The 72,089-nt window shown below is 33.3% G+C and overlaps 2 protein-coding genes, 2 long non-coding RNA genes and 1 other non-coding gene across 5 annotated transcripts; 3 read left to right on the top strand and 2 right to left on the bottom strand.

The window, feature by feature from the left end:
* Positions 1-21,146: 21,146 nt before the first annotated feature.
* Positions 21,147-24,253, top strand: LOC110008959 (receptor-like protein EIX2). The gene is made up of 2 exons (XM_089725698.1): positions 21,147-23,944; positions 24,105-24,253. Exons 1-2 carry the CDS (start codon positions 21,167-21,169, stop codon positions 24,129-24,131), a joined length of 2,805 nt encoding a protein of 934 aa, XP_089581824.1. The 5' UTR covers positions 21,147-21,166; the 3' UTR covers positions 24,132-24,253.
* Positions 24,254-26,050: 1,797 nt separating this feature from the next.
* On the bottom strand, positions 26,051-26,781 carry LOC110009612 (uncharacterized). Its single transcript, XR_016322725.1, has 3 exons — positions 26,706-26,781; positions 26,477-26,620; positions 26,051-26,143 (listed from the first exon to the last, which is right to left on the bottom strand). It is a non-coding gene; the product is annotated as an uncharacterized LOC110009612 (long non-coding RNA).
* Positions 26,782-32,089: 5,308 nt separating this feature from the next.
* On the top strand, positions 32,090-32,704 carry LOC149493600 (uncharacterized). The gene is made up of 2 exons (XR_016322714.1): positions 32,090-32,206; positions 32,294-32,704. It is a non-coding gene; the product is annotated as an uncharacterized LOC149493600 (long non-coding RNA).
* A 5,926-nt stretch (positions 32,705-38,630) lies between these two features.
* Positions 38,631-47,528, bottom strand: LOC149493599 (5-formyltetrahydrofolate cyclo-ligase-like protein COG0212). Its single transcript, XM_089725523.1, has 6 exons — positions 47,427-47,528; positions 47,080-47,170; positions 46,762-46,988; positions 45,843-45,918; positions 45,551-45,676; positions 38,631-38,793 (listed from the first exon to the last, which is right to left on the bottom strand). Exons 1-6 carry the CDS (start codon positions 47,526-47,528, stop codon positions 38,645-38,647), a joined length of 771 nt encoding a protein of 256 aa, XP_089581649.1. The 3' UTR covers positions 38,631-38,644.
* Positions 47,529-62,733: 15,205 nt separating this feature from the next.
* On the top strand, positions 62,734-62,840 carry LOC149493598 (small nucleolar RNA R71). The gene has a single exon (XR_016322765.1). It is a non-coding gene; the product is annotated as a small nucleolar RNA R71 (small nucleolar RNA).
* The last annotated feature ends 9,249 nt before the right edge of the window (positions 62,841-72,089 follow it).

Raw genomic sequence — 72,089 nt, 5'->3', positions numbered from 1 at the left:
CAAAAATCCAATTCTTTGTCCCATTCGCCATCAACATTAACAAACACTAAGGCTCCGTTTGTTTTCTTAAAACAACCTACAGGAAAATATTTTCCATAATTTTCTATTGTTTGGGATGCTCAGGAAAATAAGTCAACGGAAAATATTTTTCTGATCAAAGAAAAATTAAGTCGTTTTTTAAGGAAAACAACTTCCCATTTTCGAGAGAGTAAAATATTTTCTAGACATTAGCAAACCTTATAAATCCATATTTTTAATTTATTAATCATCATAGTCACTGTCACCAGTCACCATTTACAACCGGCCACCGACCACCACCACCGGCCACCACCACCAGCCACCGGCCACCACCACCACTGGCCACTGTCGGCTTTCATAATTTGCATATATATTTTTTGCATTCTTTTCATATTTAACAATAAAATTTTTAAATTATAAATTTCTATTATTATTAATATTTTTATGGTCTTATCAGATAAAAACTTTAATATTTTTAACTAATTTTCAATATTACAACCAAAAAACGGAAAATAACTTATTTAGAAAATATTTTTTAAGGAAAATGTTTTTCATGAAAATATTTTTCAGTAAATTATTTTCCTGCAAGTTATTTTACGGAAACAAATGGAGCCTAAATAGAAGAAAAAAAACTACATATACACAATATTACTAGCAAGACAAACCCACTAATTATATGATATTCGTTTTTCTTATATATATCATTATTATATATGTAGTTATAGTCATGGTTAAAATTGATTATATTGCCTGATGGCTATGCTTCTAATCTATCTTGATATATAAAAGAGTAAGACTATTAGATTTTAAGAATGAAAAGTTACGATTATCATGTTTTCATGCAATGTTTACTTCCACCTATAGCACATGGGTGTTTAAGGAATGATGTATATACATCGATTTTTAGCTAAGTTATTTCTTTGAGGAGTTATGTTCGAAAACATTAAAAATATTTATAATAAAAAAGTTACAGAAGAATATAATTTTAATATTATGTAAACTTGAGTTGATATACCCAACATGGTTTTTTGTGATTATGATGCATTTAGCTATTCACTTACCACGTGAAGTAGAACTAGGAAGGCAAGTTCATTATCATTGGATGTACTTTGTTGAGAGGTATGTTGAGATATTATCTTTTCTTTTCTAATTTTATTTATGTCATTGTATACTTACGTATATACATATATGTGTGTGTGCATGCGTTCGTGCTTTCTTTAATATGTTTTTTCATTTTATAGATTCTTACGCACTTTGAAGGACTATGCGCATAACAAAACTCGTCCTGAGGATTCCATTGCTGAATCATATATCACTAAGGAGTGTATGAATTTTTATTCAATATATCTTCATGAAGTGGAGACAAAGCACAATCGAATTGAAAGGCCATGTAGAGAACGTGATATTTACAGAGAAAATATTTTTCAACAAGTTATTTTCCTACAAGTTATTTTACGGAAACAAAGGGAGCCTAAATAGATAAAAAAAACTATCATACTCACAAAATCACTACCAAGACAAACCACTAATTATATGATATTTGTTTTTCTTATATATATCATTATTATATTTATAGTTATACTCATGGTTAAAACTGATAATATTTCCTGATGGCTATGCTTCTAATCTATCTTGATATATGAATCAGTAAGACTAAAAGATTTTAAGAATGAAAAGTTACGATTATCATATTTTCATGCAATGTTTACTTCCAGCTGTAGTACATGGGTGTTTTAAGGAATGATGTACATACAACTTCTGAGCAAAGTTGTTTCTTTGAGGAGTTATGTTCGAAAACATTAAAAAGATTTATAATAGAAAAGTTACATGTAGAGAACATGATATTTACAAAGACAATATCACTAAGTTAAGTGAGATAAGAAGAAATACAGTAAATGGAGAAACTTGTCTTATCAAGCTTGTAAATGCCGCTATCCAACTTGCTTGTAGCTACTACTACATCAGTCAGCGGGTCTTGAAAAAGGCAACAATTAGATCATTGTTCTAAAAACTGAACCAGACCAGCTAGTTTAATCGGTTTAACCAATAAATTGCTTGTGGTTTGGTCCAGATTATATTGGATAAAAAAATTGGCAGCTTTGAAAATTGATATATAAACCAATTAAAAACGGATGAAAACCAAATAAAAACAGTAATTAGCATTGTTGAATTCAAATCTAGGTTTTTAGAAAATATGGGCCTCTTAAAAATTGAGCTGCTGAAAACTTTTGGGCATCTTTATTTCAGGTCCAAAGTCTTAATTTATTAATCAAAACAACTAAATTGTACAACGTTAAATCCCAATGTGAAAAATAATAATATTTTTATGGTAATTAATTAATTTTTTATTTAGTATTAAATTTAGTCATCTTTTATTCTTTTTGTTTAAAATTATTTACTAATCTTTTCTTTTTTTTTTGTAAAAGCCAAATTTAAAATTATGGTAATTAATTAATTGTTATTTTTATTAGCATATTTATGTTAAAAATGTTATGGTAAAAAATTAAACGCTTAATATATTATTTCACCATGAACTTTGGGTTTTATTGCATTTTCACTCCAATTTAATTTTTATATCAATTTCACCATGAACTTTGACCTCTTGTTGCAATAGCGTCCTAAATAAAATTAGGACTTAAATTGCAAATAAAAATATATTACTACAGAGTTCACTCTTAAATTTAGATTTCGATTAATTTAATATATTTATTTCAGTGTGAAATTTGGATTATTAGCAAGGAAAATCACTATTATCATTTTTTAAAATTTTTAAATTTTTTTATTTAATTGCTAATAAGTAATAGATAAAAATGCATTTTATGATACATAGACGTCCCTTTTAAAAAAATTAGAATACTTCTTAAACAATAAACTAATTATTATTATTGTTTGATTTTTAATGTAATTTTTGAAATAATTATAAAAGCTAAAAAACAAAGCTACTATGAAATTTCTTAAATCATAAACTATTCAAAATTATAAATAACTTTTTATCAAAATAGAATATAAAATATAATTATAATCAATTAAATAGTTATAATTATAGAATGAAAACAAATATGCAAGCCAACAATCAAACTTAATAAATTCATATGAGTAAAAAAAATTGAATTAAGTTAACCTAAAGTCAAGAGTGGATTCTATATTAATGTACTTTTTATTTATAATTTAAATTCTAATTAAAATTTAGAAGGTTATTGCAACAAAATATCAAAATTGAGAATGAAATTGAAAAAAGACGTATTAAGCAAACATTAAAATAAAAGGTCAAATTAGTATTTGAAAAAAGGGCATATTTAGTTTTTTTTTCCTTTAAAAAAATTAGTAAATTGTTCGTTATCTCCCTTTAAGAATTTTTATTCATGAGCAATTTCCTTGTCATTTTTAATTCTTCCTGTTAGTTATACTGGTCTGACTAAGAGTTGTAGATATAACTCAAACTCATAGATATCCATTATCCACAGATACCATTTATCTACTCATTTATATTGTTTAAAAATTAAATTATATTGAAATAAAAAAATTAAAGTATTTATCTAAATGATTAAGATAATATATAAAAAGTACGAATTAAATCAATACATAAATAAAGTTTGAAGAATGATAAATTAAAATTTTAATTTCAAAATTGTTATTCTTATCATAATACTTTACTCAAATGTAATGATAGCATACTATCCCAAATGTAATTATGCCAAAAATCAATTAATAGAATAACTAAAAAACTCATGCAACAAAATCACTATATATAAACTATGTGTTGTGGCACAGTTGACAAAGCAGGTTAGGTATGTGGAAAGAGCTCTCGGACCAGATCTCCACTAAACACACCTACAGAGAGGGGTGAAGAGCCTTAACTGTGACTAAACCCCGAATCGAATTAGACAGTCTTTGGTAATGAGATCAGGATACCAATGGTTTACACAAAAAAAAAATCACTATACATAAAATATTATTATTTGAACACTCCAAATAATTATTATCACTATGATTTTTCTCCATTATTTGAAATTGAAGTTTAAATGAAATATTAGAAATTAAATTTTAAATTTCAAAATTTTAAAATTTAAAAATTTGACCAATTCAAATTAATATATGAAAACTAGAATGAAGTTATATTACATTAAATTAAAAGTAAAATTATAATTTATATAGATAATTTACTACAAATAACTCAATTTGTTAAAATTTTCATACTATAATTTTGAAAAAATAATAAATTTTTAAATCTATTAGGGTTTGACTTTCGTACGAGTTATGTTCGGTTTTATAATAACAATACCATTACTCTACCCACATTCAAAATAAAATTTTTAGGCTTTGTCTATATGCTACTCAAATCGAGACAAAATCTTAAATTTAAAATTTAATTGGGTTATGGTTAAATATATATCCGCCGGATGACGTTGATTTTGCCATCCCTACAAACTCATGGTATATATGTGAAACTCTGAATAATTTTTATAAAACGTGGTCTAGAATCAAGAAATTATATTTTTTCTTTGAGGAATATACACAGCAAGACTTAGACTTAGACTTGGATATCTATCCATTTATTCCTATCACTATAAGTCTATAAATATAGACTTAGACTCTTGTAGGCCTTCGGTAATCATTTTCTATATTATGCCGTTTTGTTTTGTACATGCGAAAGGATAATAATAGAGGGATCGTCTAAAATGAAATGCTAAATTACTAAAAAAAAAAAAATTCAAATTTTACAGTTAATTTTAATTATATTTGAAATTCAATTTTGTTTTTCATCTAACTAACTAAGTCTAAAAGTCTACATATAAAACTTACGATTGGAAACACGAAATACATGCAAAGACCTAGTCTAATGACTTTCGAATCAACCTTCCAATTTTGATATCTATGCATTTAATTTCTTATGATTAATTAATTATTATGAATAATGTTTTGAGGACTTTCGAGTCAACCTTCTAATTTTGATATCTATGCATTTAATTTCTTATGATTAATTAATTATTATGAATATTAGATATTTGGAAGTGCAGATATTAGTGTAATTAAATAAGTATGAAAAGATATGTTGAGTTAAATATAATTATGGAAACAGTGGCAGAAATTAATTATAGCCTTTGGATCTAAGGAGATGTGGCTTAATCTCAACCACCCATTGAACAACTTTGTGGCTAAGTTGTTATGTAATTACAAAAATGCCATAGCCACCTTTGCAACTACGCATTCCCTTTCTCTTCTTTCTTTCTCTCATTTCCTCTTCTCCTCTCCTCTTAACCGAATACTCTCTTTCTCCCTTCTCCCATTTTTGCTTCACTCTCTACTAAGAAAACACATAAATTAAACTTTGGTTTCTTGAAATTTAACTATCACACATGGAGATTTAAGCTAATCCTTGAAGATTCAAGCCACATTTCTAAGGAAATCTAAGACTTTGACTTTTGTTATATTATATTACATTTTCTTCTAGTTTAACATATCTGTTATTTTGAAAAGAAAAATGTATTTGGTTTTTTTGTAAAAAAAAAAAAAACAAAAAAAAAGAGTACTTTGCTATCAATTCGACCCTTCCTTAAAAATTTTTCATGTCCAATGAATTCCCTTTCTATATAAAATTTTTCCTGTCATTTATATTAGTGAATAATGGAATGTGAATTACAATTCTATTCTCCATTCTATATAGATCCTAAGAGTAGTTGATGTAACTCAAACACGGTAAGACTTTGAATCTGATTTTTATAGCGTGGTCTAGAAGTTAGAAAATACATATAAATTAGTGACTTTTGCCTCTTTCTATTAATGTATGTCTTGACTCTTCTAACTGATCTTTGGCGCTCATTTTCTTTACCAATTACCGAGTGGGTCATGAATAGAATGGACAATCACTAAAAAGAAAAAAGAAAAAAAAAATATATATTTTTGCTTTTTTTGAGTTAATTTTTAGTGTTTTGATAAGTTAAAATTTTATTTCTATTAACTATAGCCTCTGTAATATAATTTTTATAATAACATTAGAGGTTGAGAGTTGAGAGAATTTTTTATGAAACATTAAACACTGAAACATTTAGTTTTTCATGTTTAACATTTAGCTTTTAATTAAATTTTTTTTCTTTTTACAATCACATGACTGTTTTTCCTTTAAATTTAGCTAATTAAATAATTAATATTTTTTTGTTATTTAGGCGTGAACTTTTGTAGATTATTTTATTTTATTTTGATATAGGCGTGAGACTGTGGATTGCTGCTTTTGCTTTAAAATAATAGAAGGAATTGTAAGAGGGAAGGGTGGCTGTTGGGTTTGGTTTGGGATTTTTGTTGACCCACACGGAAGGTTTAAGGAGGAATCGAATCGAGCAGTCAACACTCAACACGCCTCTACGAAATACGAGTTGGTCAAATTCTCGGTTCTCGATCGAGTATGGGAAATGATGCCAATGCCAATTTCAGTGGCCAATCAAGGCCTATTTTAAATTCTCCATTCATGCCTTATTTTTATTTTCACACTTATTAAAAAAATTATAATAAATCTTTTCAATATTTTTCTTAATATGCCTTTATAATTAAATGAGAAAATTGTTAATGATAATGTATACCAAATTAGAGGTATACTTGTACAAGAAAGTGCATTAGAGAATTAAAAAAATTAAATTCATTTTCAAAACATAATTTGGATTAAATAAAAAAGAAAGTAAGTTCATCTTTTTCTTTGTTTAACCATTCAGTGTTTAAAGTTTACCAGTCCGATTAATCCGGATTTATGGTAGGTAGGTCCACAGAAGTGGCAAAACACTCCCTCCGGACTGTTTAAAGACTTCATACTCAGAGTTTGAATTCGAGATTTCTGATTAAGGGAAAATGAATTCCGTCATTCCTCATGAGCAAGTAAGTTCATCTTTATGAGATGGAAGAGTATAATTTTTCCTATTACAAAAAAACAATCTCTCTATCCTTTAAATTATGTCCTTTTTTAGATTTTTTTTCATTATATTTTATCTATCACTTTGGAAAATATAACTTGCAATATTATTTTTTTTTTTAAATTGAGGTGGTTTAATTATTTTTTAAATTTTGTATGTCAATTGAAATGTGGCAAATTTTATGCGTGAGCATTTATGAAATAAAAAAATTATGCCTAATCAATTCATTAATATATACCATTGATTGAAGGGATTGAATTGAAAAATTACAAATTAAAAGCAAGGGAATTGATTAATAAAATTTCAAATTTTAACTTTAAATTTAAACTCATCAATAATGATTTTAATTAAATTTGAATGTCATAATAGTTAATTAGTTTGTAATTTTTTTTATGAATTATTAATTTTAATCATATGTTGATTAAAGTTCAATCAAAATTTTGTAATATTCAAAATGACTTCAACAATCTCTCAATTCTAATATTTAAAATTTTTATTCAGACATCTTGAATTTGATTTCTATACAAATTGAGAAAACTCTATAAGAATTATTTTCATTATACAGTTCATTTCAATTCCCACTTACTGATACGGATCCACTATCACCAACCACCTATGGAGCTCAAGGAAACAAGGACCACAACAATAGCAATCCATTAGTACTTCCTAGTGGACCAATTACAAGGAGCCGTGCAAAGAAGTATGGAGCAACCATGTCCTTATACATTCAAGAACAAATCACACAAGAGCTCCATGACCTTGCTTTCAACAAGTGCTATGAAGAACTTGAAGGAACACCTAAGTTTCTCACATTAATGGAAGCACATGTTGAGATGGAATCTGAAATTCCAGCATATGGCATGCCCTGGCCATACTAGAGCCTAACTTTGGCGTAATAAGTTAGCCCATTTTTGTTAGTTTTGGATTGTAATGTTGTTGATGGGTTGGGCCACAATAAATTGGGCCATCCTTTTATTTTTATCCTTAGTTGGTTTGGATTAATTATTCCTTATCCTTAGTTGGTTTGGATTAATTATTCCTTATCCTAGATTTGTTTAGATTTGGTCAATCTTTAGTAGATTTGGATTAGATATCCAAATCCTTAAGTTGTTATGATTTTTGTTAGTCATATCCTTAGTTGGTTTAGATTTGCTAAATCCTAATCCTTAGCTAACTCTAAATCCTTTAAGGATCTGGACCTCTTAGATTCGTATAAATAGCTTGTTATTTTGTAATTAAAGACACATAATTATTCAATCAATAAAAGAGAGATTTTCTTCTTCCATGCTTAGGCGTGTTCTTGCTTTAGAGGGTGTGAGATTGCATTCTTCTAATTGCATCAAGAATCAAGGTAAACTTATCAATTCTTTGTGGCGTTTATCTTATTCTATTACTCTATTATTGGTGTTCTTGCTTCTTTAAGCTTTGGGTGCCATAGAGGGGGAGTTTATTTAGATCTTTGATCTCTTCCAAAACTTGTCATAGAGTTCAAGGAATTTATTTCCATAGGGTTCCGCGTCAGTTTGGTATCAGAGCCAAAGATTAAGGTAAATTCTTATTTATCTTAGTTCTAGGGTTTGTGTTTATTTGTTTTCTTATTCTTCTTGTTCTTGTGTTTGTTTTTCTTCTTCATCTTGTTTCTTGTGTTTGTTTCTTGATTTGCTTAGTTTAAATTCGAGTTTGCTTCAATTAAATCTTATTAATTTCGTTCTTGTTCTGGAAGTTGTTGTCTTAGACCTTGTTGATTAGATTTGCCAAAAAAAAAAAAAAAAAAAAAAAAAAAAGAGTAAGAAAGAAAAATTCGTCCACCATTAAAAGATTGTTGTGTTGTGTGGATTTTGTTCCCAATTCTTAGGGATTTTACCTTATTTTGTGGGATTTGTTCCTAATCCTTAGGGATTTTACCTTGTTTTGTGGGATTAAGCTTATCCACTATAATCTCTTAACAAAATCTAATCTTAACTACTTTGGGGATAAGATAACAAAAATTAATTGTCCATATCTTTTGAGATTGAGCATATCCACCACAATCCTTGTCCAAATCTAAATCCTACCTAAATTGGGTTACATTGAAAGGATAAGGGAAGGATATAATCTAGCACGCCCGTGCTCGGTTCTGACCATATAAAAAAAAAAAAAATTCTTTGGATTTTCTTTGATTGCTTGCTTTGTTTTGGGTAGAATTATTAGGTCCATATTTGGTTTGCTTTGTAGTAAGCTAAATTCATACATTATATCCTCATATTGTCTTTTATATTCTAGTTTCTTTGTTTTTTTTTTTTTTTTTGTGAGCTTTCTATTGCTTCTATTACATTGTTAGGGTGTATTTGCTTGTTTACTACACTCTAATTGATAATTAAAGTAGCGCATTGTTTATGTTCTTGTGCTACTATCCATCTCGTTTTGTGTCTTCTTTCTAGAATTTGTGCTTGCTTTTCATTGTTAAGTTTTATTCCTTGATTGTAAACGTGCCTTTGAGTTGGTTGGTTGAACTAAGATTCTGAAGTTCAATTAGAAGAATGCAAGGAGTGATTCAAGAGTGTAAACACGTGAGGGAGTGATTTACCATTAACTCAAATCTTTTTATGTTTTCTCTTCGAATACTAACCATGAGTTCAGGCAAATCTAGAGATGGAAGTCCAATTAATGATCCTCAAAAGAAACTTTTCATGGAAACACTTCAAGAACAGTTTAGAACCTTCAACAATCTTTTCCTAGACATGAGGGAGGAATTGCAAGAGATAAGGGCTTCACAAAACTCTAACACAACAAGAGCTCGTCCACAAGCTAGATTTCAAGCCCATGATGATGAAGATACTGAAAATACTAATAAAATTGATGGAGACTTGGGATCAATTAAGATGAAGATTCCAGAATTCAAAGGTAACAACAATGCTGAAGAGTACCTTGAATGGGAGAGAAAGGTAGAACAAATCTTTGAGTGCCATAACTATTCTCAAGAAAAGAAATCTCATCTTGCTGCTGTTGAATTCAAAGGTTATGCTATGTTTTGGTGGGAACAATTGCTATTAAAAAGAAGAAGAAAGGGATTGCGACCTGTACCACCATGGGAAATCATGAAAGAACTAATGCACCAAAAATTTGTCCCTACTCATTACTTTAGGGATTTACACAATAAATTAGCAAGAATGGTGCAAGGAGGGAGGAGTGTGGAAGAATACTACAAGGAGATGGAGATTTGCATGGCAAGAGCCAAGGTTGAGGAAGATGAGCAAATCACCATGTCACGATTCCTTGGAGGTCTAAATAAAGATATTGCAGATGCTTTAGAGATGTATAGGTATGATACCTTGGAGGAGATGATAGATATGGCTATGAAACTTGAAAGACAGAAAAAGGGGAGATCCACCAACAAATATTCTAGCAACACATGGGGACCTAAATGGCCCAAAGAAGGTGAAAAGAAGGAATTTAGAGGCTCTAATTCTCAAAGGACAGATTCAACTTCAAAAGGTAAAGAAGCTGTCCAAACTCCATTCAAAAGCAACAAAGGTACTTCTAACTCTACAACCCCTTCTAGAGAAATTAAATGTTTTAAATGTTTGGGGAAAGGGCATTATGCATCTTAATGTCCTAATAAAAGGGTTATGATTGCTAAAGATGATGGGGATGTTAGTTCTGAATCTGAACGTAGTGATTGTGATGATATGCCTAAATTAAATGATGATGATGATGATGATTCAGATAACTTAATACTTCCTGAACATGGAGAAGCTTTGGTTGCTAGGCGTGCTTTGAACATGCATGTTAAAGAGGAAAGCCTTGAACAACGTGAGAATATATTTCACACTAGATGTTTGATTAGTGGAAAAGTGTGTACTCTTATTATTGATGGGGGTAGTTGCACTAATGTTGCTAGTGTAAACATGGTAAACAAACTGAACTTAACTTGTCTCAAGCATCCTAAGCCTTATAAGTTGCAATGGTTGAATGATTGTGGGGAGGTGAAAGTGACTCGACAAGTACTTGTGCCTTTTTCTATTGGAAGGTATGAAGATGAAATTTTATGTGACATAGTACCTATGCAAGCTGGCCATCTATTGTTGGGAAGACCATGGCAATATGATAGAAGAGCACTTCATGATGGATTCCATAATCGATACTCTTTGATTCATAAAGGGAAAAATGTGGTTCTTGTACCATTATCACCTCAAGAGGTTTATGAAGATCAACGAAAGATACTTGAGAGAGAGAGAGAGGTTTCAGCCTTGAGAAAAAAAGAGAGTGAGGGTTCGAGAGAACAAAAGAGAGAAGATAGTAAGAATGAGGGAAAAGAGGCCACAAAAATAACAAAACAAATCAATGGCCCAATTGTGAGTGAAAAACAAAGAGAGGAAAAAAAAGAAACAAACTTTTTATGTAAGATCTAGAGAGGTTAAATGTGCCATTGCCTTGGAGAAGCTCGTGTTGCTTCTTAGGTACAAGGAAGTTTTATTTGCTGAATCTAACACTAACCTTGACAATTTACCTTCTATGTTTGTTTCTATGTTGCAGGAATTTGATGATGTCTTTCCTAGTGAATTACCTAGGGGCTTACCACCTTTAAGGGGAATAGAACATCAAATTGACTTCATTCCAGGATCCATCATTCCAAATAGGCCTGCCTATAGAAGCAATCTAATGGAGACAAAGGAGTTGCAAAGGCAAGTTGATGAACTTATGGAGAAAGGTTTGGTGAGAGAGAGCATGAGCCCGTGTGCCGTTCCCGTGCTTCTAGTGCCTAAAAAGGATGGAACATGGCGCATGTGTGTTGATTGTAGGGCAGTCAACAAAATCACTGTAAAGTATAGACACCCTATCCCTAGACTTGATGATATGTTAGATGAATTGCATGGGGCAACTTACTTTACAAAAATTGATTTAATAAGTGGTTACCATCAAATTAGAATGCAACTAGGTGATGAATGGAAAACTGCTTTTAAAACTAAGTATGGTTTGTATGAATGGTTAGTTATGCCTTTTGGACTATCTAATGCACCTAGTACTTTTATGAGGCTTATGAACCATGTGCTGCGTACCTTCTTAGGAAAGTTTGTGGTTGTATACTTTGATGATATACTCATCTATAGCAAGTCTCTTAATGATCATATTGAGCATTTTAGGATAGTGTTACAAACTTTGAGGACTGAAAAGTTGTATGCTAAACTTAACAAATGCACATTTTGTATAGATAGACTTGTATTTCTTGGACTTATTGTGAGTGCACAGGGTATTGAAGTAGATGAGGAGAAAGTTAAAGCTATCAAAGAGTGGCCAACTCCCAAATCAGTTTCTGAAGTTAGGAGCTTTCATGGGTTGGCAAGCTTTTATAGAAGATTTGTTAAAGATTTCTCTTCAATTGCAGCACCACTAACAGAAATAATCAAAAAGGAAGTTGGGTTCAAGTGGGGAGAAGAGCAACAAAAGGCGTTTGACACGCTTAAAGGAAAGTTAACATGTGCACCTATACTTTCTTTGCCTAACTTTGAAAATACTTTTGAGATTGAGTGTGATGCTTCTGGTGTGGGAATTGGGGCTGTCCTAATGCAAGAAAAGAAGCCAATTGCCTACTTTAGTGAGAAGTTGAATGGAGCACAACTCAACTATTCAACGTATGACAAAGAGCTTTATGCCTTGGTAAGAACTTTAAACGTTTGGCAACACTACTTATTACCTAAGGAGTTTGTCATCCATACAGACCATGAGGCCCTAAAACACTTGAAGGGTCAAGGTAAGCTTAATAAAAGGCATGGTAAGTGGGTTGAATTCATTGAACAATTTCCATATGTGATTAAATACAAGCATGGAAAAGATAATATTGTTGATGATGCATTGTCAAGAAGATATACTCTAATTACTGCTCTTAGTTCTAAATTGCTTGGATTTGAGTATGTTAAAGACTTATATGTGAATGATTCTGACTTTGGCAACATATATGTAGCATGTGAGCATGGAGCATTTGATAAGTTCTATAGACATGATGGATATTTGTTTAAGGGGAGCAAACTTTGTGTGCCTAAATGTTCTATGCGTGAATTGCTTATGCTTGAATCTCATAGTGGGGGATTGATGGGGCACTTTGGAATGCATAAGACTTATGATATGTTGAATGAGCACTTTTATTGGCCTCATATGCATAAAGATGTAGAAAGAGTTTGTAACTCTTGTATTGCTTGCAAACAGGCCAAATCTAAGTCTATGCCTCATGGATTATACATGCCTTTACCTGTTCCTAGTTCACCTTGGACTGATATATCCATGGACTTTGTACTTGGATTACCTAGGACTAAGCATGGTAAAGATAGCATATTTGTTGTTGTTGATAGATTTAGCAAGATGGCTCATTTTATTCCTTGTCATAAAACTGATGATGCCAATAATGTTGCTGATCTATTCTTTAGAGAAGTGGTAAGGTTACATGGGGTACCAAGAACTATAGTTTCTGATAGGGATGCAAAGTTCCTTTCACACTTTTGGAGAGTTTTGTGGGGTAAGCTTGGAACTAAATTACTTTATTATACAACTTGTCATCCACAAACAGATGGACAAACTGAAGTTGTGAATAGAACTTTAGGAACATTGCTTCGTGCCATTGTGGGTAAGAACTTAAAAACTTGGGAAGATTGTTTGTCATTCATTGAGTTTGTATATAATCGTAGCATACATTCTACTTCAGGTTTTAGTCCATTTGAACTTGTTTATGGCTTTAATCCACTAACTGTATTAGATCTTGTTCCTTTACCTTTGAATGAACTTTCTAATTTAGATGGTGATAAAAAGGCAGAATTGGTGAAGTCTTTACATGAGAAGGCTAGAGCCAACATAGAAAAGAGGAACAAGCAATATGCTAATAAAGCCAACAAAGGCAGGAAGAAGTTGGTGCTTATGCTAGGTGATTGGGCTTGGGTACACTTTCGCAAGGAAAGATTTTCCAACCAAAGGAAGAGTAAGCTAGATGCACGTGGAGATGGTCCATTCCAAGTCTTAGAGCGCATCAATGACAATGCCTACATAATAGACTTGCCAGGTGAGTATGGTGTTTCTGCAACTTTTAATATTAGTGATTTGTCTCCCTTTGACATGGATGCAGATTTGAGGACAAATCTTTTTAAAGAAGGGGGGGATGATACGGATCCACTATCACCAACCACCTATGGAGCTCAAGGAAACAAGGACCATAACAATGGTAATCCATTAGTACTTCCTAGTGGACCAATTACAAGGAGCCGTGCAAAGAAGTATGGAGCAACCATGTCCTTATACATTCAAGAACAAATCACACAAGAGCTCCATGACCTTGCTTTCAACAAGTGCTATGAAGAACTTGAAGGAACACCTAAGTTTCTCACATTAATGGAAGCACATGTTGAGATGGAATCTGAAATTCTAGCATATGGCATGCCCTGGCCATACTAGAGCCTAACTTTGGCGTAATAAGTTAGCCCATTTTTGTTAGTTTTGGGTTGTAATGTTGTTGATGGGTTGGGCCACAATAAATTGGGCCATCCTTTTATTTTTATCCTTAGTTGGTTTGGATTAATTATTCCTTATCCTTAGTTGGTTTGGATTAATTATTCCTTATCCTAAATTTGTTTAGATTTGGTCAATCTTTAGTAGATTTGGATTAGATATCCAAATCCTTAAGTTGTTATGATTTTTGTTAGTCATATCCTTAGTTGATTTAGATTTGCTAAATCCTAATCCTTAGCTAACTCTAAATCCTTTAAGGATCTGGACCTCTTAAATTAGTATAAATAGCTTGTTATTTTGTAATTAAAGACACATAATTATTCAATCAATAAAAGAGAGATTTTCTTCTTCCATGCTTAAGCGTGTTCTTGCTTTAGAGGGTGTGAGATTGCCTTCTTCTAATTGCATCAAGAATCAAGGTAAACTTATCAATTCTTTGTGGCGTTTATCTTATTCTATTACTCTATTATTGGTGTTCTTGCTTCTTTAAGCTTTGGATGCCATAGAGTGGGAGTTTATTTAGATCTTTGATCTCTTCCAAAACTTGTCATAGAGTTCATGGAATTTATTTCTATAGGGTTCCGCGTCACTTACTAAAAAGAAGAATATCTCATCATATTAATAATTTGAGTATAAAATTTTAGATTAGAAAAATTTGTTTGAATTTCCAACAACAAAGGGTCAAATTGAATCAAACTAAAGTGCTTTGATTAATATATTTAGTCGTATTATGAAGTAGGTGAGGTCAAAATTAACATATCATGGTTGGGGGCCATAAGTCCATTAGTGACTACATAAAAATATTTTTATTATTATTATTTTATATATTACAACTTTTGTTTTTTTTAAAAAAAAGGACCTAATTACTAGCTAAATGATACATATATATAGATCCTCAGAGTAGTTGATGTAACTCAAACGCGTAAGATTTTGAATCTGATTTTTATAGCGTGGTCTAGAAGTAAGAAAATACATATAAATTAGTGACTTTTGTCTCTTTCTATTAACGTATGTCTTGACTCTTCCAACTAGTTCTTGGCACTCATTTTCTATACCAATTACCAGTGGGGCAGGAACAGAATGGACAATCACTAAAAAAGAAAAGAAAAAAAAAAAAAGCTATATGCGTACTCAAGCCCTGCTCAGCAATAGCCTTTGAGCTAGTTTTTAATATTTTGTCTAAGTCAAAACTTTATTTCTATTAATTATAGATTCGGTAATATAGTTTTTATAATAGCATTAGAGGTTGAGAGTTGAGATAACTTTTTATGAAACGTTAAACTCTTGCACTTTTAGTTTTTTCACGTTTAACATTTAGCTTTTAATTAAATTTTTTTTGACAATCACACCGGCTGTTTTTTCCTTTAAATTTAGCTAATTAAATAACTATTTTTTTTTGTTCTTTAGATTAAACAACTATTTTTAGCAAACACTTCTAATTTAAACCGTCATATAAACTAGCTAGTAGCTAATAAAACAGTTAACTACTAATACAATAGCTAACAGCTACTAAAATAGCTAATATTGTCTAATAGACCCTAAATTTTATATAATTTAATTTACTCAATGAAAATTTGTAAAACTATATAAATAAAAAGGTTTATTTCCAATAATTTTGACTTTTTTGTTATGTTAATTACTTCTTTTTCCAGTTTATTTCCTTTAATCGTTTTTATTCTTCAATGTTCAAATAAAATTTATAAATTTACATGATTTTTAAAGTTATTTTTTATGAGGTTATTGTTATTTTAAATCATAATAAAGCTTACTGTTAGCATTTGAAACTATTATTTTGAAAAAAAAAATATAAATAATATGACATTGTTATTTTTGTTAGCATATTTATGTTAAAAATTGTAAATTAAATAGTCAAAAAAAAATTAAAATTTAGTATTTTAGAAAAAATGGCATATTTGGTTTTTCTTCACTCATAATCTAAAAAAACAAAATGGTGATATTGATGTTCAATAGGTTCACTCAGGCGACAAGACCGTTAATTTGCTCATCAAAACACTTTCTTCTATAAATTGGCCAATTTATATACAAAATTGGAATATGTAAACTCAAATATTTCAAGTGATAGTTTCATGAAAGGAGTAAATATATAATGTACTTTTTTTTCCTTTGGTATTTTGGATTCAAATGAGGTAGAGTTCATTGCTATTTTCTCTGCTATAGAACTTTACTGGTTTTCTGAATATAAGTCTTATCCTTTGATCATTGAATCTAACTCTCGAAATGCTCTTTGTTGGATTTTATAAAAAACAAAAACGGCCTTGGTGTTGACAGAAAAGATTCAACAAATTTGATTTCATAAAATCTCAAATGAGTCAAGTGGAGTTCAGATATATTAACAGAGCATGTAATCAGTTTGCAGATTATTTGTCAAAGAAGGGGGTTGAGGCAACAAATCAATTCTTGGCTTGGATCTTATGATGATTGTAAGAGCTTTCAACAAGCGTTTTCGCAAATTTCTTCAAAGTTTTATGCTAGCTTACTATCATTTCTCACATCAAGAAATGCTTGTATTTCAAGTTTAGATTTATTGTAAATGCAAATTATTTATGTTTGGTTTATTCTAATCCAATATAGGTGTAATTCTATATGGAACTTTGTTTGGAATATTTGTGTGGCTCATTTATGGAGTCTATTGTATCTTTTCATTTAAGAGGTTTTGACCATATTTTTTTACCTAATATTAAGTTAGGATTGGGTGTAAAAGGGTGCCTATCAGCTAGGATTAGTGCTTGGATATATTAAGTTTTTCCTGGACATATATAAATAAAATAAAATCAACATTAATGATAAAAAGAAAACTTTTTTTCTTTTAACCAAGATTTTTTGAATTTTCTTGGTAAAAAAGTTTTGCATGACACAATATTTCATTACGTATTTAAGAAAAAAAATACATTATTTTTCCTTCACAAAGATCTTTTTTCATAGCATTTTTTCTTAATAAGATGTTAACGGGACATATTTTTTCGAATAATGGATATCCAACTAGGAGCGTTATCAAATTAGTGGATGATGTATATATATTAGAAGTCTATATTCCTAAATACTCCAAAGATATATATAAATTACAAGTCTATTTCCTAATTAGGGTACCTTATGTGTCTATATATGTATATGGCTTCTCATAAGAACGATGTTCAAAATTTTTTATATGTTATCTCTCTACTTCTCTCCCTACTTTTCCCATTATATTATAACATTTACATGATTTTCAAAATTATATTTTATGAGACTATTGTTATTTTAAGTCATAATAAAGGTTACATACTGTTTAGCATTTGAAACTATTATTTTGAAAAAAATACATAAATAGTTTAAAATTGTTATTTTTATTAGCATATTTACGTTAAAAATGTTACGGTAAAAAATTAAAGGCTTCATATATTATTTCACTATGAACTTTGTGTTTTATTACATTTTCACTCCAATTTAACCTTTATATCAATTTCACCATGAATTTTGACCTCCTGTTACAATAACACCCTAAATACAAGTAAGATTTAAATTGCAAATAAAAATATATTACGATAGAGTTCACTCTTAAATTTAGGTTTTGATTAATTTAATATATTTATTTAAGTGTGGAAGATTGGGTTAAATAGTAAGGAAAATCACTATTATCATTTTTTAATATTTTTAAATTTTTTATTTAATTGCTAATAAGTAATAGATAAAAATGCATTTTGTGATACATAGACATCACCTTTTAAAAAAATTAGAGTACTTCTTAAACAATAAACTTATTATTATTACTGTTTGATTTTTAATGTAATTTTTGAAATAATTATAAAAGCTAAAAAAAAAAAGCTACTATGAAATTATTTAAATCATAAACTATTCAAAATTATAAATAACTTTTTATCAAAATAGAATATAAAATATAATTATAATCAATTAAATAGTTATAATTATAGAATGAAAACAAATATGCAAGACAACAATCAAACTTAATAAATTCATATGAGTAAAAAAAATTGAATTAAGTTAACCTAAAGTCAAGAGTGGATTCTATATTAATGTACTTTTTATTTATAATTTAAATTCTAATTAAAATTTAGAAGATTATTGCAACAAAATATCAAAATTGAGAATGAAATTGACATAAATAAAGTGAAATTGCAACATAATATAAAATTCAGGGTGAGAATATCAAAATTGAGAATGAAATTGACATAAACATCAAAATAAAGTGAAATTGCAACATAATATAAAATTCAGGGTGAGAAGACGTATTAAGCAAAAATTAAAATAAAAGGTCAAATTTATTATTTGAAAAAAGGGCATATTTAGTTTTTTTTTTCCTTTAAAAAAAAAGTAGTAAATTATTCATTATCTCCCTTTAAGAATTTTTATTCATGAGCAATTTTCTTGTCATTTTTAATTCTTCCTGTTAGTTATACTGGTCTAACTAAGAGTTGTAGATATAACTCAAACTCATAGATATCCATTATCCACGGATACCATTTATCCACTCATTTATATTGTTTAAAAATTAAATTATATTGAATTAAAAAATTAAAGTATTTATCTAAATGATTTAGATAATATATAAAAAGTATGAATTAAATTCATACATAAAAAAAGTTGGAAGAATGATAAATTCAAATTTTAATTTCAAAATGGTTATTCTTATCATAATACCTTACTCAAATGCAATGATAGCAGACTATCTCAAATGTAATTATAACAAAAATCAATTAATAGAATAACTAAAAAACTCATGCAACAAAATCACTACATATAAACTATGTGTTGTGGTATAGTTGGCAAAGCAGGTTAGGTATGTGGGAAGAGCTCTCGGATCAAATCTCCTCTAAACACACCTACAGGGATGGGTAAAGAGCCTTAACTGTGACTAAACTCCGAATCGAATTAGGCAGTCATTGATAATGAAGGCAGTATATCAATGGTTTACACACCAAAAAAAAAAAAAAAACTCACTATACATAAAATATTATTATCTCAACACTCCAAATAATTATTATCACTATGATTTTTCTCCATTATTTGAAATTGAAGTTTAAATGAAATATTAGAAATTAAATTTTAAATTTCAAAATTTAAAATTTTAAAAATTTGACCAATTCAAATTAATATATGAAAACTAGAATGAAGTTATATTACATTAAATTAAAAGTAAAATTATAATTTATATAGATAATTTACTACAGATAACTCAATTTGTTAAAATTTTCATATTATAATTTTTAAAAAATAATAAATTTTTAAATCTATTAGGGTTTGAATTTCGTACGGGTCGTGTTCGGTTTTATAATAGCAATACCATTACTCTACCCATATTCAAAATAAAATTTTTAAGCTTTGTCCATGCGCTACTCAAATCCAGTCAAAATCTTAAAATTTGAATTTGATTGGGTTATGGTTAGATTTATATCCACTGAATGAGGTTGATTTTGCCATCCCTACAAACTCATGGTATATGTGTGAAAATCTGAATAATTTTCATAAAACGTGGTCCAGAATCAAGAAATTATATTTTTTCTTTGAGGAATATATACGGCAAAGACTTGGACTTAGATTTGGATATCTATCCATTTTTTCCTATCACTACAAGTCTATAAATATGGACTTAGACTCTTGTAGGCCTTTGGTGGTCATTTTCTATATTATGCCGATTTGTTTTGTACATGCAAAAGGATAATAATAGAGGGATAGTCTAAAATGAAAGGCTAAATTACTAAAAAAATTTTAAATTTTATAGGTAATTTTAATTATATTTTAAATTCAATTTTCTTTTTCATCTAACTAACCAATTCTAAAAGTAAGTCTACATATAAAACTTACAGTTGGAAACACCAAATACATGCAAAGACTTAGACAGTTGACGTTCGAATCTACCTTCTAATTTTGATATCTATGCATTTAATTTAGTCCTAATATCATTATAAGATTCTATTTATTTTTGGAAAATAACATATTTTTGAAAAATATTTTCTATATTTTCTAAATGATTTATTTTTCATTGTTTGGATTCAATTTGAAAATTGGTAAAAAAATATTAAAATTTGTAATTCATAAGACCATAAAAATAAAAATAAAAATAATATAAATTTTTATTTTAAAAATTTTATTGTTCTATGAGAAAAATGTAAAAAAAAAGTAAATTATGAAAGTGTTCCATGATCAGTGGTGGTGGCCGATGGTCTAAAGGGAAATAAAGGGAGCCTAATTCTACATATATAATTCTACATATTAATTAAAAAACTTCTTGTACAATAAAATAACTAACTCCTTAAACATTGTTAATTATAATGTAATTATTATAAAATTTACTAATTGTAATATAATAATTTTTAAAATCAATAAAATTGTAAAATTATATTAATAATTTGATTTAAATAGGAAGCTAATCTAAAAAATAAATTTGACAATGACAAATAGAAAAATTAAGCTTTTCTAATATATTTTAAAAGTGACAACTTAAATAAAATGGATGAAATAGCGTCTACTTAATTAAGTATATTATTATTATTATTATTATTATTATTATTATTATTAATTACTGGTTTAAAGCATTTTCTAAATTTTGCAGTGAAATTGATTTTTCTATTTTTATTAGAAGTAAAATTTATATGTTGCTCTATTATATATTACACGAGTTATAGTGGGTTTGATTTGATAGTTTGCTGTCTCAAAGGCATTCTAATTTACTTTAATTAATTAATTATTTATTAATAGTCCTTTACTTTTTTATCCATAAATAAAGGGCAGTCATTTATTACAAAACATACTAAATTGTAATCATGGTGATAACGCATCTTCAACCTTTCTCTGTGTTTGTTGCTCTTCTTCTCTTTCTAATGCACTTCCTAATAGCTTCTGCAGTCCGAAATGATTCTGTTCTGTGCAAAGAGAGGGAGAGAGAAGCACTCCTTAGCATAAAACGTGGCCTTATAAACTACGATGGTCAGCTCTCTTCTTGGGGAAGTGAAGAAGACAAAAGAGATTGTTGCAAATGGACTGGCATCACTTGCAGCAGCCGAACAGGTCATGTTACAGAGCTTTATCTTATGAGCATGGATTTGGGAAGTAAGATGAGCCATTCCTTGCTTGATCTGAGACATCTGACTAAATTGGATTTATCTGCTACTGATTTTGGTGGCACTCAGTTTCCAATTGATAAAAATGGCTCTCTCGCCAAGTTGAGATACTTAGATCTCTCATATGCTAATTTCGGTGGAACTATGTCTTCTGTACTGAGGAATCTGTCTAGCTTGCAATTTCTTGATCTGAGTTGTAATCATTTTATTGATATTGGAAACAGCGATTGGGTTTCTGGTCTTTCCTCTTTAACTAAACTTGATCTAAGTGGAATTCCACTGGTTAACCCCAACCATTGGTTGCAGATAGTTAACAATTATAAGCTCATTCACCTTCAATCATTACGGCTAGACTCTTGCTTTTCTGGAGATGAGATTAATACTCTGCCACTTTCCCCTATCAATTCTTCTTCCGCTCTTACAGACATCTCTCTCTTTGACAACAACTTTGTGATTCCTTCAATATACCCATGGTTGTCTAACATCTCCCAGAATATCCAATATCTTGATCTTTCTTCTAACATTTTATATGGTTCAGCTCTTGCTGATTTTGATAAAATGATTTCTCTTCAATATCTTTCTCTCTTTAATACTACAGTTGGGGCCTATATTCCAAAATCCTTTGGGAACATGTCTCAATTGCACTCTCTAGACCTGTCATTTAACAAGTTCAACATGAAACTTTTTGACTTGATCCAAAATCTATCCGGATTTACTGAGAGATCTTTAGATGCATTATCTTTGGACCACAATCAAATAGGAGGTTCATTGCCTGATGATATTGCAAGATTTTCATCTTTAAGATATTTATTTCTCGAAAACAATCATTTGAATGGGACCATAAGTAAAAGCATTGGATGTCTGTCTCAACTCGAAGAATTTAACATCAGCTCGAATTCATTGAGTGGTGTTATCTCCGAACATCATTTCTCAAATATGTCAGAATTAGTTTTGTTGGATTTATCAGGTAATTCTCTAATTTTGAATATAAGTGTCAACTGGGTTCCCCCTTCCAGCTTAGCAAATATCATTCTTGCATCTTGCAAGATTGGGCCTCATTTCCCAAAATGGCTTCATAGTCTAAATAATTATTTTGCGCTTGATATTTCAAATGCTGGAATTTCTGATTTTGTTCCTAACTGGTTTTGGGGTTTGTCTTCACTTTATTTTTATTTAAATATCTCCTATAATAATTTGAGTGGAACAGTGCCAAATATTCTTGTTGAGACTAATTATTTCTCTATTATAGATATGAGTTATAATTGTTTCATTGGTCCATTACCTTTTCTTTCAAAATCTGAGTTACCTATGCACTTAGACCTTTCGAATAATCAATTTTCTGGAGTAATTCCTCGTATGCATATGCAAAATTTTCAAAATTTAGTGTTCTTGAATTTGGTTAACAATGATTTGTCTAGCAAAATTCCTTCTTCTATTGGATTCCTTTTTAAACTTCAAACACTAAATTTAAAAAATAATAAATTATCAGGAGAGTTGCCTTTTTCTTTAAGGAATTGCACTAATTTGAAATTCATTGACCTAAGTGGTAACAAATTGTCTGGTAATGTACCTATTTGGTTTGGAAAAAGCTTATCATCTTTGCAATATATTAGCCTACGATCCAACCAATTCTCTGGAAGCATGCCCTTACAGTTTTGCCAATTGACAAATGTTCAGATATTAGATCTCTCTATAAACAATATCAATGGAACCATACCACATTGCTTGAACAATTTAAGAGCCATGATTGATGAGAATTCTAATGAGACCATTCTCCATGACTATGGCCGTCCAATGATTGGCATGCCTACAATTGAATCTACATATTATGACAAGGCGTTGGTTCTTTGGAAGGGCTCAGAGTATATATTAGATAAAAATCTTGGACGATTTAGGATAATTGATCTTTCAAGTAACAAAATAGAAGGAGAGATTCCAAGAGAAATAGCAATCCTCTCAAGTCTTAGGCAATTGAACTTGTCCAATAACAAGTTGAGTGGTGCAATTCCTAAAGAAATTGATGGCTTGAAGCAATTAGAGTCGCTTGATCTGTCTCAAAATCAACTATCAGGCAGACTTCCTGCAAGCATCTCTAATTTAAATTTTTTGAATACCTTGAATTTGTCACATAATAATTTTCTTGGAAAAATTCCATCGGGTACTCAACTGCAGACCTTTAATGCTTCTACATATAGTAATAATCCAGCACTTTGTGGGTCTCCACTTCCACAAAAATGTCCAGAAGACAATATTCAAGATTCTCCATCCAGTCATGATGATCATGATAATCAAGAAGATGAATTCAACAAATCGCTTTACCTTGGTATGGGAGTTGGATTCGCCGTAGGCTTTTGGGGTGTTTCTGGCGTTTTATTGTTAAAGCGTTCTTATAGACATGCTTTTTTTAAGTTCGTGGATGATTTGAAAGATTGGATTTATGTAAGAACAGTAATATACATGAAGAAATTGCAGCAAATCAAGGTAAGATTTAGTCTTACTCTTCCTGTTTAAATTTAACTAGTTAGGCTTTAATAACTATGCTTCATACTATATTTTTAAAATGATAAATAATTTTAGAATTGTACTAACTTCCTTTTCTTCTCTTTGGTTTTTGCTCATCCGCTCTGTTTCTTCACACTAGAATCTGGTGCCGCTGATGCAACATTAATTGGGGCTGGTTGCTGTATATCAATAGATATATAATTTTAATTCTAATGTAATAGTGCAAATGAGTTTAATTACTGTTTGTACCATTTGCTACAGTCTGATAATGAAAATTCGTTATTAGACACTTTACATCATTTATTTATTATATTTAATATTATTATTATTATTATTATTATTATTATGTTAATATTTTTATAATTCATTGGGAGGCCAATGGGTAGAAATGATACTATGGACTACACAATAACACTCCCTTCTAACTCATCAAATTAATTAAAACTAATGTAATCAAATTAATTAAAACTATTGTGATCAAAAGAATTCGAACTGAAGACCTACTCTTTACATAAATTATATAAGTGAGAAAAATTATTATGGTAATATTCATTATGTTAATTGTAATATTGTATTAATTATATAATAAATATAATTAATAAAATCAATTTCTAATTAGAGAATATAAAATTTTTTAAATTCAAAATTCTTTTATTTTTATCACATTAGATTTAATTTTCTATTTAATCAAAGAAGATATTTGAGACCTTATAATACAACTTATCCTTGCTAAAAACATCACATTATATAGAATTCATGAATTAATTTTATAAAAAATTAATTCATATAAATCAACATTTTATAAAATATTATGCTACTAAATCAATTAATAGCTACGAAAACAACAAATATTATGGAACAGACTCTAATACTCATAATATGAATTCTTTTACTCATAATATGAGTTCTTTTGAAATTGTTTTATAACACAATGGTATCACTGGATTTCTATTAATTCAATAGTAAAAACAATAAAAAATCGTCGATTTAGTTTTTTTTTTTTTTTTTCCCCACTAAAATCATACCAGTATAATGTTTGCAAGAGGCAGAAACCACTGAATTAACTTCAACACTAGAGGGAAGGGCGTGGAAGAGAGAGAGAGAGAGAGAGAGAGAGAGAGGCAGTGGAAGAAGCAGAAACGAAGTGAACAGAGGGAGAGAGAAAAAAAAAAAGTAGCTCTTTGAGGAAGAGAACAATTTGGGTTATGGATTAAATTCAATTAGCCAGAATTACAGGCAAATATATAACAACAATGATACTAGAAAAGGAATTCAATTAAATTTATACATTCCCTCCCCCTTTCCTACTCTTCAAAACTGAGCATATCTGCAAACAAGGAAGATCTACTTAAGAGTCCTCAAATTCAACAAACCGAATAAATAATTGGTACAAATATTAGCAGAATGAGAAGAACGATAAATGAAAAAGAAAAAACAAAAAAAAAATAGCAATCCATCAGTATCAAAGCATTGAAATGTTACAGGAGAAGAGAAGCATCGCAAAAGAGCATCACCAACAAATCTACTGAGTACCAAATCCTTAAAAATGTATTACCATTTGTCAACCCTTTCCCTTATTATATTTAGGAGGTTTCTCTAATTGATTGTAGCTGAGAGAAGGAAATCCGGATTATTGACCCGGCAAGCGAGATGGCATGCTTACAAGCAAGTGCTTCAGTGGCCTGCTCCTCAGTCTCAAATAAAACAAGGGCTTGTTTTTTGCCGTTCATCTCAAAAAGCCTGCTGTTGACAACAGTGCCATGCTCCTCTAAGAGGCTAACAATCTCCTCTTCTGTTATGTCTTGAGGGAGAGTGGAAAGGTGGATCATCTTTGTTGGTGAGCAGCAGTACTTATAGTTCTTTGCAGCATTTCGATTGAAGCGATTGAGATTAGAGTTGTTGGGACCGCGCGTACCATCCAACCCCGAATTAGTATGATATTGTCCGCTTTGGGCCAAGCCCGCACGGATTTGTTTTTGGGCACCTCCCAAAAGGCCTCATACTAATGGATTGGGTTTGAACCATTATATTTTGGTTCTACTTCTCCTCTTTATCCGATGTGGGACTTGGGAGGATATCCCAACAAGAGTTCACATATTCATGTGTGTCAGCACCTTGAGTTATATTTGGATACTTTGAAAAGTTCACCTCCAATCGCTTCCCGAAAAGCATTGCGCCCTGCTCCACATTGTAAAATAAGTGATCAAGGTAAAGCTTCCAAACATAAAGGAACCTCACACTTGAGATAGAAGGACCAACCAAAGTTTGCAACGCAATATAGTCAAAAATGGACATTGTAAATACTCTAGTCAAATGACATTGAATGAAAGGACTGACAACCCCATAAAGGAATCAGCTTCACCAATGACAAGTGAAATGGGAAAATAATGTAAAATTTAAGAGAAGCTTTTTTCACCAAACCAACCTAATATAGAGAATAGCATTATTTTTCAAATATTTTCCACTATTCCACAATAGTCAATATAGTATGAGAAGCTTTTGTGACCAAACCTTCAAAAAATGCACTGCCAATTCAGCTTGAAAACCATCCCCCATTTGAACAAGTGCATGATCAGGTTTATTCCGGAGAAGTTTAATCCTCACATTATTTCCATAGAGGGAAAACAAGTTGAAAAGCTTATCCTCATCTGTTCTCTGAATGCGTGAAAATTTTGATCGTGAGTACCAAATGAATAAATCAAAATATAATTTTCAAACAAAAAGGGTAAAGCTGACTTACATCTGGGTTTAAATTGGAGACAAGGACCGTGCACCTATCATTTGTTCCACTAATTCCAGGAGGTAAGCCTCCACCACTTAGTCTAAAACAATTTGAGCGGAATTAATTTTCTATTATTTCTCAAACCTATAAATACAGCAGTTCCCTATAACAACGTAACAACTACAGCTGTACAAGATAAACACAATTTCGAAATATAAACAGTTACAAAAATAAGAGATAAAATCTGTTGTTAGCTGATAGCTCAATACTCCCCTGCAAGATTGTGGTACCTTGCGTACACCAATCTTGAATCGATTAGCTGCAAAGATGTTCTTGGACAACGGTTTGTACACCAATCTTGAATCGATTAGCTGCAAAGATGTTCTTGGACAACGGTTTGGTTAACAAGTCTTGGACAACGATTTTGTTAACAAGTCTGCATGTTGATCTTTGGATGATACATGACTTATTCGAAGCTTGCCTTTCTGAATCAAATCACGCACAAAGTATAAATCAATCTCAATGTGTTTCATACGGGAATGATACATAGGATTCTGGCATGCAAAAGTGGTAGACACATTATCGCAATAAATGACAGGCATAGACAGCTTTTGTTTAATACCAAGTTCAGCTAGTAAAGAATATGCCCACATAACCTCAAAAGCTGTGGTGGCGACAGCCCTATATTCGGCTTCTGTAGAGCTTCGCGCAACTGATTTCTACTTGTGAGATGTCTAAGAAATTGGAGTGGTGCCTAGATAAAGAATAAAACTCGTTGTTGACGTTCTGTCAGTCGGGTCACCCGCCCAATCGGCATAAAAAAAGGCATGAAGAACCAAGGAAGTTTGTGACTGTATTAGTATCCCATAATCAACCGTTAACTTGAGATATCGAAGTAACTGTTTTAAAGCATCCTAATGAATAGTTGTTGGACTTTGCATAAACTGAGATAGCTTATTTACTGTAAAACAAATGTCCGGCCGCGTCCAAGTGAGATATTGTAACGCACCAACAAGCTTGCGATAATTCTTGACATCAACCTCCAACTCTGATTTTGTATTCTTTACAAGAGAAGTACTAGTAGCAGATGGTGCGGATATAGGCTTGGCTCCTTCCATATTCGCAGCAAGTAGCAATTTCCGGATATAATGATGCTGCGTTAAGAACAGTCCAGCAGCTGTTTTCTGGATATCAATCCCAAGAAACAAATTTAACTGTTGTGGATCTTTAAGAGAAATTTTATTTCATAGTACACCAATACATTGCTGAATAATGGAGTGAGAATTTCCTATCAATAACAGATCATCAACATAAATAAGGAAATAGCACACAAACTGATCCTTATGAAGAATAAACAAAGAATGATCACTTCTGGACTGCAGAAAACCAAACTCAACTGCACAAGCACGGAGTGCTTGATACCATGCTCTCGGCGCTTGACGAAGACCATACAAGGCCTTAACCAATTTGCAAACATAATTCGGCTTGTCTGGACTGACAAAACCTGGAGGTTGCTGCATATATGCTTCCTCCTGCAAAGGACTATGTAAAAACGCATTATTCACATCTAATTGACAAATATCCCATTTATTAGTCACTGCAAGGGTGAGTATCATCCGAATCGTTGCTGGCTTCAGAACTGGGCTAAAAGTTTCTTCAAAATCAACACCAGGGCGTTGATTATACCCCTTAGCAACTAAGCGGGCTTTATACTTAGCCACAGAGCCATCCACATTACGCTTAACCCTGAAAATCCACTTACAACCAACCAGATTATAATTAGAATTTGGTGGAACAAGAACCCAAGTGCCATTAGCCATTAATGCATTAAACTCAACAGACATAGCTTCACGCCACTCTGGTTTTCGTAGCGCTTGAGAAACTCGAGTTGGCTCTACAGATTCGGGTAAAGGATGTTTACTAACAGAATGAACAATTTTCGGCTTAAAGATATTATTTTGAGAATGTGTGACCATAGGATGAGTACGAACATGAACCGTAGAAGACGAATCAGAAGACCCAGACTCAACCGAAGACACAATAGAAGAATTTAGAGACTCACCAGACATTGTAGACACAGAAGACGACACAGCTGCTGCAGGAGACGACACAGGAGACGAAACATGAGACTCTTCCATGGACGACGCAGAACTGAATTTGTACCTGCAGAAACTGGTTGAGAAGAGGCTGAACTAGAATTAGAAGAATCTGAAGACGATGGAGAAGACAGGGAATCAAATATAGGAACAGATGCTACAATCGGTGTAGAAGAACCAAAATCCCTAGAAACTTGAATACCCATACCCGACAAAGACCCAATATCAGATTGAGAAGGGAGTTTTTTATTATTTGATGGAAACGGTACTGTTTCAGATAAAGGCCCACTATCAATATTATACCAAGCACCAGTCTCTTCACAAAGATCACGAAAACAATGTTGTCCAGGAAACTTATTCTCAACAAAATAGACATGCCGTGATACATAAACTCGGCTTGTGGTGGGTTCCATACACAAATAAGCACTCTGGTTTAATGAATATCCTACAAAAATACAAGGCTTTGACTTTTGTTCGAATTTGTTTTTATTATAAGGCTTAAGAAAGGGATAGCAGAGGCATCCAAACACTTTTAACTTAGTATAATTTGGATCTTTATGAAAAAGTTTAGAAAAAGGAGAGTTCATTTTTAAAATAGGTGTAGGCAACCGATTGATCAAATATGTTGCTGCTAAAAATGCATATGACCAAAATTGATAGGGTAGGGAAGCGGATTGAAGAAGAGTGAGACCTGTTTCTACCAAATGGCGATGACGACGCTCTGCGACACCATTGTGCTACGGTGTATGAGGAGGTGTTTGCAAGTGTTGAATTCCATTGTCCCGAAAAATTGTTTTGAGAGCAAGGAACTCACCACCACCATCAGTATAGATAGAACCTATTTTGGTTTGAAACAAATTTTCAACTAATTTCTGAAATGCTGGAAAAATCAAAGCAACAACAGATTTAGCACGAGTAGGATAGAACCAAACATACTTAGTATAATGATCAACAATTATCAAATAGTACTTAAAACCATCAATAGATTCAACTGGTGCTGGTCCCCATAAATCCGAATATAATATTTCCAAAGGACGAGAACTAGAAAGAGTAGAAGTTCCAAACGCGAGTCTATGACTCTTATTACAACGACATGAATTACAATCAATAGAAACATCATAAAATTTAGACAAATTAAATGAAGACAAAATTTGACGACACACTTTAGCAGCAGGATGACCTAATCGCTGATGCCAGAGCAACGAAGAATCACGAACACAAACATTGGCAACAATTGAAGACGAACGACCACTTGATAACCAAGACAGACGATACAAGCAATTTTTAATTTGCCCCCTTGTGATGATCTCCCCCGTGTTGAGATCCTTGACAATGAAACAATCAAAGAAAAACTCAATAGAGACATTGTTAGCTAAACAAAATTCAGAAACAGAAATAAGGTTTTCCTAAGACCTAGGAACACAATAAACATTCTGTAAAGAACAACTTTTCAATGGAAAGGAAAGAACCTGAGAGCCAACATGAGTTATGCGAAAACCTGAACCATCGGTGAGGTGAAGTTCATCTAATCCTTCATATGGAGCATGCAAAGACAAGTTCTGTAAATCATTGGTGACATGATTCGTAGCTCCAGTGTCCAACACCAAGCTCGAAGAATCAGAAGCTGCTACATGATTAGCCCGCGGTGGTGGTCTAGGAAAATTATTCTTGAAGAAGTCCTTTGCACCGTAACACTGCTTGGCATTATGACCCGGCTTATCACAAATCTGACATTGAACTTTGGAACCTCCATTATTCCTGCGCATAGGCTGGGATCGAGAGCCTAAGTTTCCTGAATACCCAGAATCTTCACGAGAACCAAATGATGACTACGGTCGAGAAGAATAAGAATTTTTTCGAACATTATTTGCCACAACAGGTGCTGGATCATAAGCTGAATCAATTTTCTTAACATATACTTCATGAGCGAGAAGCCGATCCTGAAGCTCCGCAAAAGAAATAACAGTATCACGTGCGCGAATTGCAGCAGCAATATCGCAAAATTCAGGGCCAATTCCATTTAATGTATAAATCACTAGATCAACGTCAGAGATTAGACATCCAGACAAAGCTAGATCGTCCGAAATTGCTTTAATAGACTGCAAGTACTCTGAAACTGGTTTAGAATCTCTTTTGCTATTAGCAAGCTTTTCTCGAAGAGACAGAATACGAGTTGCAGATCGGTTTGCACATGCAGTCTGTATCTTCGCCCACACATCTGCTGAAGTTAGAGCAGTGGAAACAATATGCATAGAGGACACACTCGTGGAAGCAATCAATGCTGCCAACACTAGCTGATCCTGACAGACCCAATGATCATAGTCAGGGTTTGAAACTTCTTTATCATCCTTCCTCAAAACTGGTGGAGGACGGGGATACGATCCATCAACATACCCTAGGAGATTATGCCCATGTAGGACAGGAACAATCTGAGCTCTCCATGTCGAATAATTCTGTTGAGTCAGTTTCAGAGGAAACTAAGAGCCATTAATTGAAATCAAAACCTTACTAGACATATGTGTAAGGTTGGAGGTATTTGACGCAGAAGCCATTTAAAGAACAATAGGTTTTACGCAAACGAATAAACTGAGAGTAATGACCGAAGAAGAAAACGCAAAAACCAATAGGTTTTGACTCTGATACCATAAAACGATTTGAGTGGAATTAATTTTCTATTATTTCTCAAACCTATAAATACAGCAGTTCCCTATAACAACATAACAACTACAGCTGTACAAGATAAACACAATTTCGAAATATAAACAGTTATAAAAATAAGAGATAAAATATGTTGCTAGCTGTTAACTCAATGTGGTCTAGGACCAAGTGATCTGGATTTGTTTCTAATCTTTCATTTGAAAGCTAAATTTGAAGAAGTCATGAATGCTGGTCCTTAAACTTTCTTACTGACCTACTTCGGTTGCTGGTGCTAAGGAAGAGCTGAAAGCACTGATGGTTTTATATATCTGCTAGTGCTAATTATCTGGGAATTAAATAAAAATGTTGAAAAACCAGAAATATGGTTGTGCATGCTGAAATATAGACATTGCAGGGATCAAATTAGTAAAGCTGTCTGACGTATTGAAATATATTATGCTTCTTGTAATAAATAAAAACATGGTACTTGTGAGAGTTCTGTTGTTAGCTTCAAGTGATTTCGGGCATTATTAATTTAACTGGACCAATTTAGAGCATCTTCATGACTGTACATGTGCCATGAAATTATAATGATTTGATGCCCAACTATTTTCAGCTAGTTTCAATTCATACTGCCACGTGCTTGAATTTTGCTGACCTCCACCCTCTTCTTTGTGATACAGAGATTATTGTTTCAGTCGGTATGACAATGCCACAGTTAATATCTTCTACAGAAAGGATACCTCATCAAAGCAATAGGATTCCTCTGAGCAGACTTATACGAAGGTACAAAATATGGATTATTTTGTAATAACTGATGTATTTTGCAACTTACCGATTTCTCGTTTGATTCATTGAAGATTTTTGTTACAGGATACGAATGGTTTGACAAGCCAAAAGGTGGCAGATTTGTCCTTGGCTGGGTTTATATTTACAGAGATTTAGCCATTGAGAGAATACACTAACATATGGAAAGGTGAAACCATGTAAACTAAGTTTTGTACATGTATTATTTCATCTTCTACAATTTCCTAGTGTAAAGAAAGTGCAGAGTACTCCAGTTTTGCTCTGGATAAAGGCAGTCATCAATTCATAGGAAGTCCCAATATCCACTTTTTTTTTTTTTTTTTACTGTACAAAGATTCACAGGCGAAATAGCAAATGCTCCCCTTTTATTTTGTGTGAAGACACTGTGTGCACACGCACGCACCTGATCGTTTCTCTGTCTCTGGACTCTCATGCATTTAGTAGAGTCATAATCTGTCATATGATAATGTTACAGAATATGATATCTATTTTATTTGCCAAGCAATAGCTATAAAAAAAGTTTTGGTGTCACTTTCTTCTCCAGTATTGATTTTTCCATTGGTTGGTGTAATGGGAAAGGTTATCCTCGTAGCCAACAATGTTGTTACCCACTTGTTTCTCCATGAACTGAAATGGATAGGTGACTTTTTTTTTTTCCCTTTTCCCTGACAAAGGCCGCAGTTTTTTATAGTATTCAGAAACACAGCGTTTGAACTGTCTCTTAGAGATTAAAAATTAACTTATAATGTTTAACTTTTAGTATTTTATAAAAACTATTCAAACAGCTAAATGTTAAATGCTATTCAAACTGCCAAAGAGAGAGAGTTAAGTAATTGTCTTTGAACCATCTCATTTCACATGGCATGGCTAAAACAATGGTTTGAATCTAAATATTCTCTAAAAATATTCTGAACTTTGCTGAGAAATATGATTTGCAATTTTAGATTATTTGTCGTTAAAATCCTACTTTAAAAAGTTTAAAACGTTTTATAGCGATTCAGATTAAGAACTCGTTTGGTATAAATAAATTTTATAAAATTTTATGAAATTCATTTAGAAATTCTACCTTTTATGTTTGACGGAGGTGATTCACCGCAAGGCTTATAATTTTGATTCAGTGGAATTAGTATACATTAGTTATGGTTAGATTAATTTTACCAAGATTGGTAGAATATAATGCAAATGAATTCTTGACTTAGAAGGAATAGAAGATATAGAGCTAATACATTTCAAATATAAATTAGTAAATTTACATATTTTTAATGAACTCTATGGTAATTCAAACTTGAAATTTTCATAGTAAATATACATTATAGCATTTAATATCAATTCATATGCAATTCACTTCATTTGCAAATGAATTTCATTAAAAAAAATTATTTGTAAATATGACTGGATGAATAGTAGAATTGAACCTTTAACCTCATGAAGAACTGCCACACACTCAAACCGACCAAGTTACGCCAGGCTTCTGTAAACTTGCTAATACTGGTACCCCTAATTTAAGAATGTAGCCAATTTATTTTTAGCTAATTTTATATTATTAAAAAAATTATATTTATATTAACATTGAATTTAAATGAATTTTAAATTTTTATTAACAAATAAATTATAAATTTTACTGTTGATATTAGATGATAATAATAATAATAATGTATTTTTATTGATATAATTTTTTTTCAGAATACATAAAAATATAGAATGTTCTTGTTATGTCTCGCTGGTACCCGTCCAGAAATGAAGGGAGGATGGCGTACACGTCCCTAGCCCAAAAATATTTTCCAAATTTGTTTAAAGAAATTGGTAAAAAAAAATTTTTCTCCCAAAATTTGAAAAATGTTTTTTCGAAATGAGACGGGTGAAATCTGACCTATTTTGCTGGAGATACAATCATCAATAGTTTCATTGTTGTTTACATTATTGAAGCATCACGATTTTGCGTACTCGTTGAGGATTCAGACTCAGATAAATGGAATTTTTTCTGAATCATCCTGACTACAAGAAACAGAGATCGTAAGCCTTTCTTTATTTTATTTTATTTTTTTCCCTTCAAGTTGCTTTATACGAGAATCATGTTTAATCCAGATCTGAAACATCTTTCATGGCAAACTAATTTATTTTTTTCCTTGTGAACTGCAATTTATTTTCCATTTCTTCTGTATCAATTAATCCACTTTCTCCAAAACGACGAAATAAATCAATATCATAACTTCAACTTCTCAAACCCCTTTGAGTTTTACAGAGATTTATATGATTTCAAAAGTATTAATTTACAGAGATTATACTGTATATACAATATGCATAAGGATCTACAATCATGATTTCATGAAACACAACATTGTATATTGCAATTATCGCTTTAAGCCAGAAACTAGATAACACAAATGAACATATTATCTAATTTTTCATCCTTTCCAAAATCTCGTCTGAAGTGTTGTGCGGTGCCCACTCAAGTGGGACCCATAATAAATTTGAAAGGAAAATAAATTGGAAAAGAAAAAGAAAAAATCAACCCGGTTTGATTTATTTTCAAAGGTTGGCAGCCAACCATTCAAAGGTTGGCATGCCTTTTGACAAACCTGAGTGTCGTGCATTGGTAATGCACGACTCTCTCATATTCTCCCATTCCCTCTCCTATAAATAGGAGAGGATGTTCCTTATTTTATGTACACACCAGAAATGTAGCGAGCGAGAGTGTTATAGTTTTAGGAAGGGCTTCCTAAAACGAGGGAGAGAAAAATAGTGAGGATTATTTTGGGGTGTTTTTGGAAAACACTTGTGTGCCACTATTTTTTGTATTACTCTCTTTGTGTACCTACTATTTGTTTAATAGTAGAAGAATGATTCGGAGTTTGTCCGTAGACGTAGCCCTAAACAGTTGAGGGTGAACCACGTAAATTTCTGTGTGTCCCATTTTAATTTTTCCGCTGCTGCATTAATTTTCTCTTAATTGGTTGAAAGGGCCTAATGAGTGGTATCAGAGCTGATGCCCAATAACTGGTATCAGACCTCATTCCCAACAAGTGGTATCAGAGCCGAAGGTTTCGGCAGGTCCAGCCGGTCAGATAGTGGTACCGGATCCGTGGATATATTTTGAAAATAAATATATCACGACGAAGAGAAAATTACGGCGAGTCCATTGGTGCTGTCCGCTCGGAAAGACGTTGCAGAATCGACTTAGTGATGAATAGTAAAATAGTAACTCAGAGTTGATGGTGAACAGTTACTATTGGCGTTGCTGAGTCCGTTTGAAGTAAGCCCAGTACTATTCACACATAGTACTATTCACATGTACAATTACTATTCATGCATACAGTTACTATTCGAGTAGACTGTTACTATTCATGGTCACTATTCACGTATGCTACTGTTCATGTATACGGTTTATGTTGATGATGATATTCTGCACAAGTCAAAATGGACAAGCAAAATAATCAGTCTAAATGGCGCGTATTACCATATATGGAGAAATAAAATTGTGAGATCTCCTTATGGTAATTAAAATGCATTTGCCTGTGTTTAGTTGAACTAAACCGGAAGACAAGACTGATGAGGAATGGGCTTTTGAGCATGCGTCCAAATCTCAGTTGGCAGATTTGATGATGAAGGTTTCTGTAGCACCTTCAGATATGGTCAGTTGAAGCTCACAAAAGGTTCATTTGTGGTAGCTAAAGACCGAAAGCTGTACGTGATGCATGCGAAACTCTCCCAAGACACTTTGAGAGTGTAGCGGAGAATGACAGTACAGTTGACTTGTGGCATAAACGACTATGTCACATGAGTAAGAAAATTCTGGCAAGAAAGAACGAACTAACTGGATTGGATGAAGTTCACCTAGACACGTGTCCTGATTGTATGGCGGGAAAGCAAAATAGAGTAGCTTTCAAGATTACCCCTCCTTCTAGAATGAAGAATGTATTAAATCTGATCCATTCAGATTTGTGTGGACCATTGACAATGTCATATGGTGGAAATCGATATTTTGTGATATTTATCGATGACCATTCTAGGAAGACCTTGGTATACACATTGAAGTCTTCTAAACCTGATTGAGAGACAGACAGGCAAGAAGCTGAAGTGTATCAGGACAGATAATGGTGGAGAATACACTAGGCCATTTGATGCTTTCTGCAAAGAGCATGGCATTCGACATCAAACGACACCTCCCAAGACACCGCAACTGAACGGTTTCGCTGAGAGGATGAACATAACTTTGATGGAGAGAGTCAGATGTTTACTCTCACATGCAAAGTTGTCTAAAAGATTTGGGGTGAAGCGTTACTCACAGCAGTTCGCCGTTCACTCTGTTTCCCTCTACAGTATGATACTCCAGAGAGAGTATGGTTAGGAAAGGATGTTTCCTATGATCATTTGTGGGTGTTTGGTTGCAAAGCCTTCGTGATGTCAAGACTAGACAGTGTGTATTCATTGGCTATGGCCAAGACCAATGTGGCTATAAGTTTTATGACCCAATCCAGAAGACGATTATAAGAAATCGTGATGCTGTATTTGTTGAAGATTAGACTATTGAAGATATTGAAGCAGAGTGTCAATAGATCTGATGAAGACTCAACACACATACAGAGAGTCCCTCCAATAGAAAGCAGACAAATTGGAGATGAAGAAAATGTTCCATAAGAACAAGTGCCAGAGTTAGAAAATCCAGAAGTTCCTAATCAGAATGAACCAGATGAAGATTATGGTGTTGATGTTCAACCACCAGCACTGGAAGGTTCTCAAACATTAAGAAGATCTAGTAGAGTCTGACAACCATCTACTAGATATCCAGTCAATGAGTATGTACTGACGACTGACGGGGGAGAACCTGAAAGCTTTGAAGAAGCTATGGAAATGAACACAAGAGGAACTGGATTGAAGCCATGCAAGATGAAATGAAGTCCTTGCATGAGGATGAAACATTTGAGCTGGTGAAGTTGCCCAAAGGCAAGAAAGCTTTGAAGAACAAGTGGGTGTTCAGGATCAAGCAGGAAGAACACATCTCCCAACCACGATTCAAAGCTAGATCAGTTGTGAAATGACATCCATTCGGACAGTGCTCGGAACGGCCGCCAGTTTTGATCTGGAAATCGAGCAAATGGATGGAAAGACTACCTTCCTACATGGAGATTTGGAAGAAGAATTATACATGGAGCAGTCAGAGGGTTTCGTAGAAAAGAGGAAAAGAGGATTGTGTTTGCAAACTGAAAAAGAGCTTGTACGGCTTGAAGCAGGCACTGAGACAGTGGTACAAGAAGTTTGAGTCTGTTGTGGGGGAGCATGGCTATAGAAAGACTACTTCAGAACACTGTGAAGAAATTCTCTGATGATGACTACATTGTTTTTGCTCTATGTGGTTGATATGATGACTGTTGGTCAGAATTAATAGCTTGAAGAAACAGCTAAGTAAGTCTTTTGCTATGAAAGACTTGGGACCAGCAAAGCAGATTCTTGGCATGATGATTACAAGGAATCAAAGAGCCAAGAAATTATGGTTGTCACATGAGAAGTACATTGAGAGAGTACTTCAAAGGTTTAGAATGGAGAACGCTAAAGCGGTTAGTTGTCCTCTTACTAATCACTTTAAATTGAGTTCTAAACAGTGCCCTTCTACGGATGGAGAGAAGGAAGAAACGGAAAAAGATCTGCAAGTGGTGCCTTGTGTCGAAAGTCTTCCCGACAAAAGGAGATCGGGCGGCGTGTCCCGCAAAGTTGTAGCGGCGGTACAAGATGGTGGGCAGATCTAATAGATTATAGCTGAAGGGGAGATGATGGCTAACGTCTCCACTTGAGTGTGCAGGGGGAGATTTGTTGTGCGGTGCCCACTCAAGTGGGACCCATAATAAATTTGAAAGGAAAATAAATTGGAAAAGAAAAAGAAAAAATCAACACGTTTTGATTTATTTTCAAAGGTTGGCAGCCAACCATTCAAAGGTTGGCATGCCTTTTGACAAACCTGAGTGTCGTGCATTGGTAATGCACGACTCTCTCATATTCTCCCATTCCCTCTCCTATAAATAGGAGAGGATGTTCCTTATTTTATGTACACACCAGAAATGTAGCGAGCGAGAGTGTTATAGTTTTAGGAAGGGCTTCCTAAAACGAGGGAGAGAAAAATAGTGAGGATTATTTTGGGGTGTTTTTGGGAAACACTTGTGTGCCACTATTTTTTGTATTACTCTCTTTGTGTACCTACTATTTGTTTAATAGTAGAAGAATGATTCGGAGTTTGTCCATGGACGTAGCCCTAAACAGTTGAGGGTGAACCACGTAAATTTCTGTGTGTCCCATTTTAATTTTTCCGCTGCTGCGTTAATTTTCTCTTAATTGGTTGAAAGGGCCTAATGAGTGGTATCAGAGCTGATGCCTAACAAACTGGTATCAAACCTCATTCCCAACATGAAGTCGTCCGGAGTCATTTCATTTCTTTCTCCGAGCTGTAGGGGGTAGTTTTTCAGACGGTCCAGAGGGAAGTTTCTGCCCAATCTCCCTCTCAATTCTCCTCTTGAGCTCTCTTAGTATCCTTATTTGGCCAAGCTTCTCAGGAGACAATTTTTCCCAGTATATACCTACACGCAAGGAAATTTCCATTTAATGGTGATGCTCTGAAAACATGAACTATCAACTTCCTTGGGTCACAATGTAAGAATTAATCTCAAATAATTCAATAATAACCTAGATCGTGCAAACCACTAGATTCAACAAAATAGATTGAATAAGAAAAGGTTGCGTACCTGACATCGTTGTTCGTCGATCTTGATGTATAAAATTAAGTTTGCAGCCTTCCAGAGAATTGAAGAATCGATTTAGCGGAAGCAATACGAAAGGAACGTAAAACTGAATCGTATTCAACTCCTCTGGGGACCACGACCTTTATATTCCTGTAGGGTTAGTACAATTCCTATTTCGGTCCTTTAACGAAATAGGAATTATATAATGGTCTCTACACTTAATATCTATAATTAGTTGATACCTCAATAGTCAATTATTCACAATCAAGACCACATTTGAAATTGACTTTACAATTGGACTGCTGTACATATTTAATTTTACATATTAAGCCCACAATAGAAAATTAAATCCAACAATCTCCCACTTGGGCGAACATATGTTAAATAAAATACATACACCAAAATGAGCTCAACAAACGCAGTCATACAAGGTATCCAAAAACAATCTCGTCCATTAGTTATATTGATAAAGAGCTGAAGAAACATTCGCCATAGATCTCATGACTAAGTTCATCATCAACTACATTACCAATACCCCTAAATGACATAGATTCATTATAGAAGTGTAGCATGAAAACTACATGTAATGTGATCATCATGTCTGTTTCCAACTGGTCACCAACAAAAGTGAGATCAAGCAAAACAATAATAATAATACAGAGTGTAACCATCAACCAAAATGAGTACTCAACAAAATTTCATAATAAAACATATCCAAAATAAAATAGAGCATTCAAAAACATAATGTATGCATAAAGAGCAAACTCCCACTAAAACTAGACAGTCTCAAACAAAACGATACCCATATGAGCGGTGTGCTCATGGAAAACTTTCGGTATCACTGCCTTTGTAAGCGGATCCGCAATCATAGAGTTTGTTCCAATATGCTCTAAGGATATCTGTCCACTCTGTACCCTCTCCTTCACAGCCAAGAACTTAATCTCAATGTGTTTTGATCGAGAAGAGCTCCTGTTGTTGTTGGAGAATAAAACGGCTGACCTGCTGTCACAATTCAACTTCAGTGGTCTTTCTATTCCACCTACTACACGCAGCCCAGTGACAAGGTTTCTCAGCCAAATAGCTTGATTGGATGCCTCATAAGATGCTACAAATTCAGCTTCCATGGTGGAGGTTGCTACTAGAGTTTGTTTCACACTCTTCCAAGAAATAGCACCGCCAGCCAATAGAAAAACGTAGCCAGATGTGGATTTTCTACTGTCTTGGCATCCAGCGAAATCAGAATCAGTATACCCAATGATCTCAAGCTGATCTGATCTCCTATATGTGAGCATATGTCCCTTAGTCCCCTGAAGATATCTCATGACTCTTTTGGCTGCTTTCCAATGATCCATTCCTGGATTGCTGAGATATCTACCTAACATGCCAACTATAAAAGAAATGTCTGGACGAGTACAAACTTGAACATACATAAGACTTCCTACAGCTGACGCATAAGGAACCTTTTGCATTTCCTGAATTTCAAGTTCACTCTTTGGACATTGTTGATTACTAAATTTATCACCTTTTGCAATAGGGGTATCCAATGGTCTAGAATTCTGCATACCAAATCTCTTGAGCACTTTATCAATATAGCTCTTTTGTGATAATCCAAGAATACCTCGAGAACGGTCTCGATGTATCTGAATCCCTAAAACAAAAGAAGCTTCACCTAAATCTTTCATCTCAAAATGCTTTGAAAGAAAAACTTTGGTTTCATGTAGCAAGACTTTACAATTAGTAGCAAGAAGTATGTCATCCACATATAAGACCAAAAAGATAAACCTACTCCCACTGAACTTATGGTACACACAATTTTCAACAGTATTTGCCTCAAAGCCAAACGAGACAATTACTTGGTTGAATTTAAAGTACCATTGACGAGAAGCTTGCTTGAGTCCATAAATGGATTTCTTTAATTTGCATACCAGATGTTTTGGATCTCCAATTATAAAACTTTCTGGTTGCACCATATATATTGTTTCATCAATGTCGCCATTGAGAAACGCAGTCTTAACATCCATTTGATGAAGCTCAAGATCAAGATTTGCAACTAAGGCCATGATTGTCCTAAAAGAATCCTTCGAAGAAACTGGAGAGAAGGTTTCTTTATAGTCAATCCCTTCCTTTTGAGTAAAGCCTTTTGCTACAAGACGTGCTTTATATCTCTCCACATTACCTTGAGAATCCCTTTTGGTTTTAAATATCCATTTGCAACCAATGGGTTTCTTTCCTTCAGGTAATTGAACAAGATCCCAAACTTGATTGTCTTGCATAGACTTATACTCTTCGTTCATTGCCTCAATCCACTTATGAGAGTCAGAACTCTGCATGGCATGATAGAAACTAACTGGATCATCATCTATCATGTCTACAGTATCCTCATGTTCCTGAAGAAACACTATATAATCATCTGGAATAGCACTTCTTCTCTCCCTAGTAGATCTCCTCAAAGGCATTTGAACAGACTCTAATTCTTGAGGTTGTTGAATTTGTTCTTGAGGAAGAATAGCATTGTCTTGAATTGGATCTTGAATAGGGACAGGAGCAACTGGAGTCTGTACGCTATCAGAAACAACAAAAGGAATGAGAACCGAATCATCCTTACTTGGTTCCTCTTCAAAGACAATGTTTCTTTCTTTATTTCTCCCTCCAAAATCAACATCCTCAAAAAATGTTGCAATTCTCGTTTCAAAAAAAGTTCTGGAAGTAGGATTATAAAACTTGTAACCCCTAGACCGCTCAGAATATCCAACAAAGTAGCTGTTGATAGTTTTGGAGTCCAGTTTTGTTTCATTCGGCTTGTAAGGCCTTGCTTCAGCTGGACATCCCCAAACATGAAGATGCTTTAGACTAGGCTTACGTCCAGTCCAAAGTTCATAAGGTGTTTTAGCAACTGCTTTAGATGGAATCCTATTGAGAAGATAAGCTGCTGTCTTTAACGCTTCACCCCACAGAGACTCTGGTAAAGTAGAATGACTAATCATACTCCTTACCATATCCATAAGAGTCCTATTACGTCTCTCAGATACACCATTCATGCTGGGAGTACCAGGCATTGTATATTGAGGGACAATTCCACATTCCTGTAGGAAAAGCGCAAAAGGTCCTGGACGTTGTTCGCCTGAACCGTCATATTTACCATAATATTCACCACCACGGTCAGATCGAACAGATTTAATCTTCTTTCCTAGTTGATTTTCAACTTCGGCTTTATAAGATTTAAACACGTCCAAAGACTCAGATTTTTCATGAATGAGATATAAGTAACCATAACGAGAATAGTCATCAATGAATGATATAAAATATCTTTGGCCATTTCTAGTTGCAATATGGAATGGACCGCAAATATCTGTATGAATCAGTTCTAAAACATTGGATGACCGAATGGCACCTAGTCTCTTTTGTTTAGTCTGTTTTCCTTTAATACACTCAATACAAGAATCCAAACCTTTGTAATCAAGTGTATCTAAGATACCATCAGAAACAAGACGCTCAATTCTCGATTTGGATAAATGACCCAAACGTCTATGCCAAAGTACAGCTGAGTTATCAATATTCAACTTTCTTTTGGTACCTCTTGTAGTAACATGCAGGGATTCATGATAACTAGTATCAATGTCTAACATATATAGATTATCACATTCATTCAAGCAACCAGTACCCAAAACTTTTGAATTCATAGATAAAGTAAATACACTGTCTCCAAAAGAACAATGAAAACCAGATTTGTCCAAAAAGGAAACAGAAATCAAATTCCTTCTAAAAGAGGGAATAACAAAAGTATCTATAAGATCCAAAAAATAGCCAGTACTTAAACATAATCTAAAATGTCCAATTGCCTCTACTTCAACCAGATCGCCATTTCCCACATAGACGTATCTTTCACCGTCAGTTGGCTTTCTGTAGTTGAGGCAGCCCTGCAATGAAACACTTATATGAGCGGTAGCACCAGAATCCATCCAATAAGTGTTTTTAGGAGCTGAAGTTAAATTAACTTCACAACAGACTAAAACAAGGTACTTACCCCTCTTTGCAAGCCAAATAGCAAATTTAGGACAGTCCTTTCTCAAGTGATCCGTCTTTCCACAAAAGAAGCATTTTGGCACATAAGGCTTCTTTTGTACTGGATCTACAGCAGTAGCAGCAGCAGGTTTCTCAATAGCCTTTTCAACAGTCTTTGCAAAAGGCCTCTTTCTTTTCTTGTTCTTGCCCTTCCCAGCTGAAGAAACAAAATGAGCACTCTCTCTTTTGTTAGAATTCATCTTTTCCTCCTCATCAACACAATGAGAAATGAGCTCGTTAAGAGTCCATTTATTCGGCTGACAATTATAGGAAGTCCTAATTTGTCCATACTGAGAAGGAAGAGAATTCATAACCATATGGACTAAAAGGTCATCTGGTAAAGCCATACCCAGCGCCTTCAGTCTCTTTGCAATCTGAGACATGCTAAGAATATGCTCCCGAACACCACCATTGCCAGCAAACTTCATGGAGGTTAATTTTCCTAAAAGTGTTCCCACTTCGGCTTTGTCATTCTTGACATAAGCCCTCTCCAGCTCGGCAAGATAGTTTTGAGCATTGTTCTTTTCAGCTGAGACAGAGTCTCGAACATGTTCTGGGACTCCTTTCTGCATGATCATTAGACCTAAGCGATTAGAACGCTCCCACTTCTCATACTGAACCCTTTGAACATCAGTGCTCGTATCAGTAAGAGGAGCAGGTTCGTCCATCCTGAATGCAAGATCCAAATCCATACAGCCCAGAAAGATCATAATATCTGATTTCCAAGACTCAAAATTTGATCCCTCAAGTTTAGGGACACAATCAGGATTAAATGACATGTTAGCTGACATCAGAGAAAATAAACAAATAGATAAGTATAAGCTCACAATCCACAAATGAAACAATTCACATAAGTAGAGATTAAAAAATGGAAATAAGATACAGACACAACATTAATATTCTCATCTTTGGATGTAAAACATTAACTTGTAATTAGTATCTCAATGCAGCAATCAAATATTGATAACATAGTCCTGACAAATAATAAATCTTCCTTTGGGCCGATATATCATTGTCATGGAAAATAATCAAACAATTATCACATATTTATTGCCAAACATGTATTCAAAACTCAGCCAGATAACAACCTTCCTTTGGGCCGATTAACTATCCGCAACGAATTCTAATACACCTGTCTAATATTCTAAAATAAATCAATTCAAGCAATAGAGGTCACTTTGGTGACTTATTGATCAAATCAATTTATTTTAACAAATATCAAACACAATAGGGACTTAATCACTCCAAAATTTAATCTCAAGTCGACAAATTAAATCATTTAATTGTAATTAAAACAAAACAATTGCAATTAAATGAATTGATTGTCTAAATATTTAATAATCTAAAATTATTTAGTCCAAAAAAAAATTATAATCTAGTCTTTAAGTCACTAAATTAGAGACTAAGTTATAAAATTGGACTAAATAAATTTGAATAAATAAAGTTTGGGGTCTAAACGAAAGAAAACAGAAATTTAAGGGCCTAATACGAAAAACAGAAGATTAGGGGCCTAATCTGAAGTTACAGAAAATTTAGGGACCTAATCTGAAGTTACAGAAAATTTAGGGACCTAATCTGAAGTTACAGAAAATTAAAGGACCTAATCTGAAGTTACAGAAAATTAAGGGACCAATATGAAATTACAGAAAATTAAGGGACTAATACGAAAAAAACATAAAATTAGGGATCTAATATGAAATTTGCCAGGGACCTAACCGTAATTTGCCATCCCTAACCCTAAAAACAAAAACGAACAGGTCCGCCGCCAACCACAAAACGATCTGAATTTTTTTTTTTTTTTTTTTTAAACAAAATCCGGCAAAAAAAAATAATAATAATAAATAAATATATAAAATATCACACGAACAATTAATCGTCAATGACGTTTGTTCAAAACTTCTTACTTGTTCTTGGGAATCCGAAGAACAGCGAGAACAAAAAAATATATATATACATTTTTTTTTTTTTTTTATTAAACAAAACCCTCAATCTATAAACAGTAGGGTAAACAAATAAATAAAAAAAAATACGAAAAACCAATCTAAAATCTAGCAATTATGCACAAGGCTCTGATACCACTTGTAAGAATTAATCTCAAATAATTCAATAATAACCTAGATCGTGCAAACCACTAGATTCAACAAAATAGATTGAATAAGAAAAGGTTGCGTACCTGACATCGTTGTTCGTCGATCTTGATGTATAAAATTAAGTTTGCAGCCTTCCAGAGAATTGAAGAATCGATTTAGCGGAAGCAATACGAAAGGAACGTAAAACTGAATCGTATTCAACTCCTCTGGGGACCACGACCTTTATATTCCTGTAGGGTTAGTACAATTCCTATTTCGGTCCTTTAACGAAATAGGAATTATATAATGGTCTCTACACTTAATATCTATAATTAGTTGATACCTCAATAGTCAATTATTCACAATCAAGACCACATTTGAAATTGACTTTACAATTGGACTGCTGTACATATTTAATTTTACATATTAAGCCCACAATAGAAAATTAAATCCAACACACTAACCATGAGGCTTGGAGATGGTTGTGTTTGTAAATATGACTTGGGTGGGAGTACATATGATGTCGACAGGAACATCATGGATAAGCATTTTCTCAACTGGAATATCATCTACTAATTGGCAATCATGCACTGCAAGAGCAATTAAGCAGAGACAGAAAGAGATTTAAAATCTAGTCATTTCATGAAGAAAAATGTATTTTTGCTTTCATTTAATTAAGAAAGCAAATCACATTTGCTCATAGAAAGAGGCAAGGCAAAGGTGGAAAGCAGGATCTAGAACTACTAATGCACCAACCAGAGGTGACAACTGGAGTCGAGTCATCAATGGCTCCCATATACCGCAACATTCCATATTCAAGTTCAGCAAATCCCTGCACCGCATTACTCCTTCACCAACATTGTAGAATCTAAAGTTGCAAATTGGCATTATGATTTCACACAGTTTCAAAAATCATTTCCACTCTCAAAGTAGAAAGGGATTGAATAAGTTAATGCCGACCCCTTCTAAAAGAAAAAAAAAAAAAAATTCAACGCACACTATGATGTGAACAAAAACTCTAAAAGTTAATTGAAGGCTACACCTTGCACATCAAGATTCACTGACAAAACAAGCAAGTTTGAAAGATTGAATAAACTAAAGTTAATAAATACGTGCACTGTGCAGACTTGACAAGTGAAATTCTTTGGAGCTGAAGCATGAAAGCAATCATATGTACAAAACGCAAAACGGATACAACAAATTATTTGGTTTAATAGAATTTTAATCATGCAACCAATTGGCCTATTGGCACCCAACAAATCAAAATTCCAAAAGAGCAGAAATTTCAACCTTACAAGGGTTAATTAAAAAAGTCAATGAGATTTACCTTAATACACAATTTGGTCCAAACTATTTTCAAATTATTATAATTTAGCCCATATAATACCATCGGCAAAAAAGTACAAAATTTTGGGAGATTCAGGGGCTAAAGTGTTAAAATTTAATAATTTTATAGACTATAGTGCAATTGATTTAAAGTTTTAAGGATTAAGATGCAATCTATTTAAAAAACACATAAATATATAATTAATACCTGAAGTGTTGTGTGATTACAAATCTTAAAACCAAAATATACAGGCAAAACTTGGAAACTTTAACGTGCATTGTCTTGCACACAACTGAATGTTTAAAACTTGCAATGCAATAAGATTTTTAGCATAGAACAAGCTATTACCTCTCCCTTGCCAAGTCTAGCACCTGTTTTTGGGTCGACAGCAACCGATCCAATGACAATTAGATCAACCTTGATCTTTTCATCCAATCCAATTGGCCTTCCATACTTGGCAACCCCAACAGAGGTGCATGCTTCATTAATGGTGTTAGGAGACAACATATTTGATTCAAGAACAGAGAAAAACCCTGTCCTTAAACGGGGTTGAGGAGTCAACAGCTTCTTTTCACCTGTGCTTATATCGCCCTCTCAATTTAAAACCACCCAAAAATCCAGCAGATACAATTAAAATAAACAAACAAACAACAAGAAAAGACTAACCAGAGAGCGTGAGAAACCTGACTTGCTTCTGGGGAGAATCCGGATTAACCTTCACGCAACCCGCATTCTGAAACACCTCCAACCCGGCCAACTGCCATCACAAAAACAATTAATCTTATATATGTATAAAAGCTACCGCTAAAACCGACCCAAAAGACCAGTTTTGAATAAATTGCACATAGTGAACAAGTTCAGAGGGAATCAACATTATTCCTAAATTAAAAGAACTGCTAATTTTACAACAACAGGCACCAAAAGTATAGATTATACGAAACACCACGCAGTGTTTTAGTAATTAAGCCAAAATAAAACAAACCACAAAACAGGAAATAAGAACTGAGATTTACATTATTAGCAGCGGCTGAGGCTCCTACAACATTTGGGATTCGATGGTGAACGGGACGTGGGTTCTGAGCAAAATATTTGTAAGCTATTCTAAATATGCACATGGATGTTAAAATTTTTCATAAGGAATGAACGGTTCAGATTTAATACGAAGCCCTTTTTTTAACTCTCGTTTAACATAGTTCTGTATGGTAGTATTGTCAGAACGGGCGGCCTGGCGGGCCTCCATGGGCTCGGTGTCAAAACGGATCGAGCTAAACTCCAGTATTCAGGCTCGGCCACGGCCCGCCAAACTGGACCGGACATATCCATTTTTTAAAAAAAACTTTTGTGCTTTTTTTTTCAACCAATTTTTTTTTTTGCCAAACAGTAGAGACAAATGCAAGCTAATTATCTATTTTTTTTTAATATAAACGGTAAGGTACTTGAAATTATTTCAAACACAATAAATAATATTTTAAAATAATTATTTTTATAAAAATCTATAAACAATCTTAATATATATTAAAAAAGTTTATAGAAATGGGTTATATAATTTATAATTAATTCTGATATGAAAATAAATTTTGAATTTATATTTTTAAAACAATTGGTTATGGTTTTTAGGAAGTTTACAATAAAATTTTAAAAAGCACAAATATTAAATTTTTAATTAAAAATTAAAGTGAGTGTTATAAATTTGATTATCAATCATTATATTTAATAATGTAATTACTATTATGTGTTCGATTAATCCTATTATTATTTTGAAACCTAATAGATGATAAACTTGTTTTTATACAGAGTCAAGCTTATAATAGATAAATTCAAAAACTAAAGTTTTGAATTGTTTTTCGTATAGCACAAATAAAATTCAAATTAAACAATTAGAATTACATAAATTATGGAATAATTTTAGTAAAAAAAAAGTTGAGTTATGATTATATTATAACTAATAATGTAGGAGTGCATAAAAATTAAATTATGAATTATATTATGATTAGCAATACAATAAACTTAAAATATTATTTACATAATGACCTTCTAAGATAAATATATTTTTTTAATTTCATTTTAGAAGGTAAATATTAGCTCAATAACTTTTTAAAATTTAATAAATCTTTATTTTCATTATTTATGAAGAGAATATTTAATATTTTTGTTGTTGTTGAACTTATTGTATTTAGTTTTTAGATTGGCAAAACAAGTTTTTTATTATAATAATAAATATAATCAAATAATACATGAATAATGAATTACTGGTTTTATAGGTAACAAATTATTAGAGATTCTTAGATCTAATTGCCCACATTTAGATAGTTTAAATTTAATGAAAAATAATCATTTAGATAGATAAAAAATTTGCATCTTTCTACAATAGTCTTATCCTTACAACTTTGTAAAGCCTAGTTAATTTTACTTATACGTTTAATAACCAAGCTACTCTCAAAAGTCGGAAGGCTTTATTTCTTCCATGTGTCATAATATTAAGGAAGATGTTATATATATATATATATATATATATATATATATATATATATATTTGGCAGAAAATTTAAGTTGTTGTGTACATGTCGACTCTAATAAGCACAAATGGTGGCAAAAACTTGATTATTTTGCTCCGTCGGATTTTGGATTTTGATAAATTTGTTTGTTGACTCTAATAAAGTTTTTGTATTCATTCTAAAGCGGGTCGTCCACAGACTTGTCCAGTCTTACCCACGCAGGTTTGTTCCAAAAATGGGCTGAGTAAAAAAATTTGGTTCTAAAAACTGTCTCCAATTCTCTTATTTAAATCCCAAAAAAAGGCCGATCTCACATCATCTGCAGGTGTAAACCCATTTTGACAGTATTACTGTATTGTTTAGATATATATTTTGTAGTTAGTGACGGATACCGAAAAACTAAGTTATATTTAGTATGGAGCACGCAATGAAATAGAATGGAATATTGATATGGAATCAAATGGAACATGGAATGAAATCCAATAGAATATAGAATAAAATTTATATTTGTTGGTTCTTTCAGAGAAAAGAGCAACAAATCCGGTGGCTAACAGCTTAAATGGAGAATTGCGAGCGTGCTAGGTGTGTGAAGTACACCAATTACAAATTAAAGTGCGTTTGATCTAATTTCCAAACTATGGTGAAATAAAGTTGCAATTACAAAGGAAGTAAATGAACAATGCTTAAAAAAATGAAGACAATGCCTTGAAATTAAATTGATTTGCTTGAATTTGAAGTTGTAGTTTTTTGGTTGAATTTGTCTGAGAATTTGATTGGGCTCTCTACGTTATTCTGTTGCTCCTTTTTTGGCAATTACCAAAAGATCCACTGGCGCATATTGCCATCATTGGCTCCTTTGGTTTCTCAATTTTTTTACATGAATAACTACTTGAGGAATGCTCTTCTCTTTTCCAACTATAGCCCGTGTCTTCTATTATCCCCTTTTTTTAATTAATTAATTAATTAATTAATATAAATTAATTACTTAATTAATAATACTAATCGGGCCATAATTAATCAAACATCCAATAAGCCCAACTCCAAAATACAAAACTCAAATCTAAAAACTCACAAAATGGGTTCGATAATTGCCACCGTATTAAGTTGCATATTGGGTCATACTTAATATATTGGCCCATTTTGCAAATCCAAACCCATTTATGATTTAAAAGTATAAAGGTACAATCCAATAAACTCTTCCTTAGACTCCTAAAAACCATAGGATTTTAACACTACCTAACTATTATCGTCATAAATCCAATTCTTTGTCCCGTTCTCCATCAACATTAACAAACACTAAGGCTCCATTTGTTTTCTTAAAATAACTTACAGAAACATATTTTCATAATTTTCCATTATTTGGGATGCTCAAGAAAATAAGTCAACGGAAAATATTTTTCTAGTAAAAAAAAAATTAAGTCGTTTTTTAAGGAAAACAACTTCCCATTTTCGAGAGAATAAAACATTTTCCAGACATCGGTAAACTTTATAAATCCATATTTTTAACTTATTAATCATCATAGTCACTATCACCAGTCATCATTTACAACCGACCACCGACCACCACCACCGGCCACCACCACTAGCCACCGGCGACCACCACCACTAGCCACTGTCGACTTTCATAATTTATATATATATATTTTTTGCATTCTTTTCATATTTAACAATAAAATTTTTAAATTATAAATTTCTATTATTATTAATATTTTTATGGTCTTATGAGATAAAGACTTTAATATTTTTAACTAATTTTCAATATTACAACAAAACAACGGAAAATAACTTATTTGGAAAATATTTTTCAAGGAAAATGTTTTTCATAAAAATATTTTTCAGCAAGTTATTTTCTTACAAGTTATTTTACGGAAACAAATGGAGCCTAAATAGAAAAAAAAAACTACATATACACAAAATTACTACCAAGACAAAACCACTAATTATATGATATTCGTTTTTCTTATATATATCATTATTATATATGTAGTTATAATCATGGTTAAAATTGATTATATTGCCTGATGGCTATAAGATTTTAAGAATGAAAAGTTACGATTATCATGTTTTCATGCAATGTTTACTTCTATCTGTAGTACATGGGTGTTTAAGGAATGATGTATATATATACATCAGTTTTTAGCTAGGTTATTTCTTTGAGGAGTTATGTTCGAAAACATTAAAAAGATTTATAATAAAAAAGTTACAGAAGAATATAATTTTAATATTATGTAAACTTGAGTTGATATACCCAACATCATTTTTTGTGATTATGATGCATTTAGCTATTCACTTACCATGTGAAGTAGAACTAGGAAGGCAAGTTCATTATCATTGGATGTACTTTGTTGAGAGGTACGTTGAGATATTATCTTTTCTTTTTTAATTTTATTTATGTCATTGTATACTTACTTACATACATACATATATATATGTGTGTGCATGCGTTCGTGCTTTCTTTAATATGTTTTTTCACTTTATAGATTCTTACGCACTTTGAAAGACTGTGAGCATAACAAAACTCGTCCTGAGGGTTCTATTGCTGAATCATATATCATTAAGGAGTGTATGAATTTTTATTCAATATGTCTTCATGGATTGGAGACAAGGCACAATTGAATTGAAAGGCCATGTAGAGAACGTGATATTTATAAAGAAAATATCACTCAGGTAAGTGAGATAAGAAGAAGTACAGTAAATGGAGAAACTTGTCTTATCAAGCTTGTAAATGCTGCTGTCTAACTTGCTTGCAGCTACTACTACATCAGTCAGCGGGTCTAGAAAAAGGCAACAATTAGATCATTGTTCTAAAAACTGGACCAAACCAGCTGGTTTGATCGGTTTAACCAATAATTTGCCTGTGGTTCGGTCCACATTATATTGGATACAAAAATTGGCAGCTTTAAAAATTGATATATAAACCTATTAAAAACGGATGAAAACCAAATATAAATAGTGGACTAGACCAGTAATTAGCACTGTTGAATTCAAATCTAGGTTTTTTGAAAATATGGGCCTCTTAAAAATTTAGCTGCTGAAAACTTTTGGGCATCTTTATTTTAGGCCCAAAGTCTTAATTTATTAATCAAAACAACTAAATTGTACAACATTAAATCCCAATGTGAAAAATAATAATATTTTTATGGTAATTAATTAATTTTTTATTTAGTATTAAATTTAGTCCTCTTTTATTCTTTTTGTTTAAAATTATTTACTAATCTGTTCTTTTTTTTTTTTTTGGTAAAAGCCAAATTTAAAATTATGGTAATTAATTAATTGTTATTTTTATTAGCATATTTTCGTTAAAAATGTTATGGTAAAAAAATTAAAGGCTTAATATATTATTTCACCATGAACTTTGTGTTTTATTGCATTTTCACTCCAATTTTACTTTCATATCAATTTCACCATGAATTTTGACCTCCTGTTGCAATAGCGTTCTAAATAAAATTAGGACGTAAATTGCAAATAAAAATATAGTACTACAGAGTTCACTCTTAAATTTAGATTTCGATTAATTTAATATATTTATTTAAGTGTGGAAGTTTGGGTTATTAGTAAGGAAAATCACTATTATCATTTTTTAATATTTTTAAATTTTTTTATTTAATTGCTAATAAGTAATAGATAAAAATGCATTTTGTGATAAATAGACGTCCCTTTTAAAAAAAGTAGAATACTTCTTAAACAATAAACTAATTATTATTATTGTTTGATTTTTAATGTAATTTTTGAAATAATTATAAAAGCTAAAAAACAAAGCTACTATGAAATTTCTTAAATCATAAACTATTCAAAATTATAAACAACTTTTTATCAAAATAGAATATAAAATATAATTATAATCAATTAAATAGTTATAATTATAGAATGAAAACAAATATGCAAGACAACAATCAAACTTAATAAATTCATATGAGTAAAAAAAATTGAATTAAGTTAACCTAAAGTCAAGAGTGGATTCTATATTAATGTACTTTTTATTTATAATTTAAATTCTAATTACAATTTAGGATGTTATTGCAACAAAATATCAAAATTGAGAATGAAATTGACATAAACATCAAAATAAAGTGAAATTGCAACATAATATAAAATTCAAGGTGAAAAGACGTATTAAGCAAAAATTAAAGTAAAAGGTCAAATTTAGTATTTGACAAAAAGGGCATATTTAGTTTTTTTTTTCCTTTAAAAAAATTAGTAAATTGTTCGTATCTCCCTTTAAGAATTTTTATTCATGGGCAATTTCCTTGTTATTTTTAATTCTTCATGTTAGTTATACTAGTCTGACTAAGAGTTGTAGATATAACTCAAACTCATAGATATCCATTATCCACGGATACCATTTATCCACTTATTTATATTGTTTAAAAATTAAATTATATTGAATTAAAAAAATTAAAGTATTTATCTAAATGATTTAGATAATATATAAAAAGTATGAATTAAATTAATACATAAATAAAGTTTGAAGAATGATAAATTAAAATTTTAATTTCAAAATTGTTATTCTTATCATAATACTTTACTCAAATGTAATGATAGCATACTATCCTAAATGTAATTATAACAAAAATCAATTAATAGAATATCTAAAAAACTCATGTAACAAAATCACTATATATAAACTATGTGTTGTGGCACAGTTGACAATGTAGGTTAGTGACAGCTTATTTCGCAAGTGTACGAAATCGCTACAAGTAATACATGATGAGTAGAGTATCGTATCCACAGGGATTGTATACCAAGTACCAAAATTATGTTATCTTGTTATTATTTAAACGATAAATGATGAGATTGTTTATAGAAATTAAATTCAACAAGTAAAAATAAGAAGTTAAGCAAGCAATTATTGATTAAAAGAAATCAAGGAAGTAAAACTACTAGAGGTTTTGATTTCACTTAACTCTATCCAATTTATTTCATTAGTTCATTGATCAATTTAATTATTCAAGTAGGGGAAACAACCCAAAAATTACTAACAAGCTCTCCCGATGTATTGTTAGTTATTTTAACCCGGTCTAATTACCTATCTTCCAATAGCGCAATCAAACATGAATTAAATCATTAAGTTTTATGGTTTGTTTTGTGAATTCATAACCTAAGGTCATTAACTTATGAAAACCCCCCATGAGTCAAACCGTATAGCTTCCGCATCAAGTTATTATTCTCATGTGTTTTATTAACCTTTTCATATCAAAGATCCTTCTTCCGATAGTGATAATTGAAATAAATCAATCTAGGGGAGAATTCTGCCTAGAAGCATTAAGTTCATTAATAAATCATAACTTGAATAAGGAAAAATAAATCTAATTGCATAAATTGGAAAAGAGATTAAGCTACATCAAACCCCTAGTATAAGAATTTAATTACACATAGTACTTAAATAAAACCAAATGATACTTGATAAATATTTCATAATCAATAAAGATAATGAAAGAAATAAACAAGATTAAGAGTTTAGAAATAAGAACTAGTTTAACAATTGCTTGAATGGCTTCCTTGAAACCTTGCACAACTCTTAAATACTTAGCTTCAAATGAAAATAAAACTATCTAAAAAGAAGAATGGATGTAGAGTGTAGGATATGGGATTGCTCGGTACCTTTGGAGTGGCTCCTTCTCTTCCTTATATAGACTTCTTGAGGGAACAAGCCTTGTGCTTTAATGAGTAAAGTTCAACTTTGTGAGGTGGGAAAGTTTGTAAATCAAGCCATGAATTGCTCTCAATTATGGTTTCTCAGTTGCACATGGTTGAACTTTGATTAGCATGTGAAGAAAGTGTCCAAAGCATCTTGTGAAAATGGTAGAAATTAGTTGGCAACTTTTGACTCAAAATATAGAATTCTTGCTTGCACGGGCATGTTGCCTGGCACGGCCTGGGTCGTGCCAGGCCTTGGAGGTTTAGAGGCTTCGGCACGGGGCGTGTTCCTCAGCACGTCCTAGGCAAGCTAGCGCGCACGGGCGTGTTGCCGGGGCGTGCAGTCTTCTGGAAGTCTGGTTGGTAGTGCGCACGGGCGTGCGGGGTAGCACGGGACAGGGCGTGCATCTCTCTGGAAGTCAGAGGCATATGAGGCACGGGCGTGTTCCGCAGCACGGCTTGGGCAGGCTAGCGCGCACGGGCGTGTTCCTCAGCACGGCTTGGGGCGTGCACCTCTCTGTCTCTTGGTTTGTTTCGCCTTGTGCCAGACACGGCCGTGCGTCTCGACACGGGCTGGGGCGTGCCAATGTCACCTTGCTTTATTTTTGTTCTTTTCTTTGCAAAATCCTACAATTTTCTTCCAAATCAAGTGAGTTGTATTTCAAGGAAGCTTTTAAATAAAAACATATCAATATTACATAAAAACTAATTTAATTAATTTAAAAGTAATAGAAATTTTATTCAAAATCACAATAAAAATAACACTTATCAAAATTCCCCAAACTTAAACTATTGCTTGTCCTCAAGTAATAAAATTCTTCTTAAAATAGCATGGAATAATTAATTGCGAATTTAATCAATAACTGAATTAATCATAAGAATAAATTATAAATATTCCCTATGTAAGTTATTTTTAGCCTAAATTAATATAACATAATCTTTTTATTAAACATGAGTAAAGAACATTTTTTTTTTTTATATAGTGAGTATTAGGACAAATATAGCCTACATGTAATATTTCTCATCTCAAGGTATTTTTAGGTAGCCTCATTCTATCTTTTTTTTAATTGGTCGCATTTTATGCTCCATACCACTTTTATTTTTATGTGGTTGCATTTTTATGCTCCATACCACTTATACATAGGGATGTAAGTAACAAGTAGTTGCATTTTATGCTCCATACTACTTGGTTTTAAATGGATTTCCGTTTTTCTTTAAATAAAACCTTCATCCTTTATTGATTTAAAACATACATGTAAGACGGCTTCAGTGTCCTTTTTCTCTTTGTTCAAGTTTTAGGTTCAAAATGCTCTAAACAAATGGTTAAGTCCAAGAAGTATGTTAAAACCAATTTTGGTTTAAAATAATTTACTTTGGAAATATTATTAATTTATTCAAAAGTTCAACTAAGCTAGATCATAAATTCATGCTAATAATTATTCCATACTTATTTTATTGAAATAAAATTTTATAATTTAGATAAAACATCCACCCCCTTACTGAATTGAGCACATTGTCCTCAATGAGCAATTCCCCAAACTTATGGTAGTGCAAAGAAGAAGAAGTTTCAGAAATGTACCATGGTGGGGCAGGAGAAAGCAATGGAGAGTGATAGAGTAGCCAAGCTATGAGGTTAGAAAAAAATAACCAAAATGGACAAACAATTAAAAATAATCCAAAGGAGTACTGTAATTAAGTAAAATCCAAAGTGTGCATACCAAACCATTGTCAAAATGTGTGATAATCAGAAAAATAAGAGAAAAGAAGTAAAGGAGTGTAAAAGAAGTCAGGCCCCTGGTGGTGGAGGGGGAGGAGGCTGAAGCAACTGAATCACAGTCTGAAGCTGAGTGGTGAGGCCCTGATAGTGGCTCTGCAAAGTGTCCAAGCGAGAATCGATGCTGCCCTGTGTGATCTCGAGAGACTGGAATCGATCAGTGATCATGGATTCCATGCCGGTAAGCCGAGTGTCGAACATATCCATGCGAGAAAACATACGTGCAAACAGCTCGTCATTTGACACAGTAGGAGTGCCCTGGAATGGAGGTCCAGCTCCAGATGTACCTGCACCAGAAGTAAAACCAGGGAAAGGAGGTGGCTCATCCTCCGCAATGTCAGCAGCTGCAGGTATGTCGTCGTCAGTGGTTTCCGCTGGAGCACCTATGACTCTATATGTATCGCCAAATTTTTCCACAATCTTCATGTGAATCATCAGGTCAATATCTAATCGTATTCCTCTACCGCCTCCTAAGCTATCATAAATTGGTCTGGCCGGATCCCACAACCTCAGATAGGTGGCAATGCGTGTAACAAAACTACCCATAACAATGGCCCCCTTGTCGGCGCGTGCCACTCGAGCCCATTTTTGGCATAGCCAATAACCCACATTTAACGACACGCCATTGTTAATAGCCCATAAAAAATAAAGTTCACTGCGTCCTACAACTCCTTCACTCTCATTTCGTCCAAAAATAGTGTGCACCAAAAATTTATGGATGTAACGTAAAGCGGGGCTTTTTAATTTGGATGCTTTGGATGATCTAGCACTATAAACACTGTTGTCTGCTAACTCGCTCCACCTATGACGATCCAAAAAATCATTTGGGACTTGTGTGACTGCATTTTCAGTAGGAAAACCAAAAATCTGACTAACCTCATCTATGGATAATTCAAAATTTCTTCCTAGGAGTCTAAATGTGATTTTATTCCTAAAACTGGCAGCTGGAAATTTGATTGAAGCAGAAAAGAGCTTAAAAATTCTAACGTGAGGGGCGGATACACAAGGTCTTTCATTTCAATAAAGGCACCCCACCCTACACGTTGCAATGGTTCAATCACAGCATCTTTAAGCCCCACAATTGATAAAGCATTATCATCAATAAATTTATTTGGTAAGATGGGGTGTAGCAGAAGTTTATTGTACCTCTCTAACTGGTCGCTGGAACCCATATCAAAAGGAGGCAGTGGTGTAGTGTCCGAAGAAGGCGTGGAAGATCTTGTGGAGGAGCCTCGTCTAGCCGCTACAGATGAAGAAGGACGGCTGCGCTTGTACCTGGGAGGCATGATGATGATATTGGTGAAAGAAAATCAGAGAAAAGATCAAGAAAAGGAGAGAAATCGTGAGAAGAATGAGAGAAAATGAGAGAAATGGCTGTTGACGGCTAGGGCGTGCAAGTTGGAATGAAACAGAAACAGGCCGTGTTGTTTAAATAGGCTTAGCGCGCACGGGCGTGCAAAGCGGCACGGTCGAGACCGTGCAGTGGTCTGGAAATCAAGTGCAGACGCACACGGGCGTGTCACGTTGCACGGCCTGGGGCGTGCACTTCTCTGGAAGTCAAGTGCAGGTGCGCACGGGCGTGTCACGTTGCACGGCCTGGGGCGTGCACTTCTCTGGAAGTCAAGTGCAGGTGCGCACGGGCGTGTCACGTTGCACGGCCTGGGGCGTGCACTTCTCTGGAAGTCAAGTGCAGGTGCGCACGGGCGTGTCACGTTGCACGGTCTTGGGCGTGCACAAAATTTTTATTTTTATTTTTTTATTTTTATTTTTTTTTAAAACCAAATGGGTTATATGCTGTGTTATATCTGAAACATCAACCAAAAACAACACAAACCATTAAAAGGAAAAAAAATGGGTCGTCTCCCACAAGCACTTTTGTTTAACGTTGTTAAGTTCGACATTTTGAACCTGGTTTGTTTTAATCAAGACGGATAATGGTTTTAACAGGGTCAAAATTTCCACCATGGTATACCTTTAGGCGATGAGCATTCACCTTGAAACATCGGTTGCCATCTATTATCTCGACTGCTCCATGTGGAAAAATTTCCTTAATTGTGAACGGACCAGACCATCTCGAGCGCAATTTGCCTGGAAAAAGACGGAGTCTAGAGTTATAGAGTAATACCTGTTGGCCTACCTTTAGATCCCGTTGAATGATACGCTTATCATGCCACTGTTTTGTGCGATCTTTATAGATTTTGGCGCTTTCATAGGCATGGAGTCTTATTTCATCCAGCATGTTTAGTTGAAGCATCCTTTTTTCACCAGCTTCCTTAGTATTAAAGTTAAGCAATTGGATTGCCCAATATGCCTTGTGCTCTTGCTCGACAGGGAGGTGACAGGCCTTACCGTATACCATGCGGTATGGTGACATGCCAATTGGTGTTTTGAATGCAGTTCTATAGGCCCAAAGAGCATCATCGAGCTTCTTGGACCAATCCTTTCTTGATTGACCAACTGTTGTCTCTAGAATCTTTTTGATTTCACGGTTTGTGACTTCGACTTGTCCACTTGAGTGAGGATGATAAGGAGTACCTACACGGTGAGTGACACCATATTTTGTAAGGAGAGAATCTAAATATTTATTGCAAAAATGCTTACCTCCGTCTGTGATTATTGCCCTAGGAGTGCCATGTCGTGTAAAAATATACTTCTTGATGAAGCTCATTACACTTTTAGCGTCATTATGGGGAAGGGCAACAGCTTTTGCCCATTTTGACACATAATCGACTGCTACTAGGATGTACTGGTTTGAGTATGAGGATGGAAAAGGTCCCATGAAGTCCAGACCCCATACATCAAAGATTTCAACTTCAAGAATGCCATGTGAAGGCATCTCATGTCGCTTCGAAATGTTTCCTAATCTTTGACAGCGATCACAAAGACGAACAAAATTGAAGGCATCCTTAAACACGTTAGGCCAGTAGAAACCGCTCTCCAAAATTCGTGCTGCCGTCTTGCTTGCTCCAAAATGTCCTCCACATTCCTTTGAATGGCAGAATCGAAGGATACTTTCTATTTCTTCTTCCGGTATGCATCGTCGAAAAAGCTGGTCACTACAATACTTGAACAAAAATGGCTCCTCCCAATAATAGTATTTAAGATCATGAAAAAATTTTTTCTTTTGTTGATAAGAAAGATTCGGCGGAGGGATTTTGCAAGCAAGGCAATTGACTATATCAGCATACCAGGGGGCTTGTGCCTTGGCTAGAAGAAAGAGATGTTCATGGGGGAATTCTTCATTGATATTCAAGCTTTCCTGTTCGTCGTTCCCCAACTCAAGCCTAGATAAATGATCTGCTACAAGATTCTCGGTTCCTTTTTTATCTCGAATTTCTAAGTCAAATTCCTGCAAAAGAAGAATCCAACGAATTAGTCTAGGCTTTGAATCTTTTTTTTTCTAATAGATACTTTATAGCAGAATGATCAGTGTACACAATTGTTTTAGCTCCAATTAGATAAGCTCTAAATTTATCGAAAGCAAAAACAATGGCTAAGAGTTCCTTTTCAGTAGTGGCATAGTTTAATTGTGCATCATTTAAAGTGCGACTAGCATAATAAATGACATGCAACTTCTTTTCTCTTCTTTGCCCAAGGACAGCTCCTACAGCATGATCACTAGCATCACACATAAGCTCAAAGGGAAGACTCCAATCTGGTGTAGCGATGATGGGTGCTGAAGTCAGCTCTTTCTTCAATCTGTTAAAGGCACTTAAACACTCTTTGTCAAAATTAAAAGGAACATCTTTAATTAACAAATTACAAAGAGGTTTTGTGATTTTGGAGAAATCTTTGATAAATCTCCTGTAAAATCCGGCATGGCCAAGAAAACTTCTTACTCCCCTTACTGAATTTGGAGCCGGTAGCTTTTCGATTACTTCCACTTTCGCCTTATCCACCTCAATCCCCTGCTGTGATATTTTATGGCCTAAAACAATTCCTTCACTAACCATGAAATGACATTTTTCCCAATTTAAAACAAGGTTAGTATCTTCACATCTTTGCATTACTAGAGATAAATTATAAAGACATGCATCGAAAGAAGATCCAAACACAGAAAAATCATCCATAAATATCTCAATGGATTTCTCAACCATATCAAAAAATATGGACATCATGCATCGTTGGAAGGTTGCAGGGGCGTTGCATAGTCCAAATGGCATTCTCCTATAGGCAAAAGTGCCATAAGGACAGGTGAAAGTGGTCTTCTCTTGATCTTCAGGAGCAATAGGTATTTGGAAGTATCCTGAATAGCCATCCAAGAAACAATAGAAGGGATAACCTGCAAGTCTTTCAAGCATTTGATCAATGAAGGGTAAAGGGAAGTGGTCCTTACGTGTTGCTTTGTTCAATTTCCTGTAGTCAATGCACACACGCCAGCCTGTGACTGTTCTGGTAGGAATCAGTTCATTGTTTTCATTAAAAATAACAGTCATACCTCCTTTCTTTGGCACAACTTGGACAGGACTTACCCAATTACTATCGGAAATTGGATAGATAATACCTGTATCCAGAAGTTTTAAGATTTCAGCCTTGACTACCTCTTTCATATTTGGATTCAATCGTCGTTGATGCTCGATTGAAGGTTTGTAGTTATCCTCCATCAGAATTTTGTGCATGCAAATGCTCGGGCTTATTCCTTGTAGATCGGAAATTGTCCATCCTATTGCCTTCTTGTGTTTTCGAAGAACCTGCAACAATCCTTCCTCTTGATCAAGCGTTAAGTGAGAGGAAATAATAACAGGAAAAGATTTATTCTCACCTAAAAATGCATGCTTCAGATGAGGGGGAAGCTGCTTCAGCTCTTGTTTCGGTTGTGCATTTTCTTTTTCTTTTTCTTTTTCTTCTGAATTTTTATTATTATCATCTATGCTGTATAAAATATTCTTTGTACATTCATCTATTACATCTATTCTAAAACAATCATTATTGTCCATGGGGAATTTGCAAGATTTCAACATATCAAAAACAACTTCTTCTTGACCTACTCTCAATGTTAGTTTCCCATCATGAACATCTATGAGAGCTCTTGCAGTTGCAAGAAAAGGTCTTCCAAGGATCAATGATCCTTCTCTTCCTTCATCGATATCAAGGATGACAAAATCAACTGGAAAAATAAATTTTCCTACCTTTACTAGTACGTCTTCTACAATCCCCTTTGGATATTTGATTGATCGATCGGCTAATTGTAAAGACATCCTTGTTGGCTTTAGTTCCCCCATACCTAGCATTTTAAAAACTTCATAAGACATTAGATTTATGCTAGCTCCTAAGTCAGCTAGAGCCTTTTCAAAGTTTAAATTGCCAATGTTACAAGGGATAGAAAAACTCCCTGGATCTTTAAGCTTTGGTGGCAATTTGTTTTGAATAATTGCACTGCATTCTTCAGTCAGCTTTACCATTCCTTGGTCCTCAATCTTTCTTTTCTTGCTTAAGATTTCTTTCAAAAATTTTGCATAACTTGGCATTTGAGCAAGAGCTTCAGCAAAAGGAATGTTTATTTGAAGCTTTTTGAAGACGTCCAGGAATTTCATGAAGCTTTGGTCATCCTGTGTCTTTTTTAATCTTTGTGGAAATGGAACTGGTGGAACATAAGGTTTTACCTCTTCCTTCACCACTAGATCAATGATAGGCGCTTTCCTTTCTTCCTCTTTCTCTTTTCTGGGTTTGTCTTCCAATTCTCTACCACTCCTCAAGGTTATGGCTTGTACCTGTTCTTTAGGATTTTTCTCAGTATTACTAGGTAACGTACCTTGAGGTCTAGCTGCCATCATGTTAGCAAACTGTCCCATTTGGATCTCCAGATTTCTTATCGCAGCTTGTTGGATTTTGTTGTGTTCTCTTGTTTCGTTCATGAAATCCATGTGCGATTTTGAAAGGGCCGTGAGCAGATCATCATGAGACTTTTTCTCCGGAGGCAAGAAACCTGGTGGTGCATTTAAAGCATTGTTAGAATTACCATATGAAAGATTCGGATGATTTCTTAACCTGTTGTCATAGGGATTCGAATATGGGTAATTCCTTCTTTGTTGGTTCATCACATAGTTTACTTGCTCCAAAGTTTGTGGATTTGCAGAATCTAGCATGCATTCTCCAACTCCATGCGGTTCATTGCATCTGTCACAAGTTTGCATGATAGAATTCACAGATTTAGTGGTTAGCAAATCGAGCTTTCTTACCATGTTATCAACCTTGGCATTGAGTGCCGTGATGGCATCTATTTCATAGATTCCAGCAGTTTTTCTTCTTTCAGAACTTCTTTGATAATGGCTATTGCTTGCCATTTCTTCTATTAAATCATATGCCTCATCGATCTCTTTTCTTTCAAAGGATCCTCCTGCAGCTGCATCCAAAGTGATTTTAATGTTAGGTGACAATGAATTATAGAAAGTTTGGACTTGTAACCATTTGGGCAAACTATGGTGAGGACATTTTCTTAACAAATCTTTAAATCTTTCCCAAGCCTCATACAAGCTTTCTTGATCATGATGAGCAAAAGTCATGATCTCATTTCTTAATTTGGTGGTTTTAGAAGATGGAAAGAATTTAGCCAAAAATTTCTGGGCTAACTCTTCCCAAGTAGTAAAACTCCCAGCAGGACAAGATTGTAACCATGATCGTGCTTTGTCCCTTAGAGTGAAAGGAAAGAGTCTTAATCTAATGGCATCGTCAGAAACACCATTTTGTTTAAAAGTATCACAAATTTCCAGGAAATTGGTGATATGAGCATTAGGATCTTCACTAGGAAGTCCTCCATATTGAATAGAAGTGGAAAGCATTTGTATTATTGCTGGTTTAATTTCAAAATTATTTGCTTCCACTCTTGGTCTAGTGATGCTGGAAGTAGCTCCGTTAAGAGAAGGTATGGTGTAATCCCGCAAGGTGCGGACATTTTGTCCGTTATGAGGATTTTCAGCAAGAGGCATTTCTGGAGGTGGAGGGTTATTTTCGTTCATGTTTGATTGTTGTTCGGTTCTGTTTTCTTGTGCTCTCCTTGCTGCGTTGTTCTTTCTGCAGGTTTTCTCAATTTCTGGATCAAAGATCAGAGGTTCTGTCCTTCTAGATCTTCTTTGCATAAAACCTGAGATAGTTTACAGAAAAATTAAATGACTAAGAACAACTAAATAAATGTCTAAATTAATAACAAGATAATTCGTATTGATATTGGTTTTGCCAATCCCCGGCAACGGCGCCAAAAACTTGACAGCTTATTTCGCAAGTGTACGAAATCGCTACAAGTAATACATGATGAGTAGAGTATCGTATCCACAGGGATTGTATACCAAGTACCAAAATTATGTTATCTTGTTATTATTTAAACGATAAATGATGAGATTGTTTATAGAAATTAAATTCAACAAGTAAAAATAAGAAGTTAAGCAAGCAATTATTGATTAAAAGAAATCAAGGAAGTAAAACTACTAGAGGTTTTGATTTCACTTAACTCTATCCAATTTATTTCATTAGTTCATTGATCAATTTAATTATTCAAGTAGGGGAAACAACCCAAAAATTACTAACAAGCTCTCCCGATGTATTGTTAGTTATTTTAACCCGGTCTAATTACCTATCTTCCAATAGCGCAATCAAACATGAATTAAATCATTAAGTTTTATGGTTTGTTTTGTGAATTCATAACCTAAGGTCATTAACTTATGAAAACCCCCCATGAGTCAAACCGTATAGCTTCCGCATCAAGTTATTATTCTCATGTGTTTTATTAACCTTTTCATATCAAAGATCCTTCTTCCGATAGTGATAATTGAAATAAATCAATCTAGGGGAGAATTCTGCCTAGAAGCATTAAGTTCATTAATAAATCATAACTTGAATAAGGAAAAATAAATCTAATTGCATAAATTGGAAAAGAGATTAAGCTACATCAAACCCCTAGTATAAGAATTTAATTACACATAGTACTTAAATAAAACCAAATGATACTTGATAAATATTTCATAATCAATAAAGATAATGAAAGAAATAAACAAGATTAAGAGTTTAGAAATAAGAACTAGTTTAACAATTGCTTGAATGGCTTCCTTGAAACCTTGCACAACTCTTAAATACTTAGCTTCAAATGAAAATAAAACTATCTAAAAAGAAGAATGGATGTAGAGTGTAGGATATGGGATTGCTCGGTACCTTTGGAGTGGCTCCTTCTCTTCCTTATATAGACTTCTTGAGGGAACAAGCCTTGTGCTTTAATGAGTAAAGTTCAACTTTGTGAGGTGGGAAAGTTTGTAAATCAAGCCATGAATTGCTCTCAATTATGGTTTCTCAGTTGCACATGGTTGAACTTTGATTAGCATGTGAAGAAAGTGTCCAAAGCATCTTGTGAAAATGGTAGAAATTAGTTGGCAACTTTTGACTCAAAATATAGAATTCTTGCTTGCACGGGCGTGTTGCCTGGCACGGCCTGGGGCGTGCCAGGCCTTGGAGGTTTAGAGGCTTCGGCACGGGGCGTGTTCCTCAGCACGTCCTAGGCAAGCTAGCGCGCACGGGCGTGTTGCCGGGACGTGCAGTCTTCTGGAAGTCTGGTTGGTAGCGCGCACGGGCGTGCGGGGTAGCACGGGACAGGGCGTGCATCTCTCTGGAAGTCAGAGGCATATGAGGCACGGGCGTGTTCCGCAGCACGGCTTGGGCAGGCTAGCGCGCACAGGCATGTTCCTCAGCACGGCTTGGGGCGTGCACCTCTCTGTCTCTTGGTTTGTTTCGCCTTGTGCCAGACACGGCCGTGCGTCTCGACACGGGCTGGGGCGTGCCAATGTCACCTTGCTTTATTTTTGTTCTTTTCTTTGCAAAATCCTACAATTTTCTTCCAAATCAAGTGAGTTGTGTTTCAAGGAAGCTTTTAAATAAAAACATATCAATATTACATAAAAACTAATTTAATTAATTTAAAAGTAATAGAAATTTTATTCAAAATCACAATAAAAATAACACTTATCAGTTAGGTACGTGGGAAGAGCTCTCGGATCAGATCCCCACTAAACACACCTATAAGGAGGGGTGAAGGACCTTAATTATGACTAAACCCCGAATCAAATTAGGCAGTCTTTGGTAATGAGGTCAAGATACCAATGGTTTGCATAAAAAAAAAAAAAGTCACTATACATAAAATATTATTATCTCAACACTCCAAATAACTATTATCACTATGATTTTTCTCCATTATTTGAAATTGAAGTTTAAATGAAATATTAGAAATTAAATTTTAAATTTCAAAATTTAAAATTTTAAAAATTTGACCAATTCAAATTAATATATGAAAACTAGAATGAAGTTATATTACATTAAATTAAAAGTAAAATTATAATTTATATAGATAATTTACTACAAATAACTCAATTTGTTAAAATTTCCATACTATAATTTTTAAAAAAATAATAAAATTTTAAATCTATTAGGGTTTGAATTTCGTACGTGTCATGTTCGGTTTTATAATAGCAATACCATTACTCTACCCATATTCAAAATAAAATTTCAGGCTTTGTCCATATGCTACTCAAATCCAGTCAAAATCTTAAATTTAAAATTTAATTGGGTTATGGTTAAATATATATCCGCCGGATGAGGTTGATTTTGCCATCTCTACAAACTCATGGTATATGTGTGAAACTCTGAATAATTTTTATAAAACGTGGTCCAGAATCAAGAAATTATATTTTTTCTTTGAGGAATATACACGGCAAGACTTAGACTTAGATTATCTATCCATTTAGTCCTATCACTATAAGTCTATAAATATAGACTTAGACTCTTGTAGGCCTTCGGTGGTCATTTTCTATATTATGCCGTTTTGTTTTGTAGATGCAAAAGGATAATAATAGAGGGACTTAGCCTCTTGTAGGCCTTCGGTGGTCATTTTCTATATTATGGCGTTTTGTTTTGTAGATGCAAAAGGATAATAATAGAGGGACTTAGCCTCTTGTAGGCCTTCAGTGGTCATTTTCTATATTATGCCATTTTGTTTTGTACATGCAAAAGGATAATAATAGAGGGATCGTCTAAAATGAAAGGCTAAATTACTAAAAAAAAAATTCAAATTTTACAGTTAATTTTAATTATATTTGAAATTCAATTTTGTTTTTTATCTAAATAATTAAGTCTAAAAGTAAGTCTACATATAAAACTTATGGTTGGAAACACGCAATACATGCAAAGACTTAGTCTGTTGACTTTCGAGTCAACCTTCTAATTTTGATATCTATGCATTTAATTTCTTATGATTAATTAATTATTATGAATAATGTTTTGAGGATTTAATTAGAAATTTGGAAGTGCAGAGATTAGTGTAAGTGAATAAGTATGAAAAGATATGCTGAGTTAAATATAATTTATGGAAACAGTGGCAAAAATTAATTATAGCCTTTGGATCTAAGGAGATGTGGCTTAATCTCAACCACCCATTGAACAACTTCGTGGCTGAGTTGTTATGTAATTACAAAAATGCCATAGACACCTTTGCAAATTGCAACTACGCATTCCCTTTCTCTTCTTTCTTTCTCTCATTTCCTCTTCTCCTCTCCTCTTAACCGAATACTCTCTTTCTCCCTTCTCCCATTTTTGCTTCACTCTCTACTAAGAAAACACATAAATTAAACTTTGGTTTCTTGAAATTTAACTATCACACATGGAGATTTAAGCTAATCCTTGAAGATTCAAGCCACATTTCTAAGGAAATCTAAGACTTTGACTTTTATTCTGTTATATTACATTTTCTTCTAGTTTAACATATCTGTTATTTTGAAAAAAAAATGTATTTGGTTTTTTTATATAAAAAAAAGAGTAATTCGCTGTCAATTCGACCCTTCAAAATTTTTCACGTCCAATGAATTCCCTTTCTATATAAAATTTTTCCTGTCACTTATATTAGTGAATAATGGAACGTGAATTAGAATTCTATTCTCCATTCTATATAGATCCTAAGAGTAGTTGATGTAACTCAAACATGGTAAGACTTTGAATCTGATTTTTATAGCGTGGTCTAGAAGTAAGAAAATACATATAAATTAGTGACTTTTGCCTCTTTCTATTAATGTATGTCTTGACTCTTCTGACTAGTCCTCTGGCGCAAATTTTCTATACCAATTACCAAGTGGGTCATAAATAGAATGGACAATCACTAAAAAGAAAAAAGAAAAATAAAACATATATATTTTAGCTTTTTTTTGAGTTAGTTTTTAGTGTTTTTATAAGTTAAAATTTTATTTCTATTAACTATAGCTTCCGTAATATAATTTTTATAATAACATTAGAGGTTGAGAGTTGAGAGAATTTTTTATGAAACATTAAACATTGAAACATTTAGTTTTTCATGTTTAACATTTAGCTTTTAATTCAATTTCTTTTTTTTTTTTACAATCACACGACTGTTTTTCCTTTAAATTTAGCTAATTAAATAATTAATATTTTTTTGTTATTTATGTTAAATAACTATTTTTAGGGAACACTCCTAATTTAAACTGTCATATAAACTAGCTAGTAGCAAATAAAATAGTTAATAACTAATACAATAGCTAATATATACTAAAATATCTAATATTATCTAATAGACCCTAAATTTTATATAATTTAATTTACTCAATGAAAATTTATAAAACTATGTAAATAAAAAGCTTAATTTCCAATAATTTTGACTTTTTTGTTATGTTAATTACTTCTTTTTCTAGTTTATTTCCTTTAATCTTTTTTATTCTTTAGTGTTAAGATAAAATTTATAAATTTACATGATTTTTAAACTTATTTTTTACGAGGTTATTGTTATTTTAAATCATAATAAAGCTTACCATTAGCATTTGAAACTATTATTTTGTAAAAAAATAAATAATATGAAATTGTTATTTTTGTTAGCATATTTATGTTAAAAATTGTAAATTAAAAATGGTAAAAACAAAATTAAAATTTACTATTTTAGAAAAATGGCATATTTGGTTTTTCTTCGTTCATAATCTACAAAAAAAAATTGGTGATATTGATGTTCAAAAGGTTCACCCAGGCTACAAGACTGTTAATTTGCTCATCAAAACACTTCTATAAATTGTCAATTGATATACAAATTTGGAATATGTAAACTCAAAGATTTTAAGTGATGGTTTCATGATGGGAGTAAATATGCAATGTACTTTTTTTTCCCCTTTGGTTTTTTGAATTCAAATGAGGTAGAGCTCATTGCTTTTTTCTCTACTATAGAACTTTACTGGTTTTCTAAATATAAGTCTCATCGATCAGTGAATCTAACTCCCGAAATATGCTTTATTGGATTTTTAATAAAACAAAAATGGCATTGGGGTTGGCAGAAAGATTTAACAAGTTTGATTCCATAAAGTCCCAAATGAGTCAAGTGGAGTTCAAATATATTAAAAGAACATGTAATCAGTTTGCAGATTATTTAGCAAATAAGGGGGTTGAGGCAACATGTCATGGCCCACACCTGGTTAGTATTGTCCGCTTTGGGGGCTTCCGTACGAGTCACCCCTCACGGATTTGTCCTTTGGGCAGGCTTAGATCCCCACCCAAAAGCGCGCTAACCAAGTGAGAAACCACCCCTCTTATGTACATCACTTACTCCTCGCACTTAACCGATGTGGGATTCGCCTAGGTGCACTGTAGGCTTAGATCCCTCACAGTATGTCATGGCCCACACCTGATTAGTATTGTCCGCTTTGGGGGCTTCCGTATGAGTCACCCCTCACGGATTTGTCCCTTGGGCAGGCTTAGATCCCCACCCAAAAGCGCGCTAACCAAGTGAGAAACCACCCCTCTTATGTACATCCCTTACTCCTCGCACTTAACCGATGTGGGATTCGCCTAGGTGCACTGTAGGCTTAGATCCCTCACAGTCACCCCCCGTAGGGACTCAGCGTTCGCGCTGAGGTTTGCCCCACCATCGGCCAGAGGAATGAGGCATCGGCTCTGATACCAAATGTCATGGCCCACACCTGGTTAGTATTGTCCACTTGGGGGTAAGCATGGCCAAATTACGATTTCGGGAACCGAAACCATCGGTTCGAACCAGCCCGAAATCATAATCGGAACCGATGAGAAACGAAACTGGGATGAACCGGAACCGGGACCGAAAAAATCCGGTTCGGTTCCTGTTCCAGCGAATAAGGAACCAGAACCGGCGGTTCCAGAGAACCGGTCAGGACCAGACTGGAACCGCCGGTTCTCCGTCCTGTTAGAACCGCCAGTTCGAACCGGCGGTTCTAACCGTTGTAACTGTCAGACCTGCTGTTTTTTTTAAAAAATTTATTGTGAAATGTCTTAATTACCCCTCCCAACAGCCATAAACAGCTACATAACGGCTAGTTTCAAGGGTATTTTTGGAAAAATGAATTTTTGGATTTATTATAAATACCTCATTTTATTTACAAATTCATTACAAAAAAATCTCAACTCTCTCTACTTACTCTCTCTACAATATACTACACTCTCTACTTACTCTCTCTACAATATACTACACTCTACTCTATATTATTCATTTATTCTTCTCTACTCTACAATCTCTCTTATTAAGTAATTATTCTCTCTAATCTTTTTTATTCAATTTTCCAAATTATATTTTATTATCATATAATGGCAAGTGGAGGAAACTCAAATTCGGGTAAGGGCAAGGGAAAAATTGGAGAATCATCTATCCCTACAAACGACATCTATGATATGATTCCGGACCAATTTAATTTTGAGGGTTTTCCAAATGAAAATTTGGATATTCCAACTCAAGAATCTGAATTTAATGAGCAATTTCAAGAAGACGAAGAGCAAGAGCAAGAGCAACGAGCAAAAATTGTTACAAGAGCAAGACAAAGTTTCGACATATTCTCTATTCATTTCACAAAAAAATTCAAAGGTGAGAAAATGTACGATGTAATTTGCAATTATTATGGAAAATCTTATAAATTTAAACAAGCGGGCGGTTATGGATCATTTTGGAAGCATTTGGAGACAAAACATCCAACAAAAATAGGAGTTGATCGGTCTCAACAACAAATTCCCGGATATGCTTCTAACCTTTCTTTATTTAAATATTCTGAAAAAATACAAAAAGAAGAATTAGCAAAAATGATTTCTATGGAACATTTATCTTTTAGTTTTGGTGAAAAAGTAGGTTTTAATAATTATTGTCAAACATTACAAAAAAATGCTATTTTGCGACCGACGAATCGGTCGCAAAATGGCTAATATCGGTCGCAAATTGAACTTTGCGACCGAAAGATGTCGGTCGCAAAATACTTGGTCGCAAAAAATATTTGCGACCGATTATTCCATCGGTCGCAAAAAAGCGACCTATATAATCGGTCGCAAACTCGAATAATCGGTTGCAATTTTTGGTCGTGGTTTAATTTCAAATTCAGTCGCTAATTTGGTCGCAGGAAAAACGGTCGCAAATTTTTTTAATCAGTCGCAAATCGGTCGCAAAATGTTAATTTAAAATTGTAATTTTTGGTATCAAATCGGTCGCAAAATAAAAAAAATAAAAAAAAATTAAATATTATTATAAAACCAAAATTTTTCCGCACCTGTGAAAATTGACATATATACATATATATCACGCACGCAATTCAAGAACAATGTAAAAATGTAATTTTTATTGTACTGAACAAATTAAAATATCAAATTACAAATAAAAAGCTAAAAAGGTCCAAAATCAAATCTATGCTGCTGCTCATTTGCAGGATCCGATGTCGGATCGCCGGGAGGAGTACCTGCTGGATGTGATGTAGCACCAGGAGGGGTGACCAAGGTATCGTCTGCAGCATCGGGATCAGGAGCCGGAAGTGGCTGCTGTTGAGACGTCGAAACATGTCAGTCTGTAGCAGGCAAAGGATCAGAGGAAGAAGTACCAGCACGGGCTCACCGGACAGCCGCATCACATGCGCTCTAAGCTCTGCAATCTGTCTCTGCTGATCAGCAAGCTGAGCCCATATATCAGCATCATACTGCGAGTCAGTGTGCTTCGGCTGTCGTGCTGCGCTGGCTGTAGAAGCGTGAGCTGCTGAGCCAGTGTAAAACTGTGATGCCTGAGACCCGATGCCGTATACCTTCCTCTTCTTCCCGCCCCCTACAGCCTCGAGATAAAGCGCTACCTCATCAATTCTTGACTCAGCTTCGGATTCATCGGTCTGAGAAGTAACAATACGCTCCCGAGCTGTAGTATAATTCTCCTGAAAACAAAAAATTAATTAATCAATGCAATTGCAAGCTTTATTATATTCAACTTTGTACATCTTCGCAATGATTAGAGGGTAAATGTAAATATTATTCATTGTTACTTACATTGACGCTTAGCGCACGTCTGTCGACAAAGGTATTACGATCGTGGTCCTTCGTGTGAGTGTATGTAAACACCTCCATCGGTGTGGGCTCACGACCTAATTCTTTAGCCTGTAATGAATTTTTATGCATGATATATTAATATATATAGTGTCCTTTCATTAAACATCAGTTTCTTGTAAAGGTACTAGTTCACTTACTAATAATCGAGCTGTCTCTATAGCAGATATAGATCCGCCTGTGTGTCGCGAAGGTCCTGCTCCATCACCGCCAGTCTCACTGCACCTGTTTTGTGCAAATATCTCCCGCTTTCTCTTGAATGCAGGATCCTCCCAAGCCTTTTGCCAGCTCTCCCATATCTCCTGAGACACGCACTGCTGCTTCTTACCGCTTCTTCTCATCCTATAGGTGAAGTCAGCATATCGATCGGCGCATATCTTCTCCCAGGCTACTTTCAGCATAGCCGTAATGGCCTCGTCCCATATGAAATGTTT

This window comes from Jatropha curcas, chromosome 9 (genome assembly GCF_041381405.1).
Source record: "Jatropha curcas cultivar XTBG-Jc1 chromosome 9, XTBG_Jcur_1.0, whole genome shotgun sequence".
NCBI lineage: Eukaryota > Viridiplantae > Streptophyta > Magnoliopsida > Malpighiales > Euphorbiaceae > Jatropha > Jatropha curcas.
Note: the sequence above shows the minus strand (reverse complement) of the source record. Positions and strands in the feature narration are given on the sequence as shown.

Coding starts and splice junctions, on each gene's coding strand:
- LOC110008959 (XM_089725698.1), top strand. CDS start 21,167: ATGGTGATAACGCATCTTCAACCTTTCTCTGTGTTTGTTGCTCTTCTT. Junction 23,945..24,104: donor AGAAATTGCAGCAAATCAAG/GTAAGATTTAGT, acceptor TCTTCACACTAG/AATCTGGTGCCGCTGATGCA.
- LOC149493599 (XM_089725523.1), bottom strand. CDS start 47,528: ATGTGCATATTTAGAATAGCTTACAAATATTTTGCTCAGAACCCACGT. Junction 47,171..47,426: donor CCTCAGCCGCTGCTAATAAT/GTAAATCTCAGT, acceptor TTGTGATGGCAG/TTGGCCGGGTTGGAGGTGTT. Junction 45,677..45,842: donor GACTCCAGTTGTCACCTCTG/GTTGGTGCATTA, acceptor TTGCTCTTGCAG/TGCATGATTGCCAATTAGTA.